This window comes from Lolium perenne, chromosome 4 (assembly GCF_019359855.2).
Source record: "Lolium perenne isolate Kyuss_39 chromosome 4, Kyuss_2.0, whole genome shotgun sequence".
NCBI classification, from domain to species: Eukaryota; Viridiplantae; Streptophyta; class Magnoliopsida; order Poales; family Poaceae; genus Lolium; species Lolium perenne.
In genome coordinates, this window is record NC_067247.2 from 329,186,921 (window position 1) to 329,258,699 (window position 71,779).

General features: G+C 43.7%; 3 protein-coding genes and 1 long non-coding RNA gene across 5 annotated transcripts; 3 read left to right on the forward strand and 1 right to left on the reverse strand.

The window, feature by feature from the left end:
* Window positions 1-26,261: 26,261 nt before the first annotated feature.
* On the forward strand, window positions 26,262-28,261 carry LOC127296414 (uncharacterized). Its single transcript, XM_051326480.2, has 2 exons — window positions 26,262-26,822; window positions 26,904-28,261. Exons 1-2 carry the CDS (start codon window positions 26,781-26,783, stop codon window positions 28,155-28,157), a joined length of 1,296 nt encoding a protein of 431 aa, XP_051182440.1. The 5' UTR covers window positions 26,262-26,780; the 3' UTR covers window positions 28,158-28,261.
* Window positions 28,262-30,832: 2,571 nt separating this feature from the next.
* Window positions 30,833-38,992, forward strand: LOC127296415 (uncharacterized). 2 transcript variants are annotated; one of them, XM_051326481.2, is made up of 8 exons: window positions 30,836-31,179; window positions 32,127-32,186; window positions 32,924-33,006; window positions 33,189-33,253; window positions 33,322-33,355; window positions 33,460-33,530; window positions 38,364-38,520; window positions 38,594-38,992. In XM_051326481.2, the coding sequence occupies exons 1-7, from the start codon at window positions 30,906-30,908 to the stop codon at window positions 38,452-38,454; spliced, it is 678 nt and encodes a 225-aa protein (XP_051182441.1). In that variant the 5' UTR covers window positions 30,836-30,905; the 3' UTR covers window positions 38,455-38,520; window positions 38,594-38,992. The 2 variants fall into 2 exon arrangements, with proteins under 2 accessions (XP_051182442.1, XP_051182441.1); XM_051326482.2 differs by lacking the exons at window positions 38,364-38,520; window positions 38,594-38,992 and adding an exon at window positions 33,747-33,837 and having other exon boundaries at window positions 30,833-31,179.
* Window positions 38,993-47,055: 8,063 nt separating this feature from the next.
* On the reverse strand, window positions 47,056-47,796 carry LOC139839295 (uncharacterized). The gene is made up of 2 exons (XR_011756903.1): window positions 47,553-47,796; window positions 47,056-47,353 (listed from the first exon to the last, which is right to left on the reverse strand). It is a non-coding gene; the product is annotated as an uncharacterized lncRNA (long non-coding RNA).
* Window positions 47,797-67,597: 19,801 nt separating this feature from the next.
* Window positions 67,598-71,710, forward strand: LOC127296416 (chloride conductance regulatory protein ICln). The gene is made up of 7 exons (XM_051326484.2): window positions 67,598-67,788; window positions 67,895-68,018; window positions 69,205-69,322; window positions 70,073-70,132; window positions 70,204-70,287; window positions 70,365-70,441; window positions 71,226-71,710. Exons 1-7 carry the CDS (start codon window positions 67,628-67,630, stop codon window positions 71,292-71,294), a joined length of 693 nt encoding a protein of 230 aa, XP_051182444.1. The 5' UTR covers window positions 67,598-67,627; the 3' UTR covers window positions 71,295-71,710.
* Window positions 71,711-71,779: the final 69 nt, after the last annotated feature.

The window sequence follows — 71,779 nt, forward strand, 5'->3', positions numbered from 1 at the left end:
CCTTCACGTCAGAAGGCAGCTTACGATCCTTATCTTGGATCCCTCGTCAGCTCGTAAGTCATTTTTACTTCTCCTTATTTCTGTACTCAAAATGTTTATCTTGTCTTGCTTTTTATGCTGTCGATTTTTAATCACAGCGATGACGAGGAAGAAATACCAGCTGTTGACGTGGCTCCTCGGACGAGCACGTCACACACTTTACTTGCCTCGGACACGCTAGTTGAAGGAGAAGAATCTTCGCCTCCTCAACGAAACGTCGTCACCACTACTCCACCATCAAGCCCCCTTGCTCCTTCACCAAAAAGGACAAGGATTGAGATGATCCCTGAGCCTGCCCCTCAATTGGGTAGCTCTTCTACTCTGCTCTTGGATGATGTAAGTTTTTTAGTTTTCTTGCCGATTTCTGTATTTTCTCTATTTTGCTTTTTTACGCCTTCACTCTTTTTTCATGCCGATGTTTCTCTTGCTTTGTTCTTCTTTGACAGCCCATGATCAAAGATCTTATCCGCATCGGATCCCAATTCATTGGGTACCGTGAGTATGCCAGCAGAACTGAAGGTAACAACTTTTAAACTTGCCGCTCTTTCTGACTTTTTGCTCCTGTTGTTTGTCGCGATTTTTGATCTTTCTTCTTTTTTTTTTATATCGACAGAGAAACTTGCAGAGGCCAACAAACGTGCCGACGCACTTGCTCAAAAACTGGAGCAAAGTGAGGCGGCTCGCAAGAAAGCCGAAATTGTTGCTAGCGAAGCCAAAGCCGAGGCTGATGAAGCCAAAGCAAAAGCTGCTAGTGTCGAGGAACTGCAGAAAAGACTTGAGGATGCTGAATCTGCTTTAAACGAGCATAAAGCTGCGCAAGCTGCTCGGGAACAGGGGATCCTCAAGCGCCTGAAATCACAAAGTCGACGCACTCACAGTAATACTATTGATCCCTTCTATTTTTATGAGAACCGCTGTTTCTTGATTTTGACCAACATTTTGTTTCCTGTGGCAGATCAAACAAACCAAGAGTTTGATCTGGAGAATCCCGTCAATGACCCTCTCCTTGACGCACTTTCTTATCTGGAGCTTCATGGGTCCGAAATTCGTGAAGGCGTGGCAAATGCTAGTGCAGGATTGTCGACGCTGTTCCCCTACTTCTTCCCGAAGAGGGAGGAGCCCCCGACTTTCCTTGCCCTTGCCAAGAGCTTCAATTCATCAGAGGACCTTGGACTGAAGATGCACCAGGAAAATATGAAGATTGCTGTCGAAAGCACTGTTGCCCTGGTTGCTGACAGCCAACAGACTGTTGATTGGATGAAAGTTGGCGACACCGATCAGATAGAGCAATCAAGATGGAGGTCGCAGATTAAAGCAGCCAAGCCCAACACGAAGAAAATCTTGGCCTATCTCGGGATCAAACCAGCTTCAACTCCTAGCTCATCAAGGCCGGAGGTCTAGTTGCATGCCTCTTTGTTTTTCTTTCTCTGTTTCTTTTGCTCTTGTCACCAAAGTAGTTATTTGGCGACACATACTTCATTAGCTCCACTGTAAGGCCTTTGTAATTATTTCGAAAGATTAATGAAAACTCCATCTTTGCTTGTTGATTGATGTTGTCTTGTTTTATTAAATTTCAGTTGGTATTTGATAACTATACTCCATCTTCCGCTCCTTCCAATGTTTCGCCTTCTTCTTCTCGCTCAAGGAGAACTCTTGCTGATGCTACACCTGTCGAAGATTCCTTGCCGCGAGAATTGGATGAACTTCGGCAGCAACTTCAGTATGCAAAGAAGCAAACACTTGTGATGATGGAAAAGTCTCGTAAGTCATCTGAAGCCAAAAAAATTGCACTTCAGCAAGCTCGCGAGGCCATGGCTGCTAAGGAAATCGCTGCTTCCGAGGCTGAAAAGGCGACTACTCGAGAAAATTTCATGCTCGAGTTAATGAATGAAGCCAGTGCGGATATGTCGGGCATGCTTGTTTCATCCTCCGATATCTTCCGTCTTCATGTTGCGTCTCTTAAAGTTTTCCGCTCTGTTGTTTTAATAGGTTCCTTTACTGATGCTGTTGCCGAAGAAGAGAGGGTAAATACTAGGACGAACCTCCTTGTTAACCTTTCCCTTGACCATGGTTCTCTGTTTTGGGCTACCCCAGAGAGGACCCGCCAGATTGTCAGATTTCAGGATCGCACCTCTCAAACTCGCAACTTCCTTGACTTCTGTACCAGGACCCTGTCTATGGTTTATAACTCCATGTTTCCTCGGAACGTTCAACCACAAACTCTTCCCGAGTTAATGGAGAAATTTAAGGATGCCCACAAGATCCATGATTTTGTCAGAGCTCAACTGGTAGCTGGCGCCAGATTCGCCCTTATCATGCTTCAGATCTACCACTCAAAGCTTGACCTGACCCAAGTTGTTGCGAAAGTTCATGAGAAGTTAAGGCGCCGAAGAGTTGGTGTCGACCGAATTAATACGAAGGTTTCGCCTATAGCCGAAGAAATGATTGAAGACCTTCTTCGGATGGATGCCGACTTTTTTGCAGATGGTCATTATGCTGATTTTCTTGGCGCTGCTCCTGAAGAAAATAGAATTACCCTTGATGACATATTGAATCATGACTAATTATTTTCTTTTGGTAGATAACTCTTCTTTGTAACCCATGATTGTGATTATATTGTGAAGCAATCATCATATTTCTATATTTGTCTAGCCCCCGAGTGTTTTGGTGGCTATTTACTGTATTTGTGTATTGCGAGGTTTTGAACCAAGGCATTTATTCAATATGTAGTTTGGCGAATATCAGCCCCCGAGCTTCTTTGTTGAGTACTATTTTGTATTTTTATTGACTCACGAGGTATTTTAATACCAAGGCAAGGCTTTTCTTTTTTCTAGGAACTATATTGAAATTCGTTGGGTCGGAGACTTTGAGCATGTCGATAAAGAAAAGTTATATTGACACTATCTTTATTATATTGCAGCACCGCGAGCCCGCCTCATTAAAAACCTTTCCCGGCCCCACTCGGTGCCCCGAAAAAGGAAAAGAGTGCGTCTGAAAACTCGCGGGTGTTTCAGTACATTGAAGTTTTACAAGGACTATATTTCAACTCTAGGCATAGAACCGCCTGAGTTGCGCCACGTTCCAGGGGTTTTGCTCCTCCACCCCTGTCTTCTTGTCCTTTATCCTGTATGCTCCTCCTCCGATTACTTCCGTGACAATGTAGGGGCCTAGCCATGGTGACTCGAGTTTTTCATGACTTTTTTGTGTGAGCCGAAGAACTAGGTCTCCCACCTGAAAGGATCTTGGCCGCAAGCGTCGACTGTGGTAATTTTTCAAGTCCTGTTGGTATTTGGTTACCCGAGACAGTACTTCGTTTCTAGCTTCGTCAAGTGCATCGACGTCATCTTCTAGCGCTTTTCTCGACACCTCTTCATCATATTCCACGACTCGTGCAGAGTCATGCTCTATCTCGATTGGTAATACTGCTTCTGCTCCATGAACCAAGAAGAACGGAGTTTCTTGCGTTGCTGTGTTTGGTGTTGTTCGTATGCTCCATAATACACTGGGCAACTCCTCTGGCCAGGTGTGTCGAGCCTTCTCTAGTGGTGCTAATAAGCGTTTCTTAATGCCATTGCAGATGATTCCATTAGCTTTCTCGACTTGGTCGTTGGTCTGCGGGTGCGCAACTGACGCAAAGTGTAACTTGATACCCACTTCTTTGCAATAATCTTTGAATTCGTGGGATGTGAAGTTGTTGCCATTGTCTGTGACGATGCTATGGGGCACTCCAAATCTGAAGACGAGGCCTTTTATGAATTTTACTGCGGACGCTCCGTCGGGTGAATTTATCGGCTTTGCTTCTATCCACTTTGTAAATTTGTCGACAGCTACTAGCATGTACTCCTTTCCTCCTGGCCAGGATTTGTGTAACTTGCCCACCATATCAAGTCCCCATTGGGCAAAGGGCCATGACAATGGTATTGGTGTTAGTTCTGCTGCTGGAGAATGAGGTTTTGCGGCAAACTTTTGACACGCGTCGCAAGTTCTTACTATTTTCTTGGCGTCCTCTATTGCTGTCAACCAGTAGAATCCTGCCCGAAAAACCTTGGCTGCAATAGCTCGACTACTTGCGTGGTGGCCACATATTCCTTCGTGTACATCCTTCAGAATTATTCTTCCTTCTTCGGGTGTGACACACCTTTGCAGGACGCCTGAAATACTTCGCTTGTACAATTCTCCTTTGATCACCGTGAAAGCCTTGGAGCGTCGAATTACTCGCCTTGCCTCAACTGGATCATCGGGTATTTCTTTCCTGAGGATGTATGATATGTACGTCTGCATCCATGGTATCTGTATCACCATGACCAGGTCCTGATCTTCTTCTTCCTCTTGCTCTTCTTTGGTAGCCCCCGAGGGTTTCTTCTCCTTCTTTTTTGATTTTGTCGATTTTGTAGATCTCTCTGTTATCTCTTCCCAAAATACACCTGGCGGAACTGCAAGGCATTGTGACCCGATGTTTGCAAGAACGTCGGCTTCGTCGTTGCTCAATCTGCTAATATGATTTACTTCGCATCCATCAAACAACTTTTCGAGCTCGTTGTACACCTCCTTGTATGCCATCATGCTATCATTGACTGCGTCACATTGGTTCATAACTTGCTGAGCCACCAATTGTGAGTCGCCAAAGATTTTTAGTCGAGTTGCACCGCAAGCTTTCGCCATCTTCATCCCGTGTATGAGAGCTTCATATTCTGCTTCGTTATTGGATGCGTTAGGGAACGTCATCCGAAGGACATATTTCAACTTGTCGCCTTCAGGTGATATGAGTACTACTCCTGCGCCAGCTCCTTCTAGTCTTTTGGACCCATCAAAGTTCATGGTCCAGGTTCTTGACAAGTCTGGGGGTCCTGTGTTTTGCAAGTCCATCCACTCTGCGATGAAGTCCGGCAGAACTTGCGACTTGATTGCTTTTCTTTTTTTATACGTGATGTCCCGAGGGGAAAGTTCTATTCCCCAATGGGAGACACGACCCGTAGCTTCTGGATTGTTTAGTATATTTGACAAGGGAGCTTTATTGACCACTATGATCGGGTGTGCCGAAAAATAGTGGCGCAATTTTCGTGCTGTTGTGAACACTCCATATGCTAGCTTTTGGTACTGATGGTACCTTTGTTTTGATGGCGATAAAACTTCGCTGACGAAGTATACTGGCCTCTGTACTCCGTGGAGTTTTCCTTCTTCTTCTCTTTCGACAACTAGCACCGTGCTCACCACTTGGGGCGTGGCTGCAATATACAGCAGGAGAGGTTCCTTTTCCTTCGGCGCCACCAAAATTGGTGGTGTCGAGATTGTGCGCTTCAAATCCTCGAAGGCTCTGTCGGCCTCTTCGTTCCACTGGAATTTATCTCCTTGCTTTATCAAAGCGTAGAATGGTAACGCGTTTTCTCCCAGCCTGGCGACGAATCTGCTCAAAGCTGCGACTCGCCCAGTTAGCTGTTGTATTTCTTTTAACTTTGTTGGCTTTCTCATTGTTATGATAGCTTGTATTTTATCGGGATTTGCTTCAATCCCTCTTGCTGAGACTAGAAACCCTAGAAGTTCTCCTGCTGGGACGCCAAAAGAACACTTCGTCGGGTTCAACTTCAGGCAGAATCTGTCGAGGTTGTCAAAAGTTTCCTTGAGATCCTCGATCAGTGTTGTCCCTTTTTTTGACGTTATGACGACATCGTCGATGTATACTTGCACGTTTTTCCCGATCTGTGTCGCCAAACACTTCTGCATCATCCTCTGATATGTTGCTCCCGCATTTTTTAGACCAAAGGGCATTGTTCTGTAGCAAAACACGCAGTAAGGTGTAATAAACGCGGTCTTTACTTCATCTTCTTCTTTCAATCTGATCTGGTTATAACCAGAATATGCGTCCAGGAAGGAAAGACGTTCACATCCAGCCGTGGAGTCGATAATTTGATCAATCCTCGGGAGGGGAAAATGATCCTTTGGACAATGTTTATTGAGACACGTAAAGTCGACGCACATGCAAAGGACCTTACTGTTTTTCTTCGGCACCAACACAGGATTTGCTACCCATGTGGCTTCTGTGAATATCTCTTTGATAAAACCAGCTTCTCGTAGCCGATTGATTTCTGACAGCATAGCTTTGCGGTTTGGTTCCGAAAAATGCCGCAAAGGTTGTTTGATTGGTCTCGCTAATGGATCCAAGTTTAGGTGGTGCTCGGCAAGTTCCCTGGGTACTCCTGGCATGTCAGCTGGACACCATGCGAAGATTTTCCAGTTCTCACGGAGGAACTCGACGAGCGCGCTTTCCTATGCGATATCCATGTCGCTTGCGATAGATGTCGTCTTTTTCGGGTCTGTCGGGTGAATCTGCACCTCCTTAGAATTTTTCTCGGTATTGAAAGTTGATTCTTTATTTGGCCTTCCAACGTCTGGCAGTACGTCGTAATCAGTCATGCTTTTTGACGCCAAATACTCAGCTTGCATCCCGAAAGTTTCTGATAGCCGATGAAAATCCTTATCACACTTATCGGCTAAGGCAAAGCTTCCTTTGACTGTGATTGGTCCCTTTGGTCTAGGCAACCTCCACAACAGGTATGTATAGTGTGTAGAGCTGGATAAAAAGCTCGAAGATCGGCGAGTTAAATGAGTGCTCGTTTGCTCGACTCGTTTGAGCTTGGCTCGTTTTGTTAATGAGCCGAGTTGAGCATCAATTTTTGCTCGTTAAGGTTAACGAGCTAAACAATCGAGCCGACTATGTTCGTGAGCTACTCGTTAAGATCGGTAACAAGCTAGGTTTCACCAGTTTTGACTGCAAGTCACTTTAGTTATCTCAAATATTTGGCACGAAGGGACCAAACAAAATAGTGTTCTTTAACCATGCTTGAAACTCCTACATTAGGATCTAAAAATCTATGCTTCCTCTCTTCCTTACTAGGCAATGCACACATGTTTGTTTTCCATTGCCTCCTTAACGATCCTTAACGAGCTGCTCGTGAGCGCTCGCAAGAACATAACGAGTCGAGCCGAACAATGATTTCAGCTCGTTATTCTTAACGAGCTTAACGATTCGAGCCTTAACGATCACGAGCTTAATGAGCCGAGCCTTAACGATCCGAGCAGCTCGTTAGTCCACCCCTAATAGTGTGGCACCGCCATAAATCTGGCATATGCTGGTCATCCCAACAGAGCGTGGTATTGCGACGGAAAATCCACGACTTCAAATTCCAGCCTCTCGATTCTATAATTTTCTCGGGTCCCGAACTGAACGTCGAGATTGATCTTCCCCAATGGATAACTTGGTTTCTCCGGTGTGATGCCGTGGAACCTTGTGTCTGTTGGCTTCAAGTTTGCTAAGGATATGTTCATCTTCCTCAATGTCTCTGCATACATAAGATTTAGGCTGCTGCCGCCGTCTATGAACACTCGAGAGACATCAAATCCCGCGATAACTGCTGGCAGAATAAGTGCTGACTGCCCTGGTCGAGGAACTTGCTGCGGATGATCTGCTATGGTGAAGCCAATATCTTGTCCTGACCAATTAAGATACTCAACTGTTGGTGGAGGCATTTTTTCTGCCATAAACACCTGTCGTGAGATTACTTTCTGAGCTCTATTGGACGGCCTTCCCTTCTGAATCATCGACACCGCTCCGTTGGAGTTAGGATCAACATAAGGTGGTGGTGGAGGTGCTGCCGCTATTCTGAGCTGATGCCTATTGTCATCTGTAATCGCGGGAGGAGGCGGCAAGTGAATCTCGCTTCTGGGTTCTCGAGGATTTCTCTGTGTTGCCCGCGCATTAGCGTGCTCTGCATACCTTAGCATTGCCTGAAAATTTCGACAGTCTTTCTGCAGGTGCCCTGACTGTCTTTTACCGTTGCTGTCGAGGAAAAAGTGCATTTGACACGGACCATTCATCATCTCTTCAGGGGACACGAAAGGCCTTGGGAACCTAGGCCCGCTATTTTGCCTGTTGTTGCGAGAATCATCCCTGTTATCACCTCGCTGTTCATTGCTTCGCTGATAATCATCTCTGTTGTTTCCTCCTGTGTTTGCCCGAAAACCTGCCGAAATTTGCCCTGGAGCGTCATAGTTCGGGTACTGCCGAGGAAATCGTCGCCTCGGTTGATAGTTTCGACCACGGTCCTCCTCTGGCGACCTGTGCCGTTTGTTGTGGACAGCGTCTTCTCCATCTGCCCATCTGTTTGCTATTTCCATTAACGCGGATACTGTCTTTGGATTGGTCCTTCCCAAGTCTTTGACAAAATCTCCACGCCTGATTCCTGCGACAAACGCATCTATTGCTCTCTCGTCAGATATATTTTCTACCGAGTTTTTGATGATATTCCACCTTTGGATGTACTTTCTCATTGGCTCATCTGGCTTTTGTCGACATGCTCTCAACTCCTCTAACGACGCAGGTTTTTTGCACGTGGACCTGAAGTTCTTGACGAACACGTCCTCGAAACTTTCCCGGTCGATAGATCCTGGAGTGAGTTTCTTTATCCAAGATCGTGCGGCTCCACTCAAATGCACCTGGATGCTTTGCATAGCTGTTGCCCTGGTTCCTCCTGTGAGCTTCACTGTCTCGAGATAATCAACTAGTCAATCCTCTGGATCTTGAGGGCCGTCGAACTTCTTGAAGTTGTCGGGTAACTTGAATCCTGAGGGGACTCGAGTTTTTGGGACTCTCCTCATGAAGCATGGCAAGCCGCACATATCTTCGTCATTAAGCTCCGGAGATTGCCGATGATCCCGTCTGCTTTGCCGCGCTCTGTCGACCCTTGCTTGTGCTGCTGTGTCTCTTGCTCCACTTGGTCCTTCAAAGCCGCCGCCGTTGCCGCCGCAGTCGTGGACTATTTTGCCTTGCCGCTCCTTCGGGAGGCGTTGATACAAACGCTGTCCCCATAGCTCCAACTCCTGCTACCGCCATATTGTATAGTGTTTCCCTTGGATCACCTGGAGGTGGTTTAGATGCAAGGATAAAAGCATGTGTCGCCATATACCCAGCCTCTGGTGTCTTAGGGATGATATTTCCTCTTGTATCTATCGACATAAAGGACATGTCGAGGTTTTGGACCAAGTGCTCTCTTTCTGCTTCGGGTATATGTTGCAACCTTGATCTTGCTCTGTTCCGCGCCTCCCTGTGGCTATCACCCGAAGTTCTAGATTGTCGGCTTAGATCTGCCCTTCTCCTGCTAGATGCAGAAGCTGCCTCCTTTCTTCTGTTTAACTCAGCTGTCTGTTTTTCCAATTCTCTTGCAGCTCGTGCGAGCCTATATTGATATGCTTGCAATTTCTCTGGTGTGGCTGTGGTGGCCATTGGTTCTGAACCGTTCATAGCTCTCGCGGCTCTATCCCACGCTGCTTGCGAAAGTTGAACTCTGTCTCGCGGCTGTGGCCCAACGTATTTGTTGCCCAGGCCTTGTCGCAGATTGGAGGGATCGACGTATGGATTTCCCAGATCGTCGAAAGCCTCAGATGTTTCCTCTTGACCCTCAATGGCATAAATCTGATGATATTTTGTATTCAGATCTATGTTGGGTTTGGTGACATCATCGTTGAGATTGATGAAGACCTTGCCCACTGTGATAGATTTGTCGATGAAGTCGTAACTGTCGACATCGCTTGAGCCATCGCTTATATATGAGTCCGCAGATGACTCAAACGACATGTCGTTGAAGATCTTGGCGAGTTTCTCTCTTGCTCTGGTGCTGACGTAGCGTGTCGACGAAGTTTCTTCTTCTCCTGACTCGGTTGACGATGTATAGCTTGAAAAATCGGAATCGACCGCCGACGATCCCGACGAAATCGGAATTTCGACACGATACGATCCTTCCTTCTCGACGCGAAAGTGAAACCTTCCGAACGTCATCTCCATGGGCTCCGCCAGATACGCATATGCATCCAAACGGGAGGGTGGGTGAGGAACAAAATCGACAGGACCAGCAGCGATCTGTTTACCTCGATCCATTGCGTTGCTTGCGGTTGATGATGTCGAAGATCTTGAACGTGTCATCGAGATCAGATCCTTACGCCTCTAGTTCCCACAGACGGCGCCAATTGACAAGGTATCAACTTGTCAATGCCTATGGATTGTAGGCTAGGGTTTAGTTGGAAGTAGAGGGCAAGTAGATCTCGAAGGTTTCAGCCGAAAAGTACTCGACGATTATGAAAACTAGGGTTTGTAACAATGATTCGATGATCTCCTCGTCCCTCGACTCCCCCTTATATAGGAGGCGGAGCCGAGGGTTTCGTGTAGTACAAGTTACATAGTCCGGGAAGGTTTCTAACTCATCCCGTAAGATTACAAATAACATTTCCTATTACAACTCTATATTTCCTTAAATACATCTTGGGCTCCCGAATCTTCTTATTCTTCGGGTAGTGGGCCTTCAGTAAACCCCGGGTACTATTTTCGGCAAGCCCATTTGGGATGCCTATGTCAGGCACGCCGTGTTTTTTTTGGCATAAGCTCCCAAAGCCCGTTTGTGGGGGCTTTGGGTGTTGCTATTGGGGATGCTCGTAAACACTTAATTTGAAGAGGTTGGCCTTAATGAACCCTGAACTTGAAATCCTTGTCACTTGTACCCTTAAAAATGCAATCCCGGTCTAAATTAAACCTTAGGCATGTTCGTTGCACCGGGAGTGTGAAGATCCCGACCAGGATTAAACACTCATGTCACTAACATGTAGAACCTACTTGTAAGACCCTCTTTCCCAATCTTCCTCATCAGTTTGTCTCGATTCAGCTCGCGTTTGGTCAGGGACGGAGCCAGGAATGTTACTTGGAGGAGGTCAATTGAACAAAACTTTTTTTGGAGGGGTGATACGTCTCCAACGTATCGATAATTTCTTATGTTCCATGCCACATTATTGATGTTATCTACATGTTTAATGCACACTTTATGTCATATTCGTGCATTTTCTGGAACTAACCTATTAACAAGATGCCGAAGTGCCGATTCTTTGTTTCTGCTGTTTTTGGTTTCAGAAATCCTAGTAACGAAATATTCTCGGAATTGGACGAAATCAACGCCCAGGGTCCTATTTTGCCACGAAGCTTCCAGAAGACCGAAGAGGAGACGAAGTGGGGCCACGAGGTGGCCAAACCCTAGGGCGGCGCGGCCCCCGCTTCGGCCGCGCGGCCCTATGGTGTGGGCCCCTCGTGCCGCCTCCCGACTTGCTCCTTCCGCCTACTTAAAGCCTCCGTCGCGAAACCCCGCACCGAGAGCCACGATACGGAAAACCCATCGAGACGCCGCCGCCGCCAATCCCATCTCGGGGGATTCAGGAGATCGCCTCCGGCACCCTGCCGGAGAGGGGATTCATCTCCCGGAGGACTCTACGCCGCCATGGTCGCCTCCGGAGTGATGTGTGAGTAGTCTACCCCTGGACTATGGGTCCATAGCTGTAGCTAGATGGTTGTCTTCTCCCCATTGTGCTTCATTGTCGGATCTTGTGAGCTGCCTAACATGATCAAGATCATCTATCTGTAATTCTATATGTTGCGTTTGTTGGGATCCGATGAGAATACTTGTTATGTTGATTATCAAAGTTATGTCTATGTGTTGTTTATGATCTTGCATGCTCTCCGTTATTAGTAGATGCTCTGGCCAAGTTGATGCTAGTAACTCCAAGAGGGAGTATTTATGCTCGATAGTGGGTTCATGTCTCCGTGAATCTGGAGGGGTGACAAGAACCTCTAAGGTTATGGATGTGCTGTTGCCACTAGGGATAAAACATTGGTGCTATGTTCAAGGATGTAGTCACTGATTACATTACGCGCAATACTTAATGCAATTGTCTGTTGTTAGCAACTTAATACTGGAGGGGGTTCGGATGATAACCTGAAGGTGGGCTTTTTAGGCATAGATGCATGCTGGATAGCGGTCTATGTACTTTGTCGTAATGCCCAATTAAATCTCACAATACTCATCATAATATGTATGTGCATGGTCATGCCCTCTCTATTTGTCAATTGCCCAACTGTAATTTGTTCACCCAACATGCTGTTTATCTTATGGGAGAGACACCTCTAGTGAACTGTGGACCCCGGTCCAATTCTCTATACTGAAATACACCCATCTACTGCAATCTTGTTCTACTGTTTTACGCAAACAATCATCATCCACACTATACATCTAATCCTTTGTTACAGCAAGCCGGTGAGATTGACAACCTCACTGCTTCGTTGGGGCAAAGTACTTTGGTTGTGTTGTGCGGGTTCCACGTTGGCGCGGAATCTGCGGTGTTGCGCCGCACTACATCCCGCCGCCATCAACCTTCAACGTGCTTCTTGACTCCTACTGGTTCGATTAAACCTTGGTTTCTTATCTGAGGAAACTTGCCGCTGTGCGCATCACACCTTCCTCTTGGGGTTCCCAACGGACGTGTCAACTACACGCATCAAGCAAATTTCTGGCGCCGTTGCCGGGGAGATCAAGACACGCTGCAAGGGAAGTCTCCACTTCCCAATCTCTTTACTTTGTTTTTGTCTTGCTTTGTTTTATTTACTACTTTGTTTGCTGCACTAAATCAAAATACAAAAAAATTAGTTGCTAGTTTTACTTTATTTGCTATCTTGTTTGCTATATCAAAAACACAAAAAAAATTAGTTACTTGCATTTACTTTATCTAGTTTGCTTTATTTACTGTTGCTAAAATGGCCACCGCTGAAAATACTAAGTTGTGTGACTTCACAACCACAAATAATAATGATTTCTTATGCACACCTATTGCTCCACCTTCTACTACAGCAGAATTCTTTGAAATTAAACCTGCTTTACTGAATCTTGTTATGCGAGAGCAATTTTCTGGTGTTAGTTCTGATGATGCTGCTGCCCATCTCAATAATTTTGTTGAATTATGTGAAATGCAAAAGTATAAGGATGTAGATGGTGACATTATAAAATTAAAATTGTTCCCTTTCTCATTAAGAGGAAGAGCTAAAGATTGGTTGCTATCTCTGCCTAAGAATAGTATTGATTCATGGACTAAATGCAAGGATGCTTTTATTGGTAGATATTATCCCCCTGCTAAAATTATATCTTTGAGGAGTAGCATAATGAATTTTAAACAATTAGATACTGAACATGTTGCTCAAGCTTGGGAAAGAATGAAATTTTTGGTTAAAAATTGCCCAACACATGGACTGACTACTTGGATGATCATCCAAACCTTCTATGCAGGACTAAATTTTTCTTCGCGGAATTTATTGGATTCAGCTGCTGGAGGTACCTTTATGTCCATCACTCTTGGTTAAGCAACAAAGCTTCTTGATAATATGATGATCAACTACTCTGAATGACACACGGAAAGAGCTCTACAAGGTAAGAAGGTAAATTCTGTCGAAGAAACCTCTTCCTTGAGTGATAAGATTGATGCTATTATGTCTATGCTTGTGAATGATAGGACTAATGTTGATCCTAATAATGTTCCGTTAGCTTCATTGGTTGCACAAGAAGAACATGTTGATGTAAACTTCATTAAAAATAATAATTTCAACAACAATGCTTACCGGAACAATTCTAGTAACAACTATAGGCCATATCCTTATAATAATGGTAATGGTTATGCTAATTCTTATGGGAATTCTTACAACAATAATAGGAATTCACCCCCTGGACTTGAAGCTATGCTTAAAGAATTTATTAGTACACAAACTGCCTTTAACAAATCTGTTGAGGAAAAACTCAATAAAATTGATATACTTGCTTCTAAAGTCGATAGTCTTGTCATTGATGTTGATCTTTTGAAATCGAAAGTTATGCCTAATGAGAATCATCATAATAAAATTGTTACTACAGCAAATGCCATCCAAGTTAGAATTAATGAGAATATAAGATTAATGGCTGAACTGCGTGCTAGGTGGGATAGAGAAGAAAATGAAAAACTAGCTAAAGAGAAGAATGTAGCTAAAGTTTGGACTATTACCACCACTAGTAATGCTAATGCTACACATGTTGCTGCACCTCCTACTATTAATAATAAAAGAATTGGTGTTAGCAATGTTTCCACTTCTAATGCAAAGCGCGAGAAACTGTCTGAAACTGCTAAAACTGCTAAAACTGCCTGTGATAAAACTGCTGAAATTTTTTCCAACATTGGGGATGATGATCCCATTGATTTCGATTATAATGGTTTGAATTTTGATGATTGCAACATCTCTGAAGTTATAAAGTTCTTGCAAAAACTTGCTAAAAGTCCTAATGCTAGTGCTATAAATTTGGCTTTCACGCAACATATTACAAATGCTCTCATAAAAGCTAGAGAAGAGAAACTAGAGCGCGAAGCCTCTATTCCTAGAAAGCTAGAGGATGGTTGGGAGCCCATCATTAAGATAAAGGTTAAAGATTTTGATTGTAATGCTTTATGTGATCTTGGTGCAAGTATTTCCGTTATGCCTAAGAAAATTTATAATATGCTTGACTTGCCACCGCTGAAAAATTGTTATTTGGATGTTAATCTTGCTGATCATTCTACAAAGAAACCTTTGGGGAAAGTTGATAATGTTCACATTACCGTTAACAATAACCTTGTCCCCGTTGATTTTGTTGTCTTGGATATTGAATGCAATGCATCTTGTCCCATCATATTGGGAAGACCTTTTCTTCGAACCGTTGGTGCTACTATTGATATGAAGGAAGGTAATATAAAATATCAATTTCCTCTCAAGAAAGGTATGAAACACTTCCCTAGAAAGAGAATGAAGTTACCTTTTGATTCTATTATTAGAACAAATTATGATGTTGATGCTTCATCTCTTGATAATACTTGATACACACTTTCTGCGCCTAGCTGAAAGGCATTAAAGAAAAGCGCTTATGGGAGACAACCCATGTTTTTACCTACAGTACTTTGTTTTTATTTTGTGTCTTGGAAGTTGTTTACTACTGTAGCAACCTCTCCTTATCTTAGTTTAGTGTTTTGTTGTGCCAAGTAAAGTCGTTGATAGAAAAGTTCATACTAGATTTGGATTACTGCGCAGTTACAGATTTCTTTGCTGTCACGAATCTGGGCAAAATTCTCTGTAGGTAACTCAGAAAATTATGCCAATTTACGTGCGTGATCCTCAGATATGTACGCAACTTTCATTCAATTTGGGCATTTTCATTTGAGCAAGTCTGGTGCCATTTTAAAATTCGTCAATACGAACTGTTCTGTTTTGACAGATTCTGCCTTTTATTTCGCATTGGCTCTTTTGCTATGTTGGATGAATTTCTTTGATCCATTAATGTCCAGTAGCTTTATGCAATGTCCAGAAGTGTTAAGAATGATTATGTCACCTCTGAACATGTTAATTTTTATTGTGCACTAACCCTCTAATGAGTTGTTTCGAGTTTGGTGTGGAGGAAGTTTTCAAGGATCAAGAGAGGAGTATGATGCAACATGATCAAGGAGAGTGAAAGCTCTAAGCTTGGGGATGCCCCGGTGGTTCACCCCTGCATATTCTAAGAAGACTCAAGCGTCTAAGCTTGGGGATGCCCAAGGCATCCCCTTCTTCATCGACAACATTATCAGGTTCCTCCCCTGAAACTATATTTTTATTCCATCACATCTTATGTGCTTTTCTTGGAGCGTCGGTTTGTTTTTGTTTTTGTTTTGTTTGAATAAAATGGATCCTAGCATTCACTTTATGGGAGAGAGACACGCTCCGCTGTAGCATATGGACAAGTATGTCCTTAGTTTCTACTCATAGTATTCATGGCGAAGTTTCTTCTTCGTTAAATTGTTATATGGTTGGAATTGGAAAATGATACATGTAGTAATTGCTATAAATGTCTTGGGTAATGTGATACTTGGCAATTGTTGTGCTCATGTTTAAGCTCTTGCATCATATACTTTGCACCCATTAATGAAGAAATACATAGAGCATGCTAAATTTGGTTTGCATATTTGGTCTCTCTAAGGTCTAGATAATTTCTAGTATTGAGTTTTGAACAACAAGGAAGACGATGTAGATTCTTATAATGTTTACAATATGTCTTTTATGTGAGTTTTGCTGCACCGGTTCATCCTTGTGTTTGTTTCAAATAAACCTTGCTAGCCTAAACCTTGTATCGAGAGGGAATACTTCTCATGCATCCAAAATACTTGAGCCAACCACTATGCCATTTGTGTCCACCATACCTACCTACTACATGGTATTTCTCCGCCATTCCAAAGTAAATTGCTTGAGTGCTACCTTTAAAATTCCATCATTCACCTTTGCAATATATAGCTCATGGGACAAATAGCTTAAAAACTATTGTGGTATTGAATATGTACTTATGCACTTTATCTCTTATTAAGTTGCTTGTTGTGCGATAACCATGTTTCTGGGGACGCCATCAACTATTCTTTGTTGAATATCATGTGAGTTGCTATGCATGTTCGTCTTGTCTGAAGTAAGAGCGATCTACCACCTTATGGTTAAGCATGCATATTGTTAGAGAAGAACATTGGGCCGCTAACTAAAGCCATGATCCATGGTGGAAGTTTCAGTTTTGGACATATATCCTCAATCTCATATGAGAAAATTATTAATTGTTGTTACATGCTTATGCATAAAAGAGGAGTCCATTATCTATTGTCTATGTTGTCCCGGTATGGATGTCTAAGTTGAGAATAATCAATAGCGAGAAATCCAATGCGAGCTTTCTCCTTAGACCTTTGTACAAAGTGCGGCATAGAGGTACCCCTTTGTGACACTTGGTTAAAACATGTGCATTGCGATGATCCGGTAGTCCAAGCTAATTAGGACAAGGTGCGGGCACTATTAGTATACTATGCATGAGGCTTGCAACTTGTAAGATATAATTTACATGATACATATGCTTTATTACTACCGTTGACAAAATTGTTTCATGTTTTCAAAATCAAAGCTCTAGCACAAATATAGCAATCGATGCTTTTCCTCTATGGAGGACCATTCTTTTACTTTCATTGTTGAGTCAGTTCACCTATCTCTCTCTACCTCAAGAAGCAAACACTTGTGTGAACTGTGCATTGATTCCTACATACTTGCATATTGCACTTATTATATTACTCTATGTTGACAATATCCATGAGATATACATGTTACAAGTTGAAAGCAACCGCTGAAACTTAATCTTCCTTTGTGTTGCTTCAATGCCTTTACTTTGAATTATTGCTTTATGAGTCAACTCTTATGCAAGACTTATTGATGCTTGTCTTGAAGTGCTATTCATGAAAAGTCTTTGCTATATGATTCACTTGTTTACTCATGTCATATACATTGTTTTGATCGCTGCATTCACTACATATGCTTTACAAATAGTATGATCAAGGTTATGATGGCATGTCACTTCAGAAATTATCTTTGTTATCGTTTTACCTTCTCGGGACGAGCAGAACTAAGCTTGGGGATGCTGATACGTCTCCAACGTATCGATAATTTCTTATGTTCCATGCCACATTATTGATGTTATCTACATGTTTTATGCACACTTTATGTCATATTCGTGCATTTTCTGGAACTAACCTATTAACAAGATGCCGAAGTGTCGCTTGTTTTCTGCTGTTTTTGGTTTCAGAAATCCTAGTAACGAAATATTCTCGGAATTGGACGAAATCAACGCCTGGGGTCCTATTTTGCCACGAAGCTTCCGTAAGACCGAAGAGGAGACGAAGTGGGGCCACGAGGTGGCCAAACCCTAGGGCGGCGCGGCCCCCTGCCCTGGCCGCGCGGCCCTATGGTGTGGGCCTCGTGCCGCCTCCCCGACTTGCCCTTCCGCCTACTTAAAGCCTCCGTCGCGAAACCCCGCATCGAGAGCCACGATACGGAAAACCCATCGAGACGCCGCCGCCGCCAATCCCATCTCGGGGATTCAGAGATCGCCTCCGCACTCGCCGGGAGAGGGGATTCATCTCCCGGAGGACTCTACGCCGCCATGGTCGCCTCCGGAGTGATGTGTGAGTAGTCTACCCCTGGACTATGGGTCCATAGCTGTAGCTAGATGGTTGTCTTCTCCCCATTGTGCTTCATTGTCGGATCTTGTGAGCTGCCTAACATGATCAAGATCATCTATCTGTAATTCTATATGTTGCGTTTGTTGGGATCCGATGAATAGAGAATACTTGTTATGTTGATTATCAAAGTTATGTCTATGTGTTGTTTATGATCTTGCATGCTCTCCGTTATTAGTAGATGCTCTGGCCAAGTTGATGCTAGTAACTCCAAGAGGGAGTATTTATGCTCGATAGTGGGTTCATGTCTCCGTGAATCTGGAGGGGTGACAAGAACCTCTAAGGTTATGGATGTGATGTTGCCACTAGGGATAAAACATTGGTGCTATGTTCAAGGATGTAGTCACTGATTACATTACGCGCAATACTTAATGCAATTGTCTGTTGTTAGCAACTTAATACTGGAGGGGGTTCGGATGATAACCTGAAGGTGGACTTTTTAGGCATAGATGCATGCTGGATAGCGGTCTATGTACTTTGTCGTAATGCCCAATTAAATCTCACAATACTCATCATAATATGTATGTGCATGGTCATGCCCTCTCTATTTGTCAATTGCCCAACTGTAATTTGTTCACCCAACATGCTGTTTATCTTATGGGAGAGACACCTCTAGTGAACTGTGGACCCCGGTCCAATTCTCTATACTGAAATACAATCTACTGCAATACTGTTCTACTGTTTTCTGCAAACAATCATCATCCACACTATACATCTAATCCTTTGTTACAGCAAGCCGGTGAGATTGACAACCTCACTGTTTCGTTGGGGCAAAGTACTTTGGTTGTGTTGTGCAGGTTCCACGTTGGCGCCGGAATCTCTGGTGTTGCGCCGCACTACATCCCGCCGCCATCAACCTTCAACGTGCTTCTTGACTCCTACTGGTTCGATTAAACCTTGGTTTCTTACTGAGGGAAACTTGCCGCTGTGCGCATCACACCTTCCTCTTGGGGTTCCCAACGGACGTGTCAACTACACGCATCAAGCAAATTTCTGGCGCCGTTGCCGGGGAGATCAAGACACGCTGCAAGGGGAGTCTCCACTTCCCAATCTCTTTACTTTGTTTTTGTCTTGCTTTGTTTTATTTACTACTTTGTTTGCTGCACTAAATCAAAATACAAAAAAATTAGTTGCTAGTTTTACTTTATTTGCTATCTTGTTTGCTATATCAAAAACACAAAAAAAATTAGTTACTTGCATTTACTTTATCTAGTTTGCTTTATTTACTGTTGCTAAAATGGCCACCGCTGAAAATACTAAGTTGTGTGACTTCACAACCACAAATAATAATGATTTCTTATGCACGCCTATTGCTCCACCTGCTACTACAGCATAATTCTTTGAAATTAAACCTGCTTTACTGAATCTTGTTATGCGAGAGCAATTTTCTGGTGTTAGTTCTGATGATGCTGCTGCCCATCTCAATAATTTTGTTGAATTATGTGAAATGCAAAAGTATAAGGATGTAGATGGTGACATTATAAAATTAAAATTGTTCCCTTTCTCATTAAGAGGAAGAGCTAAAGATTGGTTGCTATCTCTGCCTAAGAATAGTATTGATTCATGGACTAAATGCAAGGATGCTTTTATTGGTAGATATTATCCCCCTGCTAAAATTATATCTTTGAGGAGTAGCATAATGAATTTTAAACAATTAGATACTGAACATGTTGCTCAAGCTTGGGAAAGAATGAAATCTTTGGTTAAAAATTGCCCAACACATGGACTGACTACTTGGATGATCATCCAAACCTTCTATGCAGGACTAAATTTTTCTTCGCGGAATTTATTGGATTCAGCTGCTGGAGGTACCTTTATGTCCATCACTCTTGGTTAAGCAACAAAGCTTCTTGATAATATGATGATCAACTACTCTGAATGACACATGGAAAGAGCTCTACAAGGTAAGAAGGTAAATTCTGTCGAAGAAACCTCTTCCTTGAGTGATAAGATTGATGCTATTATGTCTATGCTTGTGAATGATAGGACTAATGTTGATCCTAATAATGTTCCGTTAGCTTCATTGGTTGCACAAGAAGAACATGTTGATGTAAACTTCATTAAAAATAATAATTTCAACAACAATGCTTACCGGAACAATTCTAGTAACAACTATAGGCCATATCCTTATAATAATGGTAACGGTTATGCTAATTCTTATGGGAATTCTTACAACAATAATAGGAATTCACCCCCTGGACTTGAAGCTATGCTTAAAGAATTTATTAGTACACAAACTGCCTTTAACAAATCTGTTGAGGAAAAACTCAATAAAATTGATATACTTGCTTCTAAAGTCGATAGTCTTGCTGCTGATGTTGATCTTTTGAAATCGAAAGTTATGCCTAATGAGAATCATCATAATAAAATTGTTACTACAGCAAATGCCATCCAAGTTAGAATTAATGAGAATATAAGATTAATGGCTGAACTGCGTGCTAGGTGGGATAGAGAAGAAAATGAAAAACTAGCTAAAGAGAAGAATGTAGCTAAAGTTTGGACTATTACCACCACTAGTAATGCTAATGCTACACATGTTGCTGCACCTCCTACTATTAATAATAAAATAATTGGTGTTAGCAATGTTTCCACTTCTAATGCAAAGCGCGAGAAACTGCCTGAAACTGCTAAAACTGCTAAAACTGCCTGTGATAAAACTGCTGAAATTTTTTCCAACATTGGGGATGATGATCCCATTGATTTCGATTATAATGGTTTGAATTTTGATGATTGCAACATCTCTGAAGTTATAAAGTTCTTGCAAAAACTTGCTAAAAGTCCTAATGCTAGTGCTATAAATTTGGCTTTCACGCAACATATTACAAATGCTCTCATAAAAGCTAGAGAAGAGAAACTAGACCGCGAAGCCTCTATTCCTAGAAAGCTAGAGGATGGTTGGGAGCCCATCATTAAGATAAAGGTTAAAGATTTTGATTGTAATACTTTATGTGATCTTGGTGCAAGTATTTCCGTTATGCCTAAGAAAATTTATAATATGCTTGACTTGCCACCGCTGAAAAATTGTTATTTGGATGTTAATCTTGCTGATCATTCTACAAAGAAACCTTTGGGGAAAGTTGATAATGTTCGCATTACCGTTAACAATAACCTTGTCCCCGTTGATTTTGTTGTCTTGGATATTGAATGCAATGCATCTTGTCCCATCATATTGGGAAGACCTTTTCTTCGAACCGTTGGTGCTACTATTGATATGAAGGAAGGTAATATAAAATATCAATTTCCTCTCAAGAAAGGTATGAAACACTTCCCTAAAAAGAGAATGAAGTTACCTTTTGATTCTATTATTAGAACAAATTATGATGTTGATGCTTCATCTCTTGATAATACTTGATACACACTTTCTGCGCCTAGCTGAAAGGCGTTAAAGAAAAGCGCTTATGGGAGACAACCCATGTTTTTACCTACAGTACTTTGTTTTTATTTTGTGTCTTGGAAGTTGTTTACTACTGTAGCAACCTCTCCTTATCTTAGTTTAGTGTTTTGTTGTGCCAAGTAAAGTCGTTGATAGAAAAGTTCATACTAGATTTGGATTACTGCGCAGTTACAGATTTCTTTGCTGTCACGAATCTGGGCAAAATTCTCTGTAGGTAACTCAGAAAATTATGCCAATTTACGTGTGTGATCCTTAGATATGTACGCAACTTTCATTCAATTTGGGCATTTTCATTTGAGCAAGTCTGGTGCCATTGTAAAATTCGTCAATACGAACTGTTCTGTTTTGACAGATTCTGCCTTTTATTTCGCATTGCCTCTTTTGCTATGTTGGATGAATTTCTTTGATCCATTAATGTCCAGTAGCTTTATGCAATGTCCAGAAGTGTTAAGAATGATTATGTCACCTCTGAACATGTTAATTTTTATTGTGCACTAACCCTCTAATGAGTTGTTTCGAGTTTGGTGTGGAGGAAGTTTTCAAGGATCAAGAGAGGAGTATGATGCAACATGATCAAGGAGAGTGAAAGCTCTAAGCTTGGGGATGCCCCGGTGGTTCACCCCTGCATATTCTAAGAAGACTCAAGCGTCTAAGCTTGGGGATGCCCAAGGCATCCCCTTCTTCATCGACAACATTATCAGGTTCCTCCCCTGAAACTATATTTTTATTCCATCACATCTTATGTGCTTTTCTTGGAGCGTCGGTTTGTTTTTGTTTTTGTTTTGTTTGAATAAAATGGATCCTAGCATTCACTTTATGGGAGAGAGACACGCTCCGCTGTAGCATATGGACAAGTATGTCCTTAGTTTCTACTCATAGTATTCATGGCGAAGTTTCTTCTTCGTTAAATTGTTATATGGTTGGAATTGGAAAATGATACATGTAGTAATTGCTATAAATGTCTTGGGTAATGTGATACTTGGCAATTGTTGTGCTCATGTTTAAGCTCTTGCATCATATACTTTGCACCCATTAATGAAGAAATACATAGAGCATGCTAAATTTGGTTTGCATATTTGGTCTCTCTAAGGTATAGATAATTTCTAGTATTGAGTTTTGAACAACAAGGAAGACGATGTAGATTCTTATAATGTTTACAATATGTCTTTTATGTGAGTTGTGCTGCACCGGTTCATCCTTGTGTTTGTTTCAAATAAACCTTGCTAGCCTAAACCTTGTATCGAGAGGGAATACTTCTCATGCATCCAAAATACTTGAGCCAACCACTATGCCATTTGTGTCCACCATACCTACCTACTACATGGTATTTCTCCGCCATTCCAAAGTAAATTGCTTGAGTGCTACCTTTAAAATTCCATCATTCACCTTTGCAATATATAGCTCATGGGACAAATAGCTTAAAAACTATTGTGGTATTGAATATGTACTTATGCACTTTATCTCTTATTAAGTTGCTTGTTGTGCGATAACCATGTTTCTGGGGACGCCATCAACTATTCTTTGTTGAATATCATGTGAGTTGCTATGCATGTTCGTCTTGTCTGAAGTAAGAGCGATCTACCACCTTATGGTTAAGCATGCATATTGTTAGAGAAGAACATTGGGCCGCTAACTAAAGCCATGATCCATGGTGGAAGTTTCAGTTTTGGACATATATCCTCAATCTCATATGAGAAAATTATTAATTGTTGTTACATGCTTATGCATAAAAGAGGAGTCCATTATCTGTTGTCTATGTTGTCCCGGTATGGATGTCTAAGTTGAGAATAATCAATAGCGAGAAATCCAATGCGAGCTTTCTCCTTAGACCTTTGTACAGACGGCATAGAGGTACCCCTTTGTGACACTTGGTTAAAACATGTGCATTGCGATGATCCGGTAGTCCAAGCTAATTAGGACAAGGTGCGGGCACTATTAGTATACTATGCATGAGGCTTGCAACTTGTAAGATATAATTTACATGATACATATGCTTTATTACTACCGTTGACAAAATTGTTTCATATTTTCAAAATCAAAGCTCTAGCACAAATATAGCAATCGATGCTTTTCCTCTATGGAGGACCATTCTTTTACTTTCATTGTTGAGTCAGTTCACCTATCTCTCTCTACCTCAAGAAGCAAACACTTGTGTGAACTGTGCATTGATTCCTACATACTTGCATATTGCACTTATTATATTACTCTATGTTGACAATATCCATGAGATATACATGTTACAAGTTGAAAGCAACCGCTGAAACTTAATCTTCCTTTGTGTTGCTTCAATGCCTTTACTTTGAATTATTGCTTTATGAGTCAACTCTTATGCAAGACTTATTGATGCTTGTCTTGAAGTGCTATTCATGAAAAGTCTTTGCTATATGATTCACTTGTTTACTCATGTCATATACATTGTTTTGATCGCTGCATTCACTACATATGCTTTACAAATAGTATGATCAAGGTTATGATGGCATGTCACTCCAGAAATTATCTTTGTTATCGTTTTACCTGCTCGGGACGAGCAGAACTAAGCTTGGGGATGCTGATACGTCTCCAACGTATCGATAATTTCTTATGTTCCATGCCACATTATTGATGTTATCTACATGTTTTATGCACACTTTATGTCATATTCGTGCATTTTCTGGAACTAACCTATTAACAAGATGCCGAAGTGCCGCTTGTCGTTTTCTGCTGTTTTTGGTTTCAGAAATCCTAGTAACGAAATATTCTCGGAATTGGACGAAATCAACGCCAGTGGTCCTATTTTGCCACGAAGCTTCCAGAAGACCGAAGAGGAGACGAAGTGGGGCCACGAGGTGGCCAAACCCTAGGGCGGCGCGGCCCTCGCCCGGCCGCGCGGCCCTATGGTGTGGGCCCTCGTGCCGCCTCCGACTTGCCCTTCCGCCTACTTAAAGCCTTCGTCGCGAAACCCCCAAGACCGAGAGCCACGATACGGAAAACCTCCACCGAGACGCCGCCGCCACCAATCCCATCTCGGGGATTCAGGAGATCGCCTCCGGCACCTCGCCGGAGAGGGGATTCATCTCCGGAGGACTCTACGCTCGCCATGGTCGCCTCCGGAGTGATGTGTGAGTAGTCTACCCACTGGACTATGGGTCCATAGTCGTAGCTAGATGGTTGTCTTCTCCCCATTGTGCTTCATTGTCGGATCTTGTGAGCTGCCTAACATGATCAAGATCATCTATCTGTAATTCTATATGTTGCGTTTGTTGGGATCCGATGAATAGAGAATACTTGTTATGTTGATTATCAAAGTTATGTCTATGTGTTGTTTATGATCTTGCATGCTCTCCGTTATTAGTAGATGCTCAGCCAAGTTGATGCTAGTAACTCCAAGAGGGAGTATTTATGCTCGATAGTGGGTTCATGTCTCCGTGAACTGGAGGGGTGACAAGAACCTCTACGGTTATGGATGTCTTTGTTGCCACTAGGGATAAAACATTGGTGCTATGTTCAAGGATGTAGTCACTGCTTACATTACGCGCTATACTGAATGCAATTGTCTGTTGTTAGCAACTTAATACTGGAGGGGGTTCGGATGATAACCTGAAGGTGGACTTTTTAGGCATAGATGCATGCTGGATAGCGGTCTATGTACTTTGTCGTAATGCCCAATTAAATCTCACAATACTCATCATAATATGTATGTGCATGGTCATGCCCTCTCTATTTGTCAATTGCCCAACTGTAATTTGTTCACCCAACATGCTGTTTATCTTATGGGAGAGACACCTCTAGTGAACTGTGGACCCCGGTCCAATTATCTATACTGAAATACAATCTCTTTTGCAATCTTGTTCTCGTTTTTACGCAAACAATCATCATCCACACTATACATCTAATCCTTTGTTACAAAGAAGTTTGTGAGATTGACAACCTCACTGTTTCGTTGGGGCAAAGTACTTTGGTTGTGTTGTGCAGGTTCCACGTTGGCGCCGGAATCTCTGGTGTTGCGCCGCACTACATCCCGCCGCCATCAACCTTCAACGTGCTTCTTGACTCCTACTGGTTCGATTAAACCTTGGTTTCTTACTGAGGGAAACTTGCCGCTGTGCGCATCACACCTTTCTCTTGGGGTTCCCAACGGACGTGTCAACTACACGCATCAAGGGGCTAGATAAGCAAATATTCAAATATTTAGGGAGCAATGCACATATATTTTGGTGGATATTTTAGCAAAATTTCCAGCATAGGGGGACAATGTCCCCAGCTGGCACCCCCTAGCCCCGTCCCTGCGTTTGGTGACGGCCGCCACCGCTCCGTTGAAGATGACGCAGGATACAAGGAGGGTAAGGAGTAGTGCCGCATATGCCACTTCCCTGCCAAGGGGACCGCCCTTGCGCCATCCCCTATAGCGCCAAGGCGGACCACCTTGCACCACCCATGGGGTAGACGAGCCTAGACTGGCCATCCGGTCCACGGGTCCCCTGGCTCCCCTTACGATGTCCAGGCGCACCACCTCGTTGAGCTCTAGGATGATCGCTGCGAGACGGCGCACGAAAATGAGGCGGAGCACACACATGTTCCCTTTGTTAACATGGCCGAGATTTGGAGGAGGCGGAGGGGAATAGAAAATGAGGTAGATGAGCATGCCCGTGCGCCATTTTCATCGTGATCGATGGTGCATGTTCGGATGTAGAGGACAGTTATGACATGTGGACCATCTTAGTCAGTGGGAGTTATTTTTTAGACAAAGAAACTATATTAATATTAAAAAATACTAATTACATCCAGCCTCTGCAATAACGTTCCACCCTAATAGCAGTACGAATACACACAACCAAAAAAGAGTAAAGAAAATTAAGAAATAAAAGTCCCCCAGCTATACGACATGAATTAGTTCTGGTTCATTTGGCCATAAACCTTTTTCTTAACTTCCTTCTGCCTCGAGGTGATCTCCGGAGCACGACGGACTATCGCGGTTGCGGGAGAAGCTGACAAATGCGGCATGGCCGCGCAAAGCCTTTCTCTGGCTCCGGAGAGCAAGGGGGATGAAGTCTCTTGGCAAGGTCACAAATGGAAATCTGAGAGCAGAAAGAGAAAAATCTCGAGAGGGAAGACGGGAGAGAGACGACGATGGTCCAGAGCGGGGCATTAAACGCACCAACGACCCAAACTGACCGGCATTCATGTCGCGCGTCGTCTCGTCCTGCCCCTGCCTCTCGTCCCCGTGAAGTAGACTGCGAAAAAAGACGTCGTCACACGTACAGCGGCAGGCAACCAACACCGCACTGCTCTCGCCGCAGCACTATCGCCTCGCCAGCCGCCACCATCGCAAGGCAAAAGGTACCCGAGGTAGCACTAGTCTCCGACCACCGCTAATCCCAACCAAAAGGTCGTCGTTCGTCGTGGATCACTAGCGGCGGCGCAGAGGGAGCTCGATTCCGTAGCAATGGTGTCGTCTCCGTCCCCTTCCCCAACCTTCACCTCCGCGGTAATTGAGTCACTTCCGATGCGTCTCTCTTCTCTGAACTCGCCGCCGCTTGCTTACTCCCGAGCCGCAATGCATGCGCAGGTGTCCGACACGAAGCAGCAGCACGCCACGACGACGGCCTCGGAGAAGGTGGACCAGAAGTACGCGCACGCCGCGACGCCCCTGCACGGCCACGGCGCCGGCGGCAAGAAGACGCCGCGGCGCGGCCGGAGCGAGGGCGGCGCGGCCGACACGGCGGGGTACGTCGCGGCGGTGTCCTGCTCCGACTGCCGCTTCAAGCAGCGCGCCGTGGCGCCGGCGTCGCCGGGGGCCGTCATCCGCTCGCTCTTCGTGTCCCTCACCCGGCGCTCCACCCCGCGCTCGTCGCCGTCGACGACGGCGACCTCGGCCTCGGACGGCGGCGAGCAGTGGCGCCTGGCCGCCGCCGACCTCTCGCGGCGGCTGGACGCGGCCACGCGGACGCGGGACGACGCGGTGGAGGAGACGGCGCGGCTGCGGCACTCGCTGGCCGAGCTGGAGCTGAAGCTGGCGCGGCTCGAGGCGCGCGTGCTGCCCACTCCCGCCGCGGCCGCCGCCTTCCCCGTCGACGCCTTCCTGCGCGCCGTCTCCACGGCGCGCGCCACGGTGCGGAGCCTCACGCGCGCGCTCTCAACCCACCTTCGAAGCGCCGCCAGCCCGGGGCCCAGCCTCGAGAGCTACCTGAACCGCGCCTTCCACGCCGACTTCGAGCTCGACACCGACGGCGACGTGCACACCGCGGACCCGGCGGGGCGGTGCGAGGCCAACCTGGCGGCCTACCACGCCGTGGCGGCGCTCACCTGGGAGGAGGTGCTCGTGCGCGGCACCAAGCACTACAGCGAGGGGCTCAGCCGGTTCTGCGACGCCAAGATGAGCGAGGTGGTGTCGTCGCTCGGCTGGGCGCGCGCGCGGCCCTGGCCGGAGCCGCTGCTGCAGGCCTTCTTCCTGGCCGCCAAGGGCGTGTGGGGGGTGCGCCTCCTGGCGCGGTCCGTGCACCCGCCCCTCCCCGTCGTGCGCGTCGACCGCGGCGCGCGCTTCGACTCGCGGTTCATGGAGGACGCCGCGGCGGCCCGCGCCGGGCGGCTCGAGCCGGTGAGCGTCAAGATGATGGTGGCGCCGGGGTTCCACGTGTACGTCGCCGGCGCCGGCGTGGTCAAGTGCAAGGTCGTGTGCTTCTACAACAACGGCCGCACTGGCAGCCACAGAGATGGCGGGAGCAGCGCCAATGGCGGTGTGGGGCTGGGGAGCGCCTGTAGCGATCTGAACGGCGGTGTTACGGATGCAGTGAAGAACTGCAAGAGCAGCAGGGTACTATAGTTAAAAAAAAAAAGATACAACGGTGGATTTTATTTGTGTGGTAAAAAAACAGAACTTGTTGCATTTGATCGATTTGTGAATATGGGGGTGAGTTCAATCTTGAATAGTTTTGTACATTTCGCTCCTGTGAGTGAATCTGGTTTATTGTTTTCGAGCAGCAGTTGCTGTTGCAATACGAGTGGGACAAGAGGTCGACGTGAGGTGATCGATGGACGCTTCCTCGTCATGGCGGCAGCCGCGCGTGCCCGATTGGAAATGGTGAAATGGTTGATCGGATCTTCCAACGATCTTAACCGCTCGTGCGGGTTCTTCTTCATCGGGAACAACTCCAATTCACATGACATAGGGCCTTCGATCGCTAGTCTCCAATACTACTGTGCAACCAGCAAGTAGGGTGATAAGGGCATGAATAATGGTTGGTAAGACTATCTTATCTTAATTCTAACATGTAATTTATATATAATAAGAAAACACGATGTATAATAGGTTATTTTTAATCTTATCTCTGATAATTAGACATTTCTAAATAAGTGGTGAGAGACATTGTTGTTAGAGTAGCTCCTAGTTAAGAGAAGACAATCCTCTTTTTTCTATTTCCCTCTCCTCACGTCATCAATTATCTTAGGTGGCAATGCTAAGATATAACCATTGTACATGCCCTAATAGGACCCCTACTGTGCAATAAGGGAGTAGGATGATCATAGGGATGTAAACAGATCGGATTTGATTTTATTGTTACCATATTCTATGTCGTAAGTATTTTCTTAACATATTTGAACGGGATTTTAACAAATTCGAAGCGGATCGGATGATAACCAGTTACGGGTTCAAAAAGAAAACGGAGCGAACTTGGAGCGGAAGCAAAATAAAACGGATATAAGAGCGTATAAGTAAATTGGCAAACCATACAACAAAAAAGTATTGACAAAAAGAGTTCAACAAAACACTTACATTTGATAAAGTGATTATGTAAGTGAGCTGTTTAACGGATAAACTCGGGAACTCACTAACTACTATACATGTTCTATTAGCCTTGATGTTTCGGATGAAAATCTAATTTTCAGGTAAAAGCTATCGAATAATCCTAAATAATTTTCAGATACGGGTATCCGGGTGCTATAAGGCATACCATACCTATACCGTAGTGTCAGTTCAGAATCGGATATCCTTATCCGTCGGATTTTTTCAAAGCGGATATGAATTCTCCAAAACAGATTGAAAAACGAACTTGGCTCGAAAATTATATTATCCGTTTACACCTGTAGGTAGGTGATAAAGATTTCCTTTGGGTAGTTGTTTATTGTAGACTTTTCAGAAAGAATATGAGCATAAATTTGTGTTGGCAAAATGAAGAATAGAGTACCATTTTTTCTACATAATATCATAATAGGTGAGTGATGTGACACATATTTTGAAACTTGAAGCTGCGTATAGTTTAAATGTCTTTTTTATGACAACTTGTGTGAATGTGTGGTTTAGCTTTTTTAAAGCCAGGATAGTGGTAAAGTTAGAGTAGTTTCCAAAATTTAGGATGCTCCGATATTTTTCCACATTTTCGGGAGAAAGGCAAAGAGAGAGAGCGAAAAAGAGCTAAAAATGAAAAACACCAAGGCGAACATTGTGACAAGCAAAATAACAGAGTGGCGCATCCCATCAAATGTTAGAACCGACCATTAGGAGCACCACCACCACCTAATTAGAACACATATGATGATTAGATGATACCTCATGTGGTACATAGAGAGAGAGAGAGAGAAAGACTCAACTCTCTTAACTAAGAGACGATTTCTTGAACCAAAGATAGACGTACCTTACCATCATCTTTTAATCATGGGCTAACTTAGTTAATTTGCCTCGTCACATATTTTTATGTATATGCAACCATTCTTTGGAAAAGATTCACCGAATACACGGTCTATTATATAAAATATTTTTCTTTCTGCAGATGATGTGGAGTACATAAAATTGACATCTTATACAAAATTATAGATATGCCCTTACCCGAGAATTAGTAGGGCCATATGAATCATGTGTTTCTAACAAAATTGAGCAATAAGAATGCATTAGGCCCCCATCTGGCAGAAAAATATTTTTGAAGTTTTTAGCGAATACTTCGTTTCTAAAATTACCAAAGTATCAAATAATTTGAAGTGTTTGGGCCTAATGAACATTGCGGTTTTGAAACCGAAGTATTCTCCTTAACTGCAGTTTTTTTTGCCTTACTAAAAACTTAAATTCCAATCTCCTTTTTACTAAACTGAAATATCCTCTAAAACTTCAGTATTAGTTGCCCTGAAATACTTCATTTTTGGGATAGTATGGTTTTCCAAAAAAAAAAGGGAGCTCTCAAACGCTATGTATTCCGATTGAATTTGTGAAGTATCCCTTTTTAGCTTTGTATCTGTTTCTTTTAATAAAATGATTTTATAAACTTAAATTTCTGTTTTCGATTTTTTTTGAGGCGTTCTGTTTTCGAGTGAAGCTTAAATTTGTCAAGCAGTATTTTTGTTAGAGCAAGCAACCATTGTTTCACGCAAGCCCACGAATGCTTTTATTTTAAGAATCAGTCCATAGATGCCAAGAAATCCAAAACTCCTTGTCTTGTCCAGGTCCAGCTGGTATCGGCCCATTATCCAACACAGATGCCATCAAAGCCCAAATCAATTTCTACCTCTTCTTCTTCACCGTGCTGCCGTGCCGTCACAGTTCTGGTTTCCTCGCCGCCCGCCTCCCTCCACAGAAAGGCTAATGGCGAGCGCCCTCCGGAGCACCGGCCTCCTACGGCTCGGCTTCCGTCACATCCCCTCCCTCTTGTTCCGCGGGCCCTTGTGCCCCGCCCCGATCCCCGGTCTGGCCGTCGCCAGGGCGGGGTTGCTCCGGCTCCGATGCTCGGCTTCCGAGGCCGGCGACGGCAGGGGCAAGAAGGTGTCGGCGCGACTAGCACTGGCGCAGCAGGTGATGCGTGACGCCGAGGAGCGCGCGGCCTCGGCCGGTTCTGACCCCGCTCCCAAGATCACCATGGGTAACACGCTCCAACCGCCGGCCCTAATTGCCCCCATTTGGGTAGTACTGTAGTTGGTACATACTCCTAGATCCTAATTGATGCCTGCATGTTTAGAAATGAAAATCAATCTCCTCAAATCATTGTATTAGACAGACATTTTCAGATTCTAGCTCATGACCTGAAACATTGAAGCTGGGGTAAGAATTTAGGATCAATGACCTGAAACATAGATGCTGGGGCAAGAATTTAAGATCAATGTATCATACTTGTTAAGGAGAAATAAGCATCTGTTGTGGGTCTAAATCCATGCTACCTAGCCATCTAGCCCCAAGGGACTTGGCCCTTGTGATTGCCCATTCAACTCTATGTGTATCAGCTATGCATACTTTTTCGTGCTAGGGACATCGTTCAGTGGTACTCAGGCAATGTGGTGAATGCTACCTGTGAACTTGATTTGGTTGTTCTGCTGTCTTATCTTTTTTTTTTTTGTGAAGATGGTTGGTCTGTTTGTCAATCTGCTAAGCAGAACTGGTAGTATGGAAGCAAGTTAATTAAGCTTGGAGAAGAAGCTAAGCTTGCTTGACTTACGTATGGTAGTAATAAAAATATGATATAAGAGGCGGTAACATAACATCTGGTATTCTGGTCTGGTTGTTGCGAGGCGACTTGTTGCAAGTAATTCATATTCTTTTCATAGCTTGATTAGGTTTTAATAAGTATCATGCCATACATGTTAATTATTTGTAATAGGTGTATATGACTATATGAAGTTTTGAACTATAATAAAAAAAAGTAATGTGAAGATTTGGTTAAACTGTCAGCATAAAGATAGCATCAAGTGAAGCTATTTATGAACAAAGTATTAGTTCTACATGCTGTATAACAGTGATATGTTTTGATTCATGATGATTATGTGCCCAATCGAGCTGCCAAGCTGTTCTAATTTCCCCATTTTATGTCTGCAGATCATGTTACTGTTAGCTTTGCAAGAAGTGGGGGTGCTGGTGGTCAGAACGTCAATAAAGGTTTGCCTCTGCCCATTCTCCTTATTTTGTCATCGCATTGATATTTTTCGCATAGCATTTCTGAATAGCTCTTGGTTCATCATTGTGAAGCTAATGACTGGTCCATCTTGTTCAACATTTTAATTAATTGGTATCATGTTTTATTCTGCTGGACTATTAATGGGCTGTTTGGTCTGAGGTATCACCTTGCCCTATAATGGGGAAGTCTATCATGCGTTGATCCTTCAAATACCATGATATTCCATTTTTCAAGCCAACAAATGGTGTAGTTTCAGAGATAGGATGGGATGGTCCATTCACTGTCCAGTCCTTCAAACCAGATACCCCATGTCTTCTTTTTGCATAGCATGTCTGAATTGCTCTTGGTTCATCATTGTGAAACTAATGACTGGTCTATCTTGTTCAACACTTTCAGTTAATTGGTATCATGTTTTATTTCATCACTTGTCATGATAGATGATTCTGTCGGCCCATTAATGGAGTGTTTGGTTTGAGTAATTACTTTGTCCTGTGATGGGCAACTCCATCATGTGGCGGTCCTTCAAATACCAAGCTATTCCATTCATCAATACAAATAAGTGGGTTAGGTTTGGAGTTAGGATGGGATGGTCCATTCGCTGTCCAGTCCTTCAAACCAGATACCCCATATGTCTTTATATTAAAGATGCCAAAATTGTTATAAGTTAAGCATGCTGATGTTACTTCTTCATGATAAAATCTGTACCACCACGTTGCAGTTAACACGAAGGTTGACATGCGGTTCAATGTTGAGAAAGCTCATTGGCTTGGAGAGAGGATTAAGGAACGGATATTGCAAACGGTTCGGAAAACGTTCTTATTTTGCACATCTTATTTCTTGATGTTGTTATCATGTCTGAACATGATTCTGGATTTTTTTAATACTTTTGATTGATGCACCTCATTGTTTGTTTCTCTTTTATGTACTTCTGTATAATATTTCATATCTAGAAAGGTTGTTTACGATTTAAGTTCTCTGCCCAGGAAAAGAACAGGATAAATAGAGACGGTGAACTTGTGATGTCTTCTACAAAAACTAGGACACAGAAGTAAATATTACTTAGCTAGTTTTTTTGTTGTCCTGTCTGGATTGCAATTGACATGTTTATCATCTCAGGGGCAACATTGAAGATGCTTTGCAGAAAATACAGGTATGCCTCATTCATTTCAAATCTTTGTCTTGAAGCTATTTTCATAAGGCTCACAACGTTGTCCTTTTTCTTTATAGCTTACTCCCTAAATATTTGGTAAACAGGCAATCATTGATGCTGCATCATATGTTCCTCCGCCGCCTTCAGAAGAGCAAAAGAAGAAAATTGAAAAAATGTAAGCTGCTCTTTTCACCATTTGCTGCCTCCAAATTTACTTAAGTTCCAATATGAATTTCTTATCACGACAGAGACCACAATAAAAAGGTTCGATGATCTCTCTGCAGATATCTACACTACACGACACTTAGTGATTTCCTTAAATGACGTGCACTTATATAAACTAATAAAGAACTAGTTCAGGTTAGCTCATCAATTGCTGCTTCTGGACTAGGGAGCATTTCTATTTAGGAGATCATCAAAACCTGATCTATGTGTATACTATAAGGGGTTGTTCGTTCGCTACCTAACCTCACCAGCTATTTGTGAAATAAAGCCAAAACTTAGTAAGCAAGTTTGACTATTCTATGCTGTTCTTTTGTTTGTTTCCATAACTTGTACATGCCACTGGTTCTTAGCCTCATGTCATGTACAGAAGACACAGTTTCTTAGCCTCATGTCATGTCAGACCTATCATAGGCACAGTTTTCTGCCAAAAACTGACACTTTTGCTAGATGATTTGCTCACCACAAAAACTGTGGCATGCTTAGCATTTTTGTTTTGGCATTGTGTGGATTCATAAATAGGGTTAGAATCATCAGCAATAGCTGCCGACGCAGTCAGGTACGTGATGTAACAATAAGCTTGTACACTGGTTAACCCGAGCAAAGTTTGCGAAAGATATGCAGCCCTATTTTGATACGGCCGGTTTTCTTGAGTAACAGCTCCCTACTTCTTTGAGACATCAGCTTAATCTCCTTGATGATAAAGCCCAGCAACGATCGGTGCATGTGCGAGACCTTCACTGCCTGCAGCAACACAGAACAGTCGGATTGAAGTAGTCGCTTGTCGGTGTGTTGCAGCGCCATCTTGATCCCCTGTAGTTCTGCCTGGATCTCTGCTTGCCAGACCGACACCACCACAGCACTGCCATCAATCTCGAATAATCACCCTAATACCAGCCACGCCATCTGCAAACAATTCATCGATCGTCATGGCGACTTGATCAATAGCTGGTCTCGGCCATGCTTCAGCTTGTATTACCAGCTCTTCTCCTTTGTGCAAGCAGGCTTGCACCTACAATCTTTTTGCCCTTCACAATGCCTCGACCATCTGGTTGTCAGATCATGAACAGCGAATCAGCATAGCTTGATCTGTTGGCTTACCAGTGGCAGTAGTTGATCCTCCTGGCTGTGTGTTTGCCTTTTTTTTCTGATGCGCATAGTTAATCTGTAGACTTCCCTGTAGTTGATCTTGCCAGCCATGTGTTTTACGAAACTTGCTTTGAAACGTTCAGGTGGCATGTACCCTGTACCTAAGTCTTTTGTAATAACAATGACTGTCATGTGTCCTCAGTAATTTGTGGTTGGTTTTGCTAGCAAATGATAGCAGCTGTACTGTTGATCTACGGTTTCTCATGCCCTTCCATCTGTGGGAATGCTGCTGTATGGTGTTGTGGCTGACATAAATCATCAGATTAACACAGTACTTTTTACAGTACTACCACATTACATGACGTATCTATAGAGGCCGATAAATTTTCTGTTTCTACTTATGGTTGTGTGCTATTATAGCTGTGTGATATTACTGCTACTACTTGATCCTCCCTTTTGTGTGTAAAGGGGCTTCCGAACGCATTGATTAACAGTACTGCCACATATCTCTAGCAACCATCTATATCACCTTACAGGCACGGCATGCTGCCGTGCCACACCTTCCTAGTAGATATAACGACATAACAAAGAAACCCATCACCACCTGAGTTCGACTCTCAACTCTAAGGAGTCCCAACCCTAGGTTCAAAGAATTACACATACCAAAATAAGGTAAGAGTATTGCGTATATATTTTTTATATTCAATAAATAAGTACACATAACATATCAAGCATTTGATTGCACCATTGAGTTCAAAAGGATGTAGACAGATAAATGCAGAGCCAACCGATTGGATGGACAGTGAGCACAGGTTGTCGGTTGGAAACTGCAGTGTGTTTGCTGCCACCGACAGTCAAGATCAACCTAATATTCCCATAATAGGACAGTGAACAGTCACCAAATCAACTGTCAAAAAAATGACCTCACCCACTAACTTGTTAGCAGATCCTCTTGTTATGACAATGAATGCCTACAGTACTGATCAGAAGCATTAGCTGTAAACTATGACAACAGCAGCCACAAAAACTAATTTCTTTGCCAAGAATATCGCCATAGTTAGAACATATGACAGGCAGAACATACTAACATCAGGACATATGAAAAACCTGCCATTACAATCCTCCGAACCATTTTTGAATAACGCAGATGGTTCAGGAATTTGCTGCTTTCGATGATACTACATGGTTTGAAGGATTATCACAGGATCAACACTCAAAACGCATATGGTGATGGAAACATATGGTGCAGACATCATGACCATGCAATAATAAACATAAGAGGATAAATCCGTCTGAGAGTCACAGTTATGTTGTCAACAGTACAACACTACACTATAGTAGATGAGAGGTCTGCATCATAGTGCTTCTTATTACTGGTTGGTGAGGTAATTATTTGAACTCCATTGCTGCATTGATCATATTTTCTTCTCTTCTGCCAACAATTAGGTAAAAGGGGTAATAAAAGCATAAACTACTCAATCATAGCGCAAGTATTATGGTTCTAGATTATCGATGTACAAAGATTGATCATAATTTCTTGACAAGAACCTCCTCGACGCTTCCATTGGTGGGTTTGGCTTATGAAGCTGCCACAATCTCCATAACAGCAAGTTAACCTTGCATCTTTGCTTCAGCGAGATTGGGCGAAGAACATCAAATACCATTCAGGTCCCATATATACAATGTTCTCAACTGACGGCAATTCCCACATTTTTGACATGTCATTGCATAAATCATATGATGACAGGCAAATGATCATTGCATCGAAAGTGTCCTTGTCACACATGCACACCGGGGACAGTCCCACCTGTTCAATGTGATGTCGCTTCTTATTCAACATTGTAGGGAGAGCTGTCAGACACTAATCTCCATGCAGTGATCTTCATTTTCTGTGGCACTGGAGTTCGCCAAATTAGCTTCCAATCTGTCCTAACTCCTGAGAGTCTCGAGCTCGATGCTCCAACCTGTCTTCAAGGTGCTTGATTCTCATGGGTCATTTCCGACACAACAAGATGATAAGCACTTCTAACTGAGAATTCACCTGACTTCTCCGGGTGCCAGGGTATAAAATCGTTTTCTCGCCGAGGCGAGGTTTTAAGCTTCAAGATCAGCTCTCTATCCTCCTGCAGAAAGTGCTGGTTTATCAAATCTTCCTTCCACTTCCATTCTCATCGAGGAAACTTGCAGCTCTAGTGTACAGAGATAGTCTGATCTGATGATTACCTGGGTAGCCACGGATCACTCCATACATGAACAGTGCGTCCATTACGAATTACCCATATAATTCCTTTCTTAAGCGACTCCAGTTGTTGCAACTATGGCTTGTCGCAATTCCTTAAGCACATGGGACATATGTCGTAGAGTCAAGTCATGTTTGGCTGTTTGTTTGCCCTACTACTATGTCAGTTATTTAATTTTAACTGTGGCACGCAAAACATCCCAGCCTGCTTACCATACAGACATGGTCACCCCTAGTACTGCTACTGTTTCAATGTAAATACCAGACAAGGGATACAGACATATATTGACCTTGTCCCTGCTTTAGGCCAAGAGAATATGCTGGGTGGGATAGTAGGCGCGATGCCATACAGTAGTAGTAAGGAAAAGGGTGTCAACGCTAATTATTGGAGACCTGAGCTAATACTTGTTCATGGATTTCAGTTTAGAGAAAATGCAGAGGTTCCCATTAAAATTATAATGCAGATGAGGTTGAGCGATGTTTATTGACTCCATGCATACACGAGTTTTACAGTGTGGAGCACGAAGGAATTCTTTTGAGTTCACTACTTCTTTTGGTCAGTTAGTTTAATAAAGGAAAGCAGAGTCTTTGTAAGGGTAATCATGTGTGCATGGATGTCCTGTTTTAGTTGGAGTCTGTTTCTGGTAGGAATAAGATCGTGGGATCACTTCAGTTCACATCAAGAGTCCAGTTTAGACGTGTTTCCCAGTTGGGCCATTGTGGACGGTCAAGTTTTAGTTTCGTGAAGAAAATTCAGAGAATGCATCATGTTGATGCGCGTTCTTGCATCCCATGTTTGATTTTGCGACGTGCTTCAGCGATGTTGATCGTCAAGGCACTAGTTCCTTTGGTTCTTATCCCAGTGCAAAGATAAAAGTAGTCTTGTCCCTATGTACTCTCTTCCAATCTCTACTTGTTTTTGATAGGTATAATATCGTGGGATTACTTCAGTCCACATCAGAGTCCAGTTTAGACGAGTTTCCGAGTTGGGCCATTGTGGACGGTCAAGTTTTAGTTTCGTGAATAAAATGCGGAGAATGCATCATGCACTATTCCCCATTTCCCCTACGTATAAACATCTGTACACATATATATCTTGTGTTCCCAATACTAGTTACCACGAATTGTACCGTTCACCATATATTGTTTCTTCCACAAAAATCATATCTTCTATTTTAACAAATGAAAGATCCGAGACACTATTGCACTTTCAGTCCCACGCCGCGCTGTATCACACAGGTATTCCTAGCAGAAATTTGCCAAACTTGTGGTGATAAATTGGCCCTCACAAAATGTGAGGCCTGGTACAAGCCACACTAGCAAGAAATACGTGGCAATTTTTTTTGGGATCCATCGAAACAGAAACAGGCTCAAAATCTGTGTTGTTACATCTCTGCATCATAATATGAGAAGATAGATTGTTAGACTACACTGGCTAACTCAGTTGATCGATTGCAGTGCTGCAGCCGCCGAGAGGAACAGGATGCAAAACAAGAAGGTACTTTCACAGAAGAAGGAACTTAGACGGAGCAAACCAAGCTGGGATTGAGTTGTAGGAGGCCAAAAATGACTTGTCTGTTGCATGCTTTGTTGATGTGATCGAGCCTTGTGCATGGTAAGTGCTCTGTTTTCCTTAATCTTCATTTAACATCGACCACAGCACTCACTGACTAGTGGCATTTCCTCAGCGTGGTTCTTGGACATGGCTTCAGCTGATTCCTGGCCCAGTAAATGCAAAGAACAAGGATCCAACATACATGGTGAAGGCATCTTGGTGAAGATAGCTCTTGTAGTTTTTACAGCCGATTTTTGTTTTCATCCGTCGGAAACCAGTAAAAATGTATAGAACAAGGGCCATGCATGGACAGGTGATTGCATCATGGTGGGGATCGCTGTGTTTCACATCCAGTTTTTGTTTCATGCATCGGAAACAAGCGCCTGACGAGAGACGCTGCTTCTGTCCCGACTCACACTATGCATCAGTGGTCCTGATCCCCTGAACTTATCAGATGCGTCACATGTTAACTGGACGCTCGTTTGTAAGACTGTTGCAACCATTTACCCAATTAGAAAGGCCATCTCTTCCAGTTTGAGAGTCGCAGTCGTGCCACGTCTCGTGAACGTTGGTGCCGCCAGGCGGCCAGCTGAACATCGAGATTCTTGGTATCGACATGGTGGTACTGCTACTGCTGGAAGCTACAGTATGAGCAAAGAGCTATTGAAAAAATAAAAAGTGCAGAGCCACAGATCGCGTTGCGCTGTAGACTGTAGCTACGGGCACTTGCTAAAGGAAAACTGAGATTTTTAATGATAAGCAGAAGAAAAGAGTGATGGTGACTATCGTACGACGGTACACAAACCAGTTGGGTGTTGACACGCGCGGCGCGGTCCACGCCTCGTAGGCTTGTAGCATGGGCGCGCCGCTGCACCATCAAAACGAGAAAACCTGCAAATCCTGCACTCCTCGCCGTGTTATTATTTTCTTTTGACATGTCCTCGGCGTGTTTTGATACTCGCCGAAGTTGTTTCTCGCTTTCGCAGATGTAAAGAAACGGTATATTTATTTGTAAACCGTTGTTCTTACTCCATGAAGTTTAAAGCAGCCTCTGATCTGTCTCCGAAGAAACATTGGATTTCACTGTTCTCGCTTGAACAGGCGATGGAGGGCAAGAAAAAAAAAAGGAAAGACATTTGAGAGGGAAAATGATGGAGATGGCGGGAGTTGGAAAATTGGCTCCCCGTGTAATCGTGCGAAAAGTAGCCTCACCATCCTTTTAGTAGGTCACCACCACTGTAGAACAAATTGCATCCTCACTTTTCCTCTCGGCAGTGAAAGCAACGACGACAAAGAGTTAGATCCTGGGGAGTAGCCGCTTCGCCTAGCAGATCACCAAGAGCAGTTGCGGTGGGTCTCTTAGATCTCAGCACCGACGAGTCCTTGTTGTCTCTATCATCCTCTTTTTCCTGTTATATATGTCTCCGGATCTGGCGGCATGCCGCTGCCTTCAACAAAGGTTGCAAGCACGTGTCCCTACCTTTAGTTCTATAGCTCCTTTAATTTGTTCAAACTTTTGGTCAATTAAGTTGTTACTTACACGAAATCGAAATATTTAGACCGAACAATTGAAGCTTTTCATTCACGTGGTTGTTCTCGTTGCTATGATTCAGGCCTAGATGGTTTTCAGCCACCACAGAGCGCATCTAGTCCAATGTTTGAGCGCAACGGAGAAAAGATGATAAATCTGAACTACATCTACATCAACAACACACCAACAATGTAAAAGTTGTTAGCATGTTTAGAATGAGAAGAACCCTATTTAACAATATTGTGCAAACATTACGGAAAAGGGGGCTACTTCAAGATACCATCAACACGTGTATCGATCGGAAAGTGGCAATGTTCCCCCATGCTCAAGAGCATGAACAAAGATTTCGAGTGATTCACAACACATGGAGGAGACAACATCTCGTTACTTTAGACAATGTATGCTATCAGAGAGGTAAGATGAGAGATGATCAAGCCGGAATCTACTCACACTCCCCCGAGATCAAGGATATATATCTTTTTTTAAGGTGAGTAACTCCGTCTTGTTGTGGAATACTCGGTTGTATTGCATCGAGCCCTAATATTTTTTTCATGTTCATGTTAAAGTTATGTTGGGGCGATTGATGGTACTCATGTAATTGTTAGAGTGCCAAGAAGTTAGACTCACGCGTATAAGAGGTATAAGAGGAGAAAGCAGAGAACAAACTTTTGTAGGTTGGGCTACATGTAGGCTTTTTTTAAATCTATGAAAATATCATTTCAAACATGTTAATTTTTTTTGAAAGAAATACTATGATATAGACAATATTGTAATCTACAGGTGTGTAAATTTTCAGAATGAAATATGTTGTATTTTAGGCTTAGCAAAAGTAACAAATGTTGATTTCATCATTGGTGAACAATAATAAACAAATAAACAGTACAATAAAATCTAGATTTCATTATTTTGTAAGATTTTGTTATTTTTAGTAAGAGCAAAATATAATGTATTTCAATCTGAAAATTTACACACTGGTAGATTACAACATTCTCTACGTCTACGGTTTTTTTTTTGAAATTTCTGAAAATTTGAGATCAAAAGTTTTGAAGTTTGAAAAAAAAACCGGGCTATATGTAGCCCGGGCTACATTTGAAGTTTTCGGAGAAAGCACTACAGCGGGAGTGGTGTTTTAAAACATGGGTGCATATACTCCCTATATTTTGAAATGCATCTTACTTACATTTTAAATTTCAAAAAAATTTAAACAAAAATTCATACATACATCTTCACGTGCTACGCGCTCACAAAGTCGTTTCACAAAAAATCGACTTATCATGTGACGTATGTAACAAAGATAAAATTCAGTGCTAAAAATAATGCTTTTCACAAGATAAAGTTTCTTCTTTTTACATAGACTAGAAAAAACATTGGTTTTTCGTGAAACTTGGCGAATGCACATACATTATGGAGATGTACATGTAGAATTTTTTATTAAAGTTTTTGACATTTTGAAATATGCTTTTCTGGTAGAGGGAGCATATGCACCCGGGAGCAGAATTAAGTTTCCGCACTACAGCAATCAAAACATGTTGCTGGTGTTAACTTTGGTACGAAGATCACATATGTGTTTGGCGGCGTCAAAATCGTACAGTAAAAAAAACTGCATGGTATACATTTTCTCTTGGAGGTCCAAGACGGGTCTCTGGCCTAGCTACAAAGCGTGCTGTTCATGACACCCGTCCATCGTCCATCAGCAGCAGGCCTGCGAGACAGGCACGGAGTCGTCCTCATTTCAGGCCTGTCAGTCACCGGGCGCAAAGTCGCAGATGCCTTGTGAGTTGTGCCACGGGCACGGGCTGCTGGCGTCCGTCTCGCGGGCAACAGTGGCTCACCGTACACGGCTGGGTCAGATGCCCGGACGCATGCCGGCATGGGCGACAGAGCGATGGCCCGGTCACCGGCTCAGCTCATCCAGTGTCAGCACGGTACCGCCGCGCGCTGGCCGCCCTCGTGATCCGCGCCGGCCGGCGACAGGCGTCAGAGGCCGGGAGTCACGCACGCATTGCAGTTGGAGGGAGCGGGCGTGGTGGTCTGGTCTAGTGGTAGCTTGTTTGACTGGCGGGTCAGCAGCTCGCCATGACCGGTGCCCCAGCTCGCCCTGTCGTGTCACACCGTTTGTCGCCCCCGTCCCGTCGCTCGCTGGCTGTGAACTCCGGGGCGATTTGCAAAAAATAACCTAAAAGTGAAAGAAAAGCATAGACTGACCCTCGGTGAAACTATTTCACCCATCTAACCCTTTTGTGTGGCGCCCCACATATCGGCGCCACACATGTCAGTGTGGCGTCCCTTCTGCCGGCGCCACACACCCAGCCGACGTGGCGCCCGCGACGCTGAGCTGGTGCGCCCATCCGACGTGGCAGCATGTGTGGCGCCCCTCCCATCGGCGCCACACATGCCCTTACAACTGCCCAAAACATACTGTGAGACAATTCGTCTGGGACTTAGCCGTTTTGCGAGCCTCTACGTGTGGCGCCGATGCCACGGGCGCCACACATGCTAGTGTGGCGCCGATGCCACGGGCGCCACACAAAGAGCATCGCCAAAACGGCTAAGGACTTATCGTCCGGAGCCCTTGGATGTTTTCGACCCAATAGTTGATACACGTTGGCATGTGTGGCGCCGACGTCACAGGCGCCACACACTGCAGTGAGGCGCCAGCGTGAAGGGCGCCACACACTGCAGTGAGGCGCCAGCGTGAAGGGCGCCACACGTTGACTTGTGTTAAAACCCTAAAAAATCCTACCAAACTCCAACAGTTTTGAGTACAACAATGGAGACAACAAGTTGCAATTTCAGAACATACACATATAACACTTCATAGCTCACATCGTAGCAAGTAGATTCAAACAACAAGTAGCATTACAAAGATGGTTCGAAATGACATAGGGTTCACAACTAGATAGTTATGAAGATATAGTTCACAACAACACGGAGCACATCCTACTGTCGTCCTCGACGTGTCGTCCTCACGGGCTGCTTCCGGACGGCCATCCTCTTCGTCCGCTGCCGTGGCTCTTGTTGCTGCTGCTCCTGCTGCTCCTCCTGGTCCTCCTGCTCCTCCTGCTCCTCCTCCTCTGAAGATAAGGGGCTCGTCGTTCCTCATCCTCCTCAAACCTGATCTCCGCGGCGGCGCCTCATCCTCCTCAGTGACAACCTTCTTTCCTCGGTTGACATAATCTTCCGGAGTGTACCGGTTTGGAGCATTGCCCCTTGGCTTCAAATCGGTGCGGCACCGTGGGGCTTGCTTGGAGGTATGCTTTGGAGGTATGCTTTGACTCAGAATTTCCTCGTCGTCAGGAATCTTCACAAACAAGAACAAATGAGATTACAAAAGTTGAAATTAGTAAGAACATGTTTGATAGCAACAAAATAGTCCATACCTCCCGCTCTGGAGAAGAGGAGGATTGCGGAATTTCGCCTTCGCGGCAACCTAGCAAGTTGGCTAACCGCCGCATCTTTCGTGCAGTGTTCTGCGTCATGTAACTCATGGTTACAAAGCCACCAGAACATAATAACGTACATTGAAAGTTGGTGATCATACCTTAATGAAATTCCGCAACGGTCCGACAGGCTTGTCTTCTCTCCCGCTCTTGTCCCACATAACCTCGCACTCATCAGCTGTTTTTTGGATCTCCGACCGCTGTGACAAACATAGCATACACAATTTAAGCGAGCACATGGCAATCTAGATGATGTACTAGTTAATGAGAGAATTCATTACCACGAAGTTCAGCTCGGAAGCAATAGAAGTCGATCTCCCTCTGCGAGCATAGGTGTCGTGCTGGCTTTGCGCAACCTCATCGAACTCGATGGGGTCGTCCAAGATGTAGTCAGCATACACGCGCTTCACTAACTCGATACGCGTGTTTTCATGGAACCACTGCAGGTAGTTGTTGAAAGCGGCCAAGTCGTGAGGCACAATCTCCACAGGGCCAGCAGTCCGTGTCGCTTCCAAACAGTGTTGGAACGCTGCGATGTGGCCGCTATGGTGGACTGGCCAATTTGTGATCTTCCTCTGCCGCTGCCTATCAAGCCTGCAAGAATCAAGAAGTTAGATTCTACCTCTTCTATCAAGAATCTTCCATCGCATGATTCCAGAAGTTTACCTATGAAGCGCCTTGTCCGTGTCTTGCCACTGAGGTGGGCACTCCTGATATAGCCCAAACTGTCTCACCACTCTGTGCGGCTGGTGGTGTTCAACAAGCCACATGCATATGAGTGGACAGCGCATCCGCCAGAACAGCGCCTCCTCCGTGCACTTGCGGTTGAGGTTAGGCATCCCCGCGCCAATACGGTAGTAGTTACCATATGGCTCCCATTCCACCTGCACCATACAAATATTTCAGAATTTAGAACATGCCAGTACAATCAATGAAAACTAGGATTGCAAAAGAGTGATCGGTTACCTGCTCAGCGGTAAGAGTGTCTGATACGTCTCCAACGTATCGATAATTTCTTATGTTCCATGCCACATTATTGATGTTATCTACATGTTTTATGCACACTTTATGTCATATTCGTGCATTTTTTGGAACTAACCTATTAACAAGATGCCGAAGTGCCGATTCTTTGTTTCTGCTTTTTGGTTTCGTAAATCCTAGTAACGAAATATTCTCGGAATTGGACGAAATCAACGCCCAGGGTCCTATTTTGCCACGAAGCTTCCAGAAGTCCGAAGAGGAGACGAAGTGGGGCCACGAGGTGGCCACACCCTAGGGCGGCGCGGCCCCCCCTTGGCCGCGCGGCCCTGTGGTGTGGGGCCCTCGTGCCCCTTCCTGACCTGCCTTTCCGCCTACTTAAAGCCTCCGTCGTGAAACCCCCAGTACCGAGAGCCACGATACGGAAAACCTTACTGAGACGCCGCCGCCACCGATCCCATCTCGGGGGATCCAGGAGATCGCCTCCGGCACCCTGCCGGAGAGGGGTTTCATCTCCCGGAGGACTCTACACCGCCATGGTCGCCTCCGGAGTGATGTGTTAGTAGTCTACCCCTGGACTATGGGTCCATAGCAGTAGCTAGATGGTTGTCTTCTCCCCATTGTGCTTCATTGTCGGATCTTGTGAGCTGCCTAACATGATCAAGATCATCTATCTGTAATTCTATATGTTGCGTTTGTTGGGATCCGATGAATAGAGAATACTTGTTATGTTGATTATCAAAGTTATGTCTATGTGTTGTTTATGATCTTGCATGCTCTCCGTTACTAGTAGATGCTCTGGCCAAGTAGATGCTTGTAACTCCAAGAGGGAGTATTTATGCTCGATAGTGGGTTCATGCCTACATTGATACCTGGGACAGTGACAGAAAGTTCTAAGATTGTGTTGTGCTGTTGCCACTAGGGATAAAACATTGATGCTATGTCTAAGGATGTAGTTGTTGATTACATTACGCACCATACTTAATGCAATTGTCTGTTGCTTTGCAACTTAATACTGGAGGGGGTTCGGATGATAACCTGAAGGTGGACTTTTTAGGCATAGATGCAGTTGGATGGCGGTCTATGTACTTTGTCGTAATGCCCAATTAAATCTCACTATACTCATCATAATATGTTTGTGCATGGTCATGCCCTCTTTATTTGTCAATTGCCCAACTGTAATTTGTTCACCCAACATGCTGTTTATCTTATGGGAGAGACACCTCTAGTGAACTGTGGACCCCGGTCCAATTCTCTATACTGAAATACAATCTACTGCAATACTTGTTCTACTGTTTTCTGCAAACAATCATCTTCCACACAATACGGTTAATCCTTTGTTACAGCAAGCCGGTGAGATTGACAACCTCACTGTTTCGTTGGGGCAAAGTACTTTGGTTGTGTTGTGCAGGTTCCACGTTGGCGCCGGAATCTCTGGTGTTGCGCCGCACTACATCCCGCCGCCATCAACCTTCAACGTGCTTCTTGGCTCCTCCTGGTTCGATAAACCTTGGTTTCTTTCTGAGGGAAAACTTGCTGCTGTGCGCATCATACCTTCCTCTTGGGGTTCCCAACGAACGTGTGAGTTACACGCCATCAAGCTCTTTTTCTGGCGCCGTTGCCGGGGATCGAAGAAAAGTTACACCACAAAGATTTTTCAACTCCCACGTCAACAGCTCTTTTTCTGGCGCCGTTGCCGGGGAGATCAAGACACGCTGCAAGGGGAGTCTCCACTTCTCAATCTCTTTACTTTGTTTTTGTCTTGCTTAGTTTTATTTACTACTTTGTTTGCTGCACTAAATCAAAATACAAAAAAATTAGTTGCTAGTTTTACTTTATTTGCTATCTTGTTTGCTATATCAAAAACACAAAAAAATTAGTTACTTGCATTTATTTTATCTAGTTTGCTTTATTTACTGTCTTGCACTCTATATTAAAAATACAAAAAAAAAAATTTAGCTACTTTTGTTACCATGTCTAGCTCTGAACCTGTTACTTCTTCGCCTGAAGAATTAGTCTTCACTTTTAAACAAGGGGATGAGGAGAGTTTTAAGGATGCTTGGTCTAGAATTTTTACTTCTTATCGTAAAACTGAACCTCAAATGACTCTAAGTTTGCTCCTTAGTAATTTTTATTTTGGTCTTATGATTCGCTATAGATATGCTTTGGATACTTTAGTGGGAGGAGATTTCCTTCATTGCAATGGGGATCAAGCTTTTAATGCCATAAAAAAGTTGGTTGCATCACATGATTGGACGCGGCAATTTTGATCCCGAGCGCATCTACTCCCGCGTGGCCATTGGTCAGCTAGTGCATCGGGTGTTGTGCCGCTTCATTTCACCTGAGGAATACATGTGAACAGATAACAGACTGGAGCGTATGCGAATCGTATAGAACTAGGTGGAACCTTGCCGGAGAGGTAAACGGATACTTCACGGGTGCATTGGCCGTCCATGTTCCGTCCATACTAATTCATTGCAAAGTTGTGTACTAGTGGTACATGAAACGTGTCTCCAGTCCTTGCAAAATCGGGTCATAAAAAAGTCCTTTTTCAGTTGAACTAAATTCAACTAAAAAAGTCTGGAACATAAATTAAAAATCTAATTACTATTCCATTCTTTATTTATGTTCTATTTTGTGCAAAGATTGGAAGAACTTCAAATACAAATAATTGCAGGACATGACCAACAAAAAAATCTGCACATACGTAAAAAATCCGATTTAAATTAGAGAAAGAACAAGGTCCCATATCCCAGAGAGGTGAATGGAAGTAAACGCACATATTTACAGACGAAAGTACAACAAAGAAAAACATTAGAGATGCATCGCAAATGACAAGTTCATCAGATTGACTGGAATAGTGACCACCATTGCACCTAGCAGTGGCTGCCTGGCCGGTTCAATGGCGACAATGAGTTGATGCTGGGGCGTTTAATGGACGTACCTGACCATGGGAACAAAGCAGCAAAAGAGGGATCAGACAACACGGCAGCAGCGACATCTAGAATCAGAAGTTTGCTAGAATGAATGGATCTGAATAGCAAAGCCCCACACGAGCTCGTATTGAACGTATCTGGACTACATCAAGCTGCCATGATCCACCGCCGGAAGTCCCGCACGAGCTCGTATTGAACAGATCTGACCTATATCAAGCCGCCATGGTCCACCGCAGGAAGTCCCAGACGAAGTCGGCGTGCCGCGCCGCTTGAATGCCGACGAGCCGACAAGCACTTGTCCATGGCCTGAGTTGACGACAGCGGCCGAGCGGGGGCGGGAGGAACATGTAGATGTGGGAGGCTAGGGGTGAGAATGCGAGGATAGGGCTGAGAATGCGGTGAAGGTGGAGACAGAGCGGTCCAGAAACCAATTCGCGTTGGGCTAGGAAGATAGTTTCTGTTTGTACCGTGGAGGAAGAAACGGCAGCTCAGCAGTTATATCTCTGCAGACGTAGGCCAGGCCACTGTACCAAACATCATCTCAATCTAAAATACAACGGAAAATACAAAGAAGTGAGGGCACCTGGTAGAATGTGATTGGTCCTTATAGCAGGAGCAGCTACACCTGGGATCAGATAGGCATTTTCGCACATGATTCAGCTAATAACTTTGATTCAGCCCTCACTAGCATTTATAATAGATTAAACAATCTCGAGATAAGTACCTCTCGCTTGGATAATAACTATTGCCATGTTCGTAATCGTCTTGAACAAGTTTTAGTGAACTCTAAACTTTCATTGTGGGACCCTACTGTTAAAATTGTTATTGGTGATCGAACTCTTCGTGCCAACTGTGATATTATGTCTGAATTTTGCCTTATACCTGAGAGCATTTATAAATCTTTGAAACTTTGGGGAATCGATGAAGGAGGAGAAGAAATAACTCTCATTGATAACTCTGTTATAATTCCTAAGGGAATAGCCGCAGGTGTGCATACAACCATTCTTGGAAGAACAATATCTATTGACTATCTTGTTATTGAATGCGTAGGGACAGGAAAAATCACACTCGGAAGATCCCTGCTGAAACTATTGGGAGCAGTCATTGATGTGGGAGAAGGCACCCTGGAATTCACCTCTACACCGGGAGGAAATCATATATTTCCTAAATCAAAGGGAAAGAAAAACAATAAGAAAGGTAAGGGTAAAGCCCAAGGTAAGGTTGACACACCATCTCTTGATAATACTTGATACACACTTTCTGCGCCTAGCTGAAAGGCGTTAAAGAAAAGCGCTTATGGGAGACAACCCATGTTTTTACCTACAGTACTTTGTTTTTATTTTGTGTCTTGGAAGTTGTTTACTACTGTAGCAACCTCTCCTTATCTTAGTTTAGTGTTTTGTTGTGCCAAGTAAAGTCATTGATAGTAAAGTTCATACTAGATTTAGATTACTGCGCAGAAACAGATTTCTTTGCTGTCACGAATCTGGGCAAAATTCTCTGTAGGTAACTCAGAAAATTATGCCAATTTACGTGAGTGATCCTCAGATATGTACGCAACTTTCATTCAATTTGAGCATTTTCATTTGAGCAAGTCTGGTGCCTCGATAAAATTCGTCAATACGAACTGTTCTGTTTTGACAGATTCTGCCTTTTATTTCGCATTGCCTCTTTTGCTATGTTGGATGAATTTCTTTGATCCACTAATGTCCAGTAGCTTTATGCAATGTCCAGAAGTGTTAAGAATGATTGTGTCACCTCTGAATATGTTAATTTTTATTGTTGCTAACCCTCTAATGAGTTGTTCTAAGTTTGGTGTGGAGGAAGTTTTCAAGGATCAAGAGAGGAGTATGATGCAACATGATCAAGGAGAGTGAAAGCTCTAAGCTTGGGGATGCCCCGGTGGTTCACCCCTGCATATTCTAAGAAGACTCAAGCGTCTAAGCTTGGGGATGCCCAAGGCATCCCCTTCTTCATCGACAACATTATCAGGTTCCTCCCCTGAAACTATATTTTTATTCCATCACATCTTATGTGCTTTGCTTGGAGCGTCAGTTTGTTTTTGTTTTTTGTTTTGTTTGAATAAAATGGATCCTAGCATTCACTTTATGGGAGAGAGACACGCTCCGCTGTAGCATATGGACAAGTATGTCCTTAGTTTCTACTCATAGTATTCATGGCGAAGTTTCTTCTTCGTTAAATTGTTATATGGTTGGAATTGGAAAATGATACATGTAGTAATTTGCTATAAATGTCTTGGGTAATGTGATACTTGGCAATTGTTGTGCTCATGTTTAAGCTCTTGCATCATATGCTTTGCACCCATTAATGAAGAAATACATAGAGCATGCTAAAATTTGGTTTGCATATTTGATTTCTCTAAGGTCTAGATAATTTCTAGTATTGAGTTTGAACAACAAGGAAGACGGTGTAGAGTCTTATAATGTTTACAATATGTCTTTTATGTGAGTTTTGCTGCACCGGTTCATCATTGTGTTTGTTTCAAATAAGCCTTGCTAGCCTAAACCTTGTATCGAGAGGGAATACTTCTCATGCATCCAAAATACTTGAGCCAACCACTATGCCATTTGTGTCCACCATACCTACCTACTACATGGTATTTTTCCGCCATTCCAAAGTAAATTGCTTGAGTGCTACCTTTAAAATTCCATCATTCACCTTTGCAATATATAGCTCATGGGACAAATAGCTTAAAAACTATTGTGGTATTGAATATGTAATTATGCACTTTATCTCTTATTAAGTTGCTTCTTGTGCGATAACCATGTTCACTGGGGACGCCATCAACTATTCTTTGTTGAATTTCATGTGAGTTGCTATGCATGTTCATCTTGTCTGAAGTAAGAGCGATCTACCACCTTATGGTTAAGCATGCATATTGTTAGAGAAGAGCATTGGGCCGCTAACTAAAGCCATGATCCATGGTGGAAGTTTCAGTTTTGGACATATATCCTCAATCTCAAATGAGAAAATTATTAATTGTTGTTACATGCTTATGCATAAAAGAGGAGTCCATTATCTGTTGTCTATGTTGTCCCGGTATGGATGTCTAAGTTGAGAATAATCAATAGCGAGAAATCCAAATGCGAGCTTTCTCCTTAAACCTTTGTACAGGCGGCATAGAGGTACCCCTTTGTGACACTTGGTTAAAACATGTGCATTGTGATGATCCGGTAGTCCAAGCTAATTAGGACAAGGTGCGGGCACTATTAGTATACTATGCATGAGGCTTGCAACTTGTAAGATATAATTTACATGATACATATGCTTTATTACTACCGTTGACAAAATTGTTTCATGTTTTCAAAATCAAAGCTCTAGCACAAATATAGCAATCGATGCTTTTCCTCTATGGAGGACCATTCTTTTACTTTCAATGTTGAGTCAGTTCACCTATTTCTCTCCACCTCAAGAAGCAAACACTTGTGTGAACTGTGCATTGATTCCTACATACTTGCTTATTGCACTTATTATATTACTCTATGTTGACAATATCCATGAGATATACATGTTACAAGTTGAAAGCAACCGCTGAAACTTAATCTTCCTTTGTGTTGCTTCAATGCCTTTACTTTGAATTATTGCTTTATGAGTTAACTCTTATGCAAGACTTATTGATGCTTGTCTTGAAGCGCTATTCATGAAAAGTCTTTGCTATATGATTCACTTGTTTACTCATGTCATATACATTGTTTTGATCGCTGCATTCACTACATATGCTTTACAAATAGCATGATCAAGATTATGATGGCATGTCACTCCAGAAATTATCTGTGTTATCGTTTTACCTGCTCGGGACGAGCAGAACTAAGCTTGGGGATTGATGCCTACTTTCCCCCTCCTTTCCTGTAGACAGTGTTGGGCCTCCAAGAGCAGAGGTTTGTAGAACAGCTGCAAGTTTTCCCTTAAGTGGATACCCAAGGTTTATCGAACTCAGGGAGGAAGAGGTCAAAGATATCCCTCTCATGCAACCCTGCAACCACAAAGCAAGAAGTCTCTTGTGTCCCCAACACACCTAATAGGTGCACTAGTTCGGCGAAGAGATAGTGAAATACAGGTGGTATGAATATATAGGAGCAGTAGCAACGGTGCCAGCAAATAGCTTGCTGGCGTGTAGTTGATGGTGGTGGTATTGCAGCAGTAGTAACACAAGAAACAAGAAACAAGCAGTAGTAACTCAGCAGTATTTAGGAACAAGGCCTAGGGATTATACTTTCACTAGTGGACACTCTCAACATTGATCACATAACAGAATAGATAAATGCATACTCTACACTTTTGTTGGATGATGAACGCATTGCGTAGGATTACACGAACCCTCAATGCCGGAGTTAACAAGCTCCACAATTCGTTCATATTTAAGTAACCTTTAGTGTAAGATAGATCAATATAACCAAATAGATCACATCAATACCATCATAGTGATAATTAACTCCACAATCTATAAGAGATCATGATCATAGCCTACGACAAGAACCACACGGTGCACACACTAGTCACCTTTACACACGTGCAGGAGGAATAGAACTACTTTAATAACATCACTAGAGTAGCACATAGATGAATTGTGATACAAAACTCATATGAATCTCAATCATGTAAAGCAGCTCATGAGATCATTGTATTGAAGTACATGGAGAGAGATTAACCACATAGCTACCGGTACAGCCCCGAGCCTCGATGGAGAACTACTCCCTCCTCATGGGAGTAGCAGCGGTGATGAAGATGGCGGTGGAGATGGCAGCGGTGTCGATGGCGAAGCCTTCCGGGGGCACTTCCCCGTCCCGGCAGGGTGCCGGAACAGAGTTCTGTCCCCCGAATTGGAGTTTCGCGACGGTGGCGGCGCCCCTGGAGTCTTTCTGGAGTTTCGTCAATTGGTATCGCGGTTTTAGGGCACGCCGGCTTAAATAGGCGAAGAATCGGCGTGGGTAGGTCTCTGGGGGCCCACACTATAGGGGGCGCGGCCCCCTGGCCGCGCCGGGGTGTGGTGTGGGGCCCCTGTGGCTCCCCTCCGGTCCTTCCCGGTGTTCTCGGATGCTTCCGATGAAAATAGGAACTTGGGCGTTGATTTCGTCCGATTCGAGAATATTTCGTTACTAGGATTTACGAAACCAAAAACAAGCAGAAAACAAAGAACTGGCCTCTCGGCATCTCGTCAATAGGTTAGTTCCGGAAACGCATAAAAATGATATAAAGTGTGAACAAAACATGTTGGTATTGTCATAAAACAAGCATGGAACATCAGAAATTATAGATACGTTGGAGACGTATCAGCATCCCCAAGCTTAGTTCCTACTCGTCCTCGAGTAGGTAAACGATAAAAGATAATTTCTGAGGTGACATGCTACCAACATAATCTTAATCATACCATTGTAAAGCATATGAGATGAATGCAGCGATTCGAAACAATGTAAATGCAATGAGTAAACAATTGAATCATATAGCAAAGACTTTTCATGAATAGTACTTTCAAGACAAGAATCAATAAGTCTTGCATAAGAGTTACTCATAAAGCAATAAATTCTTAGTAAAGGTATTGAAGCAACACAATGGAAGATTAAGTTTCAGCGGTTGCTTTCAACTTGTAACATGTATATCTCATAGATAGTTGTCAATGCAGAGCAATATAACAAATGCAATAAGCAAGTATGTAAGAATCAATGCACAGTTCACACACATGTTTGCTTCTTGAGGTGGAGAGAAATAGGTGAACTGACTCAACAATAAAAGTAAAAGAATGGTCCTTCAAAGAGGAAAGCATCGATTGCTATATTTGTGCTAGAGCTTTGGTTTTGAAAACATATAGAGAGCATAAAAAAGTAAAGTTTTGAGAGGTGTTTGTTGTTGTCAACGAATGGTAATGGGTACACTAACTACCTCGCCAACCGGACTTCCAAGAGCGGCTCCCATGAATTATTTTATTTTTGGGTGGCACTCCTTCCAACCTTTCTTTCGCAAACCATGGCTAACCGAATCCTCGGGTGCCTGCCAACAATCACATACCATGAAGGAGTGCCTTTTTATTTTAGTTTTATTATGATGACACTCCTCCCAACCTTTGCTTACACAAGCCATGGCTAACCGAATCCTTCGGGTGCCGTCCAACAATCACATACCATGGAGGAGTGTCTATTTTTGTTAATTAATTTGGGACTGGGAATCCCATTGCCAGCTCTTTTTGCAAAATTATTGGATAAGCGGATGTGCCACTAGTCCATATGAGAGTCCGTCAAAAGTAAATGACAAGGTTGAAAGCTAAACACCACATACTTCCTCATGAGCTATAAAACATTGACACAAATCAGAGGTGATAAATTTTGAATTGTTTAAAGGTAGCACTCAAGCAATTTACTTTGGAATGACAGGAAATACCACATAGTAGGTAGGTATGGTGGACACAAATGGCATAGTGTTGTTTGGCTCAGGATTTGGATGCATGAGAAGTATTCCCTCTCGATACAAGGTTTAGGCTAGCAAGGTTGTTTGAAGCAAACACAAGCACGAACTAGTACAGCAAAACTCACATAAAAGACATATTACAAGCATTATAAAACTATACATCGTCTTCCTTGTTGTTCAAACATCTTACTAGAAAATATCTAGACTCTAGAGAAACCACTCATGCAAACCAAATTTTAACAAGCTCTATGTATTTCTTCACTAATAAGTGTAAGGTATATGATGCAAGAGCTTAAACATGAGCACAACAATTGCCAAGTATCACATTACCCAAGACATTATAGCAATTACTACATGTAGCATTTTCCAATTCCAACCATATAACAATTTAACGAAGAGGAAACTTCGCCATGAATATCATGAGCTAAGAACACATGCGTTCATATGCAACAGCGGAGCGTGTCTCTCTCCCACACGAGCATGATATAATCCAATTTATTCAAACAAAAACAAAAACAAAAGCACGCAGACGCTCCAAGTAAAGCACATAAGATGTGACCGAATAAAAATATAGTTTCAAGAGAAGGAACCTGATAATTTATCGATGAAGAAGGGGATGCCTTGGGCATCCCCAAGATTAGACGCTTGAGTCTTCTTGATATATGCAGGGGTGAACCACCGGGGCATCCCCAAGCTTAGAGCTTTCACTCTTCTTGATCATAGTATATCATCCTCCTCTCTTGACCCTTGAAAACTTCCTTCACACCAAACTTCTCATAAACTTCATTAGAGGGGTTAGTACATAATCAAAAACTCACATGTTCAGAGGTGACACAATCATTCTTAACACTTCTGGACATTGCTCAAAGCTACTGGAGTTTAATGGAACGAAGAAATCCATCCCACATAGCAAAAGAGGCAATGCGAAATAAAAGGCAGAATCTGTCAAAACAGAACAGTCCGTAAAGACGAATTTCTAATAAATACTTCCGTTGCTCAGATCAGAAAACTCAAAACTAATGAAAGTTGCGCACATATCTGAGGAACACGCACGTAAATTGGCATATTTTTCTGATTTTTCTACAGAGAGAAAATCCCAGATTCGTGACAGATAGAAATCTGTTTCTGTGCAGAAATCCAAATCTAGTATCAACCTTCGATTAGAGGCTTCACTTGGCACAACAAAACACAAAACTAAGATAAGGAGAGGTTGCTACAGTAGTAAACAACTTCCAAGACACAAATATAAAACAAAGTACTGTAGCAAAATAACACATGGGTTATCTCCCAAGAAGTTCTTTCTTTATAGCCATTAAGATGGGCTCAGCAGTTTTAATAATCCATTCGTGGGAAATAGTATTTGAAGCAAAAGAGAGCTTCAAGAGGCAAATTCAAAACAAATTTAAGTCTAACATGCTTCCTATGAAGAGGAATCTTGTACACAAATGAATTCATGAAGAACAAAGTGACAAGCATAAGAGGATAAAACACGAGTAACTTCAAGATTCTCAACATAAAGAGGGGAAACTTAATATTATTAAGATGCATATAACCATATTTCCCTCTCTCATAATAACTTTCAGTAGCATCATTGATGAAATCCACAATATACCCATCACTTAAAACATTCTTATCATGGTTCATATGCATAGAAGTATCATTAAATTTGGCATAAGAAGAGTTATTCTCATTAATAGTAATTGGAGCAAGATTATTATCCAGAATTTGAACATGGTAAACAAGTTGCCTATTAAGGGGATTGTTTTTGGTAATCCAATCATGACTATGACAAGTTTCATAAGGATAATTAGAACCTATATCATAGCATTCTTTATAATAATCATTAGAGACCGGAGGCATAGTGTCATCATAAGAAATAGAATAGTTATCCTTCACAATCGGTTTATCTGTGTCCACACCATTATTGTTATTAGAAGGAGATGTATCAAGTACATAATGACCAGTAGCTAAAGGATTTGCAAACACCTCTTCCCCAAGCTTAGAGCTTTCTATATCATTATGGGGGGAAGCATGGATAGCACTGACACTATGGCAATTATTATCATCATCATTTTCAGAATTAATTTCCCAGAGATTTGCAATATCAAAAGTGGTGTGCTCATTCAAATTATGATTGCTAATGTATGTAAAGGGCATAGGAAGATCATCATATTCAGATTCATTATCACAATAATCATTAGGAGCAACATACTTACGGTTACCTATTGTTATCTCATATACGCGGGGATATGATGTTACATCTTTCTTTTTATTCCCCTTCTTCTTCTTCTTCTTCTTCGTTCCCTTCTTCTTCTTCTCTTCCTTCTCCTCGTTCCCTTCTTTAGGTGGAAGAGGCTTGAAGGGTGGCTTGTCCGCATAACCTGATTTACTTTCAGAAACAATAGAAGAAACTTGGGAGAATCCCTCCTTTTCATTAATTAGTTGAAAACACACAGCAGTCCTATCATATTTTGGCAAGGTGTCATCTTCTAAGATATTTTGTATGTAAGTATTTGTATGGCTATTATCAATGCAATAAGAAAAACACCCATGCAGGACATCATCAATATCAAGATCACTCATATGTAACAAAGAGATTTTTCTCGACAATTCTTCACACCCCAAAAATAAAGTAAGTTCATCATGCTGATTAGGAGTAATTTCATCATCACAATACAAATTTGCAGCACTCATTGGGTTCAATATATCACTGGAGGAGCATTGAAAATTAAAATGACCCACTTCATGGCAAACTTCACAAATAAAAGGATAGAGGGCACAAACTTTTTTACCAAGATCATCTAGAGCCCTAAACCACTTTCTAGTTTTTTCATTAGCATGATGGATACAATATTCATCTTTGATTTGATTAATTCCACAAGGTCTATGTATTCCACAAAAATTAACATGCTTATAGGAAATAGCATTCTTAGGAGTTTGAGCATGCTTATTGCAATAATTAACAACAATTTCATTCTTCATGCAAGCCTCTTTAAAAGGTTCATGATACTTATCAAAATTGTTTTTAGGTAATTCAAAATGAGAAGCAAAGGCTTTATAAAGATTCGCAGCAACTTGAGAGTCAAGACCATAAGTAGCACTCATATTTCGAAATTTATCGGTATCCATAAAAGCTTCAATGCATTCATAATCATAATTTATACCCGACTCTTTACCTTTGTCGTTCTCCCATCCTTCAGCGTTGTCCTCAATCCGATCAAGGAGATCCCACCTAGCTTCAACCTCCTTGCTTGTGAAAGATCCCTCCGAACACGCGTCCGTATAGTCCTTGTGTTGTCCCGAAAGTCTCGCATAAAAATTGTTAACAATAACATTACGGGAGCTCATGAATGGGACATTTGAGCATTAGAGACTTCAATCTCCCCACGCTTGAGAAATACTCTCTCCATCACGAGGATAAAAGTTATAAATATAATTCCTATCAATATGCACTTCATGCGGAGGATAAAATTTAGAATAAAAGAGAGATGCAATTTCCTCCCAACCAAGAGAATGCCTATTCTCCAACAATTTATACCAATGCGCCGCTTTACTGCAAATAAAACGGAGAATAGCTTCTTCTTCACTTCATCCATAGAGATACCTGCACACTTGAATAACCCACATAATTCGTGCAAAAACAGTAAATGATCTCTAGGATGGACAGTTCCATCCCCCTTATAGTGGTTGTCCATAACACGTTCAATAATTTTCATGGGTATTTTATACGGAATACTTTCAGCAGGTGGATTTAAAATATCAGAAGCATTATTAGAGTTATCACATATGGGAGATAAAGCATTATCAGAACAAATTTTCTCCCCTAAAGATGGGAAGCTAAAAAGACCACAAAAACTAGCTTCCCCAAGCTTAGACTTCTTCATAGCATTAGCAGTAATTGCATTCATACTAATAACATCGCTACTAGCATGCAAATAAGGTTCCATAGGTTTTTTAATTTTCGCATCAAACAATTCTAAATCAGGAAAAAGACTAAAAAGCTCACCAATTTTTTTGTTGTTTTCCATTATGCCTAACTAGTGTAAACAAGAAACAAAAAGTTGCAATTGCAGGATCTAAAGGAAATAGCTTCGAGCACAAACACAATGGCGCCAGAAAAGTACTTTACCTGGGACCGGAGTATGAGTGCCTTTTACCTTTCCTCCCCGGCAACGGCGCCAGAAAAGTGCTTGATGCCTACTTTCCCCCTCCTTTCACAGCCAAAGTGTTGGGCCTCCAAGAGCGAGAGGTTTGTAGAACAATGAAGCAAGTTTTCCCTTAAGTGGATACCCAAGGTTTATCGAACTCGGGAGGAAGAGGTCAAAGATATCCCTCTCATGCAACCACTGCAACCACAAAGCAAGAAGTCTCTTGTGTCCCCAACACACCTAATAGGTGCACTAGTTCGGCGAAGAGATAGTGAAATACTGTGTGGTATGAATATATAGGAGCAAAGAGCAACGGTGCGCAAATAGCTTGCTGGCGTGTAGTTGATGGTGGTGGTATTGCAGCAGTAGTAACACAAGAAAACAAGAAACAAGCAGAGTAACTCAGCAGTATTTAGAAACAAGGCCTAGGGATTATACTTTCACTAGTGGACACTCTCAACATTGATCACATAACAGAATAGATAAATGCATACTCTACACTTTTGTTGGATGATGAACGCATTGCGTAGGATTACACGAACCCTCAATGCCGGAGTTAACAAGCTCCACAATTCGTTCATATTTAAGTAACCTTTAGTGTAAGATAGATCAATATAACCAAATAGATCACATCAATACCATCATAGTGATAATTAACTCCACAATCTACAAGAGATCATGATCATAGCCTACGACAAGAACCACACGGTGCACACACTAGTCACCTTTACACACGTGCAGGAGGAATAGAACTACTTTAATAACATCACTAGAGTAGCACATAGATGAATTGTGATACAAAACTCATATGAATCTCAATCATGTAAAGCAGCTCATGAGATCATTGTATTGAAGTACATGGAGAGAGATTAACCACATAGCTACTCGGTACTCCCGAGCCTCGATGGAGAACTACTCCCTCCTCATGGGAGTAGCATGCGTGATGAAGATGGCGGTGGAGATGGCAGCGGTGTCGATGGAGAAGCCTTCCGGGGCACTTCCCCGTCCGGCAGGGTGCCGAACAGCAGTTCTGTCCCCCGAATTGGAGTTTCGCGACGGTGGCGGCGCCCCTGGAGTCTTTCTGGAGTTTCGTCAATTGGTATCGAAGTTTTAGGTCACGACGGCTTAAATAGGTGAAGAATCGGAGTCGGAAGGTCTCTGGGGGGCCCACACTATAGGGGGGGCGCGGCCCCCCCTGGCCGCGCCGGGTGTGGTGTGGGGCCCCCTGTGGCTCCCCTCTGGTCCTTCCCGGGTGTTCTGGATGCTACCGATGAAAATAGGAACTTGGGCGTTGATTTCGTCCGATTCCGAGAATATTTCGTTACTAGGATTTCTGAAACCAAAAACAGCAACTGGCCTCTCGGCATCTCGTCAATAGGTTAGTTCCGGAAAACGCATAAAAATGATATAAAGTGTGAACAAAACATGTTGGTATTGTCATAAAACAAGCATGGAACATCAGAAATTATAGATACGTTGGAGACGTATCAGGGATGCTGATACGTCTCCAACGTATCGATAATTTCTTATATTCCATGCCACATTATTGATGTTATCTACATGTTTTATGCACACTTTATGTTATATTCGTGCATTTTCTGGAACTAACCTATTAACAAGATGCCGAAGTGCCGATTCTGTTTTCTGTTGTTTTTGGTTTCGTAAATCCTAGTAACGAAATATTCTCGGAATTGGACGAAATCAACGCCAGTGGTCCTATTTTGCCACGAAGCTTCCAGAAGTCCGAAGAGGAGACGAAGTGGGGCCACGAGGTGGCCACACCCTAGGGCGGCGCGCCCCCCCCTTGGCCGCGCGGCCCTGTGGTGTGGGGCCCTCGTGCCCCTTCCTGACCTGCCCTTCCGCCTACTTAAAGCCTCCGTCGCGAAACCCCCAGTACCGAGAGCCACGATACGGAAAACCTTACTGAGACGCCGCCGCCGCCGATCCCATCTCGGGGGATCCAGGAGATCGCCTCCGGCACCCTGCCGGAGAGGGGATTCATCTCCCGGAGGACTCTACACCGCCATGGTCGCCTCCGGAGTGATGTGTGAGTAGTCTACCCCTGGACTATGGGTCCATAGCAGTAGCTAGATGGTTGTCTTCTCCCCATTGTGCTTCATTGTCGGATCTTGTGAGCTGCCTAACATGATCAAGATCATCTATCTGTAATTCTATATGTTGCGTTTGTTGGGATCCGATGAATAGAGAATACTTGTTATGTTGATTATCAAAGTTATGTCTATGTGTTGTTTATGATCTTGCATGCTCTCCGTTACTAGTAGATGCTCTGGCCAAGTAGATGCTTGTAACTCCAAGAGGGAGTATTTATGCTCGATAGTGGGTTCATGCCTACATTGATACCTGGGACAGTGACAGAAAGTTCTAAGGTTGTGTTGTGCTGTTGCCACTAGGGATAAAACATTGATGCTATGTCTAAGTATGTAGTTGTTGATTACATTACGCACCATACTTAATGCAATTGTCTGTTGCTTTGCAACTTAATACTGCAGGGGGTTCGGATGATAACCTGAAGGTGGACTTTTTAGGCATAGATGCAGTTGGATGGCGGTCTATGTACTTTGTCGTAATGCCCAATTAAATCTCACTATACTCATCATAATATGTATGTGCATGGTCATGCCCTCTTTATTTGTCAATTGCCCAACTGTAATTTGTTCACCCAACATGCTGTTTATCTTATGGGAGAGACACCTCTAGTGAACTGTGGACCCCGGTCCAATTCTCTATACCGAAATACAATCTACGCAATACTTGTTCTATCGTTTTATGCAAACAATCATCTTCCACACAATACGGTTAATCCTTTGTTACAGCAAGCCGGTGAGATTGACAACCTCACTGTTTCGTTGGGGCAAAGTACTTTGGTTGTGTTGTGCAGGTTCCACGTTGGCGCCGGAATCTCTGGTGTTGCGCCGCACTACATCCCGCCGCCATCAACCTTCAACGTGCTTCTTGGCTCCTCCTGGTTCGATAAACATTGGTTTCTTTCTGAGGGAAAACTTGCTGCTGTGCGCATCATACCTTCCTCTTGGGGTTCCCAACGAACGTGTGAGTTACACGCCATCAAGCTCTTTTTCTGGCGCCGTTGCCGGGGATCGAAGAAAAGTTACACCACAAAGATTTTTCAACTCCCACGTCATCAGTGTCCAACTCCGCAGTGTACTGCCTGTACATGACCATTGGATCGCTTGTCATCTCCGAGACATTGTCCCAAAGGTATGCCCAAGTGGGCTCCCGATCAGGGTTCTCATGGTGATGAGGCCATGGCCTCTCGTTGAGTACCCTAGGCCGCCCAACTGATATGCGGTCCCAGCTCCATACGGAAAGTAGGAGCAAGCATCCACCAATACCGCCGCTCCCAGTCCTGCGATAAGCTTCGTCCAACTGCCGGTAGAGGTAGGCAAGTGCCGCTGTTCCCCAACTCCACCGGTTGTCCAACACAGTAAGCGCCTTCAGCCAACACCAATGGGCCAGCTTCCCCCCACTGTCAGGAAAGAGAGTCCTCGAAATCATGTACCATAAGTACACGCGGGCGTACGTCCTCCGAGCCTCGTTGGCCCCTTCCGGGCATTCTGCAAAGTTAGTTCTGATCCAAGAGAAAGACGCGCCGGCGGGAACTCTCTCCTTTGGATTTGCTGGCGCCGAAGGAGCCCTGCCAATAAGGTCCTCCATCTGTCCGCGCCACCCATCAGAAGCTGTGTTCATACACAGTGGCTCGCCCTGAATAGGTAGTCCAAGGATCATGGAAACATCCTGGAGAGTAGGGGCCATCTCGCCGGCCCTCAAGTGGAAGGTGTGAGTCTCCGGCCTCCACCGGTCGACAAGGGCGGTGAGTGCAGAGGGGTTCATGTTCGGCCCCCCACGGCTTACAAGCGATATGAACGGCATAAGACCGGTAGGCTGGATGAACTCCGTGTACCTCTCGTCATACGGTATATCCACTGTGCCATGGTAACGAATCTTCAAAGGGTGAAGATCCGTTCCCCTCTCCGTCATATGAACAGCCCGGTGCTCCCTGTCGTACTCTTCATCCAGAAGCCACACCATCCTACATGTTTACACAACCATGTTATGAGTCATTCCACTAACAAAAATGAGCAACACATACATGAGAATATATCTAACTTTCGAATCACCTATACATCACACGTATGAATTTCGTAAGACATACCATTCCTAGGCACATAATAGACATATGTAAGACAATAGAATGCATTTGCTAAGCTCCAATTTTGCCTTTCACCACATACATACATATGTAAGACAATATATCTAACTTTCGAATCACCCATACATACACACATTTGAATGCAACAAATTTGAATAGGCATTTGCTAGGCATATGTAACAAATTTGAACGCATTTGCTAGGCAAATATTAGACATTTCAACACATACATACATAGGATTTCAACACATACATGTAAAATTTCATATCTAGGGTTCCAACAAATCTTTGGTTCAAACACATATACTACAATGTAGATTCCACCAACATTGATTTCCATATCAATGGTTCATATCCAAATCCACCAACATAAATTTCCATGTCTAGGGTTCATACCCAAATCTACCAAATCCACCAATACTAGTGGATGAATCGAAGGGAATCGAAGGGGAATACCTTCAGGAATGGAGGAGGAAGAAGTTGGCCGGATAGATCTGACGATTCCTTGGTCGATTTGGTGGGGGGGGGGGGGCGAAGGGGAGGCGGGCGGCGGCGGCGGTTTCGTGGGAGCAGAGAAGAAAGAAGAGAGAAGATGAGGTCTGGTCGGGCTGGGGCGGGCGCGGGCGCCACACTTAAGTGGATATGTGGCGCCCGTGGCATCGGCGCCACACGTAGAGGCTCGCAGAACGGCTAAGTCCCAGACGAATTGTCTCACAGTATGTTTTGGGCAATTGTAAGGGCATGTGTGGCGCCGATGGGAGGGGCGCCACACATGCTGCCACGTCGGATGGGCGCACCAGCTCAGCGTCGCGGGCGCCACGTCGGCTGGGTGTGTGGCGCCGGCAGGAGGGACGCCACACTGGCATGTGTGGCGCCGATATGTGGGGCGCCACACAAAAGGGTTAGAGCATCTCCAACAGACGCGCTAAAAGCCCCGCGCGGCAAAAAAACCACCGTTTTGCCGCGCGCGGACGCTGCCGCGCTGCTCCAGCGGACGCGGGAAAACGGCGCGCGCGCTAAAAGTTTTACCGCCCGCGCGCTTTCGCGCTATCCCGCGCGGGAAATCTGCCGCGTGCGCTGCCGCGCGCGCTATAAAGACGACACGCGCGAAGCGGCCAACTGCCACTCGTCCCACGCGTCTTCCTCCCGCGCCCTCTCTCTCCCCGCCGCTCTCCCTCCCGCGCCGCTCCTCGACGCGAAGATGCCGTCGCGCCGCCGCTCATCCTCCGGCTACCGCGGCGTCGCGCGCGCCGAGCGGCCGGGTCGAGCTGACGCGGAGATCCGCTCCGGCGAGAGCGGATCCGCCTCGGCACCTTCGACACGGCGCACGAGGCGGCGCGTGCCTCACGACGCCGTCGCGTGGCGGCTGGGCCGCAGCCGCCGCGCGATGAACTTCCACGACGTGTTCACGCGCGAGCAGGCGGAGATGCTCGCGCCGCCGCCGCCGATGATCACGCGGGAGGAGCTGCGGCGACAGCGGGAGCTGGAGCAGCGCCTGCTCATCGCCGAGCGTGACGAGGTGTTCCGCGTCGAATGGGCGCGCCGCTTCCCGGAGGACGTCGCCGCCACGGCGGCCTTCTACGCGGAGAAAGAGAAGGAGGAGGAGGAGAAGGCGGCGGAGAAGGCGGCAAAAAAAAGCTTCCCGCGAGAAGCGCCGCGCCGAGATCGCGAAGAGGAAGGCGGCGAGGGCCGCGAAGGCGGCGAGGAAGGCGGAGGAAAAGAAGAACGGCGCAGGGCCGTCGACGGTCGTCGTCTCCTCCTCCTCCTCCTCCTTCGAGTGGACGACAACGCCGGTGTCGGAGACGACTCCGAGCAGCTCGGACTTCAACTGGGACTCCTCCGAGTAGTCTTGTAGAACTTTTAATATATGTCGCATTGTATCGTTGAACTTTTATAATATATTCGTATTTTCGATCAAATTTTCATAGTTTGTTCGATTTAAATTTTCAAAAAACTGTCGGATTTAGCACTTTATACCGCGCGCGCGCTGCAAAATAGCGCCTCTGCCGGAGATGCGTTTTTCGCACAGCAACGCGCGCTGGAAAATAGCGCCTCTGCCGCGGGCAAATTCACTAACACCCGCGCTAACAGTATACAGCGCGCCGAATCGCGCGTTTACAGCGCCAGATTTTAGCGCGTCTGTTGGAGATGCTCTTAGATGGGTGAAATAGTTTCGCCAGAGGGTCAGTCTGTGCTTTCTTTCACTTTTAGGTTATTTTTGTGCAAATCGCCGAACTCCGGCGTGCGAGCGTGGGGAAACCGGGAAAGCTGGGAGGCTGAAGAAGAGTCGTCGCACGGCAGCCAGCGTCGTCTACCTCTACGCTGTGCCGCACGGGTGGGCACGGGCAAGGGAGTTGTTTCGCTGGGGTCCGGTTCCGGCATCATCTGCGGTTTACTGTATTCCGGTTAATGGAACTCGGGGTCCGGCGCTGCAAATTGTGGCCGATCCTATCGTCGCCCTGTAGCCTGGAGGATTGCTCACGGCTGGACCCTGCATTTGTTGCGATTGCGACACCTCTGGAGCATCTTTGATTCACGGGGTTTTTGATGGTAGGAGAAGAGAGGGATTGTTGAGAAATTCAAATGAGCTCTCAAGTGCGTATGCTCTCTCTACCAAAAAATTATATTCCCTTCAATCTAAATTAGTTGATTCTACTTTATCTAGATACAGATATACCTAGATACATTTATTGAATAGATACATTCGTATCTAATCTAAATAAAAGGTAATCAATTAACTTGGATCGGAGTGTCTATTTAAAAGTATTTAAAAAATTACAAAAAATTATACATGTACATTTTTATAATATATGTGAGTTCGTCAAATTATGAAAATCCAATATTTTTTGTGGTCTATATAAGAGAAGAGAAAATTATATTCTCAGCACATGCCACATGACAAGTCGATTTTTGCCGAAACGACTTTCTGAGCGTGCAACACGTGAAGTATGTGCGATTTTTTTTATTTCAATCTTTCTAAAATTCTAAAATTGGTGTAAGATTTATTTCAAAATAAGGGGAGCATATGCTCCCATGTTCCAAAACACCAACATTTTTCTTAAAGAAATAACATAGCTCTGCCATGGGATTTTATTTTATTAACGGATTTGCTAGAAATCGGACGCCTCCTTTTTATTATGTCTGAGTCGACTACTAAGCGATTGAATTAGTCCCGTGATTAGTGTTGATATGATAACTGCAAACAGGCGATGTTGCCCGGATCAGATGGTCATAGGGTATCCCCCGACACACTTTGGGGTGTGGACGAAGGGTAGTCACGATGCCCTCCACGGAGAAATGGTGCCACCCGCAGGCGGCACCACGTCGGTGTTAGGCGAGTCAACAAGGTTTTCTCCAAAAAAAAAAAAAACAGTATCCACAACCTCGGACGATCCGTTGCACAAGAGCCAAACGAGGTTGAAGCCTCGACACCACCAATCTAGACGTCCACCAATATGCGCCACGACGGCCACGTAGCCGCCATGATCCTTGCAAGGTAGAGGCGACCAAGCTTGATTCGGGGTTAGCAGAACCGCGACCGTGCGGGAGGGGACTACCTCCACCGCCAAAGGCGGTAGTCGACCCGGACACAGTCGCAGGCACACCAGTCCCAGTTGGGCCCGACCAGACCTAGATCGGGCCCGTAAAGCCCGTAGCCATGCCACAATAGGCTGGTCGTTGTCGACACTCACCCCTAGATGAGATACATCATTTCTTCCTGTGGAACACGTTGTGCGTAGGGCAGACCTGCCCGCCTCGACCGGTCACCGTGAACACTCACCCTAGATGAGATACATCATTTCTTCCTGTGGAACACGTTGTGCGTAGGGCGGGCCTGCCCGCCTCGACCCAGATGGGGCCCTAATGGCTCGGATCCGAGCCCAGTGGGCTCGATCGTCGCCGTCCTGCCGCCAACCGTCCCGAGCTGCCCCGCCGCCGCACCGTCACCGCCCGGCTTGAACCGTACCTTAGTCATCCTGGGCTCAAGCTTAGTAATTGTAAACATTAGTTACATCGTTCAAAGGGTTGCTAAGAATAAAGCAAGCAGGCTCATTGACCCAATTACATCAAACTTTGAACAGGGATTGATTCTTAGAATCATATAGTGTTAGAAAACTATAGGGATTTTTTTCCTATATAAGGTGTGCCGGACACCACAAAAAAGAAAAGAAAATGTAGCAAAAGATAGGACGACGAAGAAGTTCCTCCAAAATTAAGTGAAAGGACCCCTCTTTGAATCAAAAGATATACTCTACCATAGAAGAAAATAAAGAGAGGATCCACACAATCTACAAACCCTGATTTTGAATCGAATGAGCCCTGTTAATTTTCTTTTTGTTTATGTGTCTCATGTATCATACAACAAAATATTTGCTTTGTTAACTGGATATTTGACAGGAGAAATTTGAGATTAACATTCGAACCCTAGTCATGGGAACCATCAACACTATCACCGCATCAGAAACACTCAGTTGCCATTCGACTGGAAGGAGATGTAGTGGAAGAGGGCATGAGGTCAAGGGTTGACCGACTACGATTATGATCCGGTGGCCGCCAGGCTTGGGCTTAGACGAATGTTTTGTGGTGCATGATTGTACCTTGACTTGACATTATCATTGGCTTGTGATGACAAGTGAATTTCCACTCCAATGGCTTGCGACGATGATCGAATGATTGTCTACACACGTGGTGTTGGATTAAACGGGAGTGAGATACGACGAGGATGTTGCAAGGGTACGACAAGGGCTAGGGAACATGGGCTAACAACCAGAGAGTGACAAGAGAACAAAATGAGGTGATGAAAACAGAGGGTTAGGTTTTTTTTTGCGAGTTAGGGCTAGGTCATTATTTGTCATACTTGGTATTACAAGGTAGATATTACATTTTTCCGGTCTACAAAGATTGCTCCACATTCTATGATCTTTTGTAATCCTTGTAGAAATGTGCCAAATAAGGACCTCGAGGGCCTATTTAATTTTTAGAAACAAAAAATGCAAGACTAGAAAACGAAATGCATGATGAACTGTCATGCCTATTCGAATTCTACTTTTGTAATGAATTGTGTTGCATGAACAAAAGATTATTTTCAAGTGGTTGGAGTTGTCTTAAAATTTTCTGTGAAATATAGTGCAATGCAATTCTTGGAGAAAAAAAAATCATATACAATTGAATTGTCCTAATCAAGGAACCAACATAGAATACATTTCTAAGGAGTCCAGTTCTCCAAAAATAAGTACTCCTACTCCGTATGAAGTCTTTTGATTCAAAAAGGGACGTAACCGCTTGAAACTAATTTTTATAATTGAAGGGATTGTAGGCGACGTCACAAGAAGGTGAAATTCTGAAACAGCATTGAATCAGTTTTGCAGGCCTTTATAACGGAGTGCTTGGGCCATGCCACAGCCACAGTTCACACAGGCGCAGCGCTGTCTTCCACTTCACGAACCGCTAAACCCTTTCAAAACAATCCCCAAATCTCGCACCCTCCAGAACCCGAAACCCTAGCTTTGCTTCTCCCCAATCCCCATGGCGCCAGGTCTCAAAATCTTCGCCGACATTGCCGGAGACGGCACGCCCCGCCTAGACGCCGCCTCCGGCGAGGAGGTCGTCTGCGTGGAGCGCGCCGCCTCGGTCGCCCTCGGCCGCCGCGCCCCGGAGGCCCCGGGAACCCTTTTCGTCACCACCAGGTAGCCAGCCGTTGCCTTCCGCGACCCCCCCCACTGCCGCTCGCCGGCCATCTCTTCTGACTTCTGATACCTAACGTGTCGGGCTCGTTCGCGTCTCCGTTTCCAGGAGGGTGATTTGGCTCAGCGAGGCGGAGAAGGGCACGGGGTACGCGGTGGAGTTCCTGGACGTCACGCTCCACGCCGTGTCGCGCGACCCGGAGACGTATCCCTCGCCGTGCCTCTACACGCAGGTGATTCGGGATACAGCCGCCCTGTGGAATTTCGTTGTGCCGGTGACTAATTTGGCGAAATGGTTGATCGGCTTTAGCTCTCATGTTTCAGCATTTTTTGTTTTCTTTGATGCTGGTTCGTTGCTCTGGTCCTCTTGGTGTTTCTGTTTTGGTGGTTCGATTGGTTGTTCATCTCAGCTCACACCACACATGTCAGTGGGCTCATTTCATAGTAGAATGCTTTCTTTTGCTGTTTATTTTATAATATTGCCTTGTAGTTTAGAGGCAAAAGGAGCTTTGGGTGGTAGGTAATGGAATATGACACCTAGGTCATTTTGCGCCGGAATTGCTTCACATGCCCACACATATATTATCTCTGGTGATTGTAGTGGTAGGTCTAGCTGTAACATAATGCTTTGTTTGACACCAAAAGCCTTTGAAATGTTGCTTCGTTTAGTGGGATGCAGAATGTGAGACATCTGACTGGTCAGAATCGTGTGGTTGCTCAACTCAAGTACTTGCTAAATCCCAGCTCGGCTAATATATTTCCACTTTTTTTTTGGATTGGGCTAAACTCCGTATAATAAGGTTGAACACTAGGAATCTATAATATGCATATGGGTCACCTAATATGGCTACTTGTTTTATCTGTTATTTACCTTTGCTCACTTGACAGTCACCAACTGATGCTGTTAGTATATATTAGGACATGTAGCAGGCCTACTGTGTGGACGATTGAAACTGAAAGCGGTAATTAGATTTGTTTGTATGCATAATCAATCTACTGATGGTAAATACCGCCCGAGCTTGCTCTGCTACACTTATCCTGATTCGTGGTTCTTTCTGAATTTACTCTTTGTGGTCACTCGTCAGTTTGGTAGTAGCAAGCCAATGACCTGTTTTATCACTTATTAACCTTTGCCCATTTGCCACCAATTGCTTGATGTTGTTAGTGTCTCAGGACTTGTATCAGGCCTACTGTGTGGATTATTGAAGTTGAAAAACGAGAAATAGCCTTTGTTTGTGTGCAAAATCAATGCAGTGTTTGTGAAAACGACATAAGCATGTTCTGCTACACTTGTCCTGTTTCCTGGTTGTTTCTGTATGTGCTCTTTGTGTTCACTCCTCAGTTGGTAGGTAGCAGTTTTTATCTCCTTCATTTAAACTCTAGTTCTAATGTGCAATCTCCTGCTTGTTTGCTTTATAGATTGAAGCTGAAGCTGGCTCTGATGAAGAGGCTGGTGACTTGGACACTGAACCACTTAGCGAATTACAGCTAGCAAAGATCTCGGAGATGCGTATTATACTGTCAGACGCTGCCCAACGTATCCTTTTTATAATAGTTTGTCTCATTTTTCTGCCCATTTAATTGGTGATGCTTTTGTGCTGCCGGTCAATTGCCTTTTGATTTCTTTGTTAAAACTTTTGGACAGCTTGAAGCTGCCTTCTGAGGCAGTTTCTTTCTTCTTCGAGATTACTACAGTTCCCAAGTTTATGTGTTTCTGGTTCTACTACAGTTGTTTTGTTATTGTTATACTGGCAGCTTTGATGTTCTAGTTACTTAAGAGATTATAATTGCAAAACACGCAGAAGCGTTGCTAGTATGTTTGAGTTCATATGCATGGACAGAGAGCGCTGAAAGTGTGTCCTATTTCCTGAAAATCAAGAGATGGATAAAACCAAGTTATAATATAGCTAGTAGTGAGTAGTAGTTAACTAAAATTCTTATATTATTTGAAAGACACAACTTTTAAAGCAGTTATGCAATCAAATTAGTTACGGGATCAATTGTAAAATCCAGTTGCTCTCTTTGGCATTGCAGTGGACTTAATCTCAGTGCTTTCGGATATTTTGTTGTTTGGCTAGCTATTGATTGGAATTCTGAGAACTCAGTTGTAAAATCCAGTTGATTGTAAAATAACCATCACATGACACATAATAATCAAGCACGAACTAACCCTGAATCTTAGATGTATGCTTGTAGAACTTAGTTCAGTTCAAATCATTCAAGCAAACAACGTAGCTCTTGAAACAGCAATGTTATTTAATTCCTGCTATCCTTGACTGAACTTCAGTGGATTCACTTTTTGATGCCTTCTGCCATTGTGCTGAATTGAACCCTGATCCTACTGCTGGTAAGTAATTTAAGTTGCAGATAAATAGTTCAGAAATTCTGTGCTAACCTGTGTGTTCTTTGAAATTCCAGAGCAAAATGAAGAGGATGGCTGGTTCCACGGTGAAGATATGACTGATGGTGGCTGGATTCATGGTGATGAAATCATGGTTGATGGTAAGTTTACAAAATATATTTTGTTATATTTGCTACTAATGTTTGAGCTGACTTTTGATATCTTACCATTCATGCAGGAATTGATCCGGAGTTTTTTACTCCCAACCCGATAGGTGAAAATGATGGATCTGACCTCAGTCGTTCAGTACTTGAGGTATGTGCTTGCTGGATTTGTTATCTTACATTCTTCAAATTTTATTGTTAACTAGTTAAACGTACAAGGTACTGGGTAGATTGTAGATTGCCAGCTAATTATTTGGTTCTAAGCCTGACAATGCCCTGGGGTTTAACATCTCACTCAGTATTGAAATATTGATGATTACCAAATCTTTTTAATTGTTGTAACGGAGGTCCCAATATCTAAGATGGGTGTAGAGGCCCCCAATAACTGTGGGTATATCTGAGTTGCTTTACTTAGCTGTAATGCTAACCATAGTGCTAGTATCATGCACATTGGTCCCACAAAAATACTTATGTGGCAGCTAATTAAGGAGGAGAGAGAAGATTAGAGTAACATAGGTAGATACTGTATCATAGCGCATGTCACGAGAAAAGTTAATGGCAAACAAATCGTGTGCACAAATTTGCATTGAGATTCTAAAAAGCAATAAATATAGCCTGACTATGGTACTACTTCATGATACTAACCACTATAGAGATAGTATCATACACAAGTATCATATGCATGATACTACTATATGATACTTACCACTATGACCAGCCTAAAGACAACTTGTTACACGGTCCATGGCAATTATTCTTATGGATTGGCTGGCATGTGATAGTCAATTCACTTTGGTAGCAAATTTGAAGTCATTGAGTGGAAGGTTGACATGCGTTTTCTGTTCCATAGCAATTTTGTAGAACCATGACTCTAGAGCCTATCTTTGTGCCAATGGTCAACTGTCAGCTAATACTACTGTTATTTATACCCGCAGCTTCAAATCAATGACCAGCGATTTGAGGATGCAGATGAAGATGAGGAGGTCCGCGAAAATGGGCATTAAAAGCTGATATATGTTCGTCTTACCTATCATGTTCCTTGAGAGGGGCATGCCATTAGTTTGGGTGAAGATCACTGTGGGTGCAGCTGTGGTTTGCCTCATACTGTTTCCTCCACACTTACCTTTTGTCCTTTCTGGATGCTATAGGGTCAAGGGCAACCGTGTAGAGTTGCATCGATGGTGTAACGTCTGTGAGAGAAGGTCTTGCTGCTGGTCAAGAATGTAACATGTAGAGCTTGGTGGAGAACTGAATGGATGGGGTTCAGTAACTTTTGATCTAACAAAATAGAAGGGAGAGGCCGGGGGAAAGAAACATGTACTCTTTTCCCTTGTATATTATGGTGCTATGTACTACTTAGGACCTCAGGATTTTAGGAAATTGGGTGCAAATGTTGTGTGTTGCTGCTTGGCTATTATCACTGTCAACCTCGTTGCCTTCCAGCTTGAACATCTGGACCATGCTCGCTCATGGTCACATAGCGTAGTTC

What these genes read in the sequence shown, in the direction of transcription:
- LOC127296414 (XM_051326480.2), top strand. Translation starts at nt 26,781, where the DNA reads ATGGTGTCGTCTCCGTCCCCTTCCCCAACCTTCACCTCCGCG. An exon ending in CCCCAACCTTCACCTCCGCG is followed by an intron (nt 26,823 to 26,903) that starts GTAATTGAGTCA and finishes ATGCATGCGCAG; the next exon opens with GTGTCCGACACGAAGCAGCA.
- LOC127296415 (XM_051326481.2), top strand. Translation starts at nt 30,906, where the DNA reads ATGGCGAGCGCCCTCCGGAGCACCGGCCTCCTACGGCTCGGCTTCCGT. An exon ending in TGGTCAGAACGTCAATAAAG is followed by an intron (nt 32,187 to 32,923) that starts GTTTGCCTCTGC and finishes ACCACGTTGCAG; the next exon opens with TTAACACGAAGGTTGACATG. An exon ending in AAGAAGAAAATTGAAAAAAT is followed by an intron (nt 33,531 to 38,363) that starts GTAAGCTGCTCT and finishes GATCGATTGCAG; the next exon opens with TGCTGCAGCCGCCGAGAGGA.
- LOC127296416 (XM_051326484.2), top strand. Translation starts at nt 67,628, where the DNA reads ATGGCGCCAGGTCTCAAAATCTTCGCCGACATTGCCGGAGACGGCACG. An exon ending in CGCCGTGCCTCTACACGCAG is followed by an intron (nt 68,019 to 69,204) that starts GTGATTCGGGAT and finishes TTTGCTTTATAG; the next exon opens with ATTGAAGCTGAAGCTGGCTC. An exon ending in TGATGAAATCATGGTTGATG is followed by an intron (nt 70,288 to 70,364) that starts GTAAGTTTACAA and finishes CCATTCATGCAG; the next exon opens with GAATTGATCCGGAGTTTTTT.